The sequence below is a fragment of the Lynx canadensis genome, chromosome B3 (assembly GCF_007474595.2).
Source record: "Lynx canadensis isolate LIC74 chromosome B3, mLynCan4.pri.v2, whole genome shotgun sequence".
Lineage (NCBI taxonomy): Eukaryota > Metazoa > Chordata > Mammalia > Carnivora > Felidae > Lynx > Lynx canadensis.
The window spans coordinates 71592386-71664474 of record NC_044308.2 but is presented as its reverse complement, the minus strand read 5'-3'; the positions used below and the strand labels follow the sequence as shown (position 1 = coordinate 71664474).

At 41.9% G+C, this 72089-nt stretch overlaps 1 protein-coding gene across 4 annotated transcripts; it reads left to right on the top strand.

Annotated features, from left to right (window-relative positions):
- The first annotated feature begins 20694 nt into the window (after nucleotides 1–20694).
- LOC115516183 (ribonuclease pancreatic-like) lies at nucleotides 20695–69674 on the top strand. Of its 4 annotated transcripts, XM_030318622.2 has the most exons (8): nucleotides 20696–20850; nucleotides 21106–21394; nucleotides 26833–26971; nucleotides 33470–33618; nucleotides 38093–38221; nucleotides 40248–40385; nucleotides 41115–41213; nucleotides 67624–69674. In XM_030318622.2, exon 8 carries the CDS (start codon nucleotides 68755–68757, stop codon nucleotides 69442–69444), a length of 690 nt encoding a protein of 229 aa, XP_030174482.1. In that variant the 5' UTR covers nucleotides 20696–20850; nucleotides 21106–21394; nucleotides 26833–26971; nucleotides 33470–33618; nucleotides 38093–38221; nucleotides 40248–40385; nucleotides 41115–41213; nucleotides 67624–68754; the 3' UTR covers nucleotides 69445–69674. The 4 variants fall into 4 exon arrangements, with proteins under 4 accessions (XP_030174486.1, XP_030174485.1, XP_030174483.1 ...); XM_030318626.1 differs by lacking the exons at nucleotides 38093–38221; nucleotides 40248–40385; nucleotides 41115–41213; nucleotides 67624–69674 and adding an exon at nucleotides 58004–58370 and having other exon boundaries at nucleotides 20695–20850; nucleotides 26879–26971; nucleotides 33470–33516; XM_030318625.2 differs by lacking the exons at nucleotides 40248–40385; nucleotides 41115–41213; nucleotides 67624–69674 and having other exon boundaries at nucleotides 20695–20850; nucleotides 26901–26971; nucleotides 38093–38445.
- The last annotated feature ends 2415 nt before the right edge of the window (nucleotides 69675–72089 follow it).

Here is a 72089-nt window from a genome sequence, read left to right as displayed (position 1 = left end):
GGTCTTGGTGAGCTACGCATGGTTGGGGCTGTGGTAGGAATTTATGCTTTTGCTCTGTAGTAGAATATTACAGAATGGCCCCTGGTCTATCATACTACATATATGACCTTGTATAATCCTCTCCTGCATTCATTCTAAGCTGCTTTGACTGATGGAAGGTGGCCACATACATCTTCCAAGTTTGGATCTTGTGACCTCTGTGCTCACTCTTATGGAGCTCCGAGCATCTCTTTCTAGAGAACCATGTGGAGAGGGGGGTCTTAGAGTGTGAATGAACATGAGGAGACAAAGGCCCAACATCCAGTCATCCCATCTGGGGGAACTCAATATGTGAGTGAAGTCACCTTAAATGTCAACCACAAGAGCCAGCCCAGTTGACACCAGAGTTGTCCAGAGATGAGCTAACCTAGCTGAGTTCAGGCAATTTACATAATAATGAAAATTAATAAATAATTGCTGTTTTAAGTCACTCAGTGATTTGCTATACAGCAAATATATGCATCATATATTTACAAATATATAAGAAATATATAGTAAATCTCTTTCTATATGTATATAGGATATATGTGTGTATGTATATGCCTGACACAAAATAGGTGTTTAAAAGTGTTACTGGCTTCTTTCTATATTTCTCTGCCTTCTTAGATAGCCATAGGGATGATAAATGAAGGATGCTGAGGGGTTCTAAGCTATATATCACAACTCATCACCCAGGACATCCTCCTAGAGTTAAAGATATTTTGCCCTTTTGCTTTCTATTGGGCTAGAGGTAGTTAGGGGCAGGAAGAAAAAGACTTCCTGGGGTACCTGGGTGGCTCAGTGTGTTAAGTGGCCAACTATAGATTTCTGCTCAGGTCATGGTCCCCAGTTCATGAGTTTGATCCCTGCATCTGGCTCCATGCCGACAGTGGAGCCTGCTTGGGATTCTTTCTCCTTTCTCTATGCCTTTCCCTTCTTCTTCTTCTCTCCCTCTCAAAATAAATAAATAAACATTAAAAAAAAGGGAAGACTTCCTGCTCTAGAGGTATCTGAGGAGTGAAACTGTTAGATTAATACTTACTGATGGATTGTTCTCTCCAGGCTGTTGGCAAATCCACTAACCCAGATGGTCTCAGAAGTTGTTACTACTGAGATCACCCCTCACTCTTTTGTGTTAATCTTTTATCTTGCTCAAATGCAAAGGTTGTTCTGTATATTTTATATAATAATACAATATAATAATATAATATAATATAATATAATATAATATAATATAATATATAAATTTGAGTTTTTACATGCAGGGACTCATGCTTATAATGCACCATCCAAATAAAATTATTTGATTTAATTTAATTATGCATGTAAACCAAATTTACATGCACACAGGCCATTGTTGGGTGTCCCAATTGGGTGGGTGTTGGTGGTGTGGATGGTGAAAGAATTTGCCCAAAGCAGACCAAAAGAGATAGAAGGGATGCCTGGGTGGCTCAGTTGGTTGAGCATCTGACTTTGGCTCCGGTCAGGATCTCACAGTTTGTGAGTTCAAGCCCCATATAGGGCTCTCTGCTGTCAGTGCATAGCCCTCTTTGGATCTTCTGTCCCCCTCTCTCTGCTCCTCCCCTGCTTGTGCTCTCTCAAAAATAAATAAAAACATTAAAAAAAGTAATTTAAATAAAGAACAAAAGAGATAGAAATTTACTGACTACATTGCAAGGGAGCAGTAGGCAGGACAGTAGAGGAGAGACTGTCTGTGATGAGGCGGTAGTGAGGAAGAGGGAGTATGGGGATGTATGAACTTTTCCCCTTTTTTGTAATCTTAGGAACTGTGCCTGGTTGTAATTGGTCAGTTAGGGCCTATGGCTATTTTGAGGTGAGTCGCTTAATGAGACTGTTTGCATTCAGCTCAGTGGCAAGGGCCCTTGCCTTGCTCTATAACCATTTTGCAAGTGAAGAAAGGAAGGGAATATCTACTAAGATTCTACAGTCAACTAATGGAAGAAGATCTGGACCAAATCCCACATCCTGTTTCCCTCAGACTTCTACTCACATAGCTGAGACCATGTCGTGACCCCAAGTGTCACTATCAAAATTATGGGCGCACACTGTGCTTTGTGAAATGAGTCCAAAGAAATCCCCAGATCTCACTTGCTGTCATCAGGGCCAACCACCCAGGGACTATTCAGGGGCTTTCCCCAGTGTCTGTGCTCCAGGAGAGGAGAGGAGAGGAGAGGAGAGGAGAGGAGAGACGAGACACAGGTTTCACCTCAGCTCGTAGTGTATGCATCCAGGGGAACAGCACCTGCAGTGTGACTTGTCTGAGATTCTCAGTCGTTGTTGGTTCCCCTGCAGCAGTAGGAGCCATCTTGACTTTGTCCCCTTATTCCCAGTGCCTCCCACTGTATTCCTGGTTGTAGTAGTTGCTCAGTGTTTGCCCAAGTGATGGTGTCTTATCTATGGCTGTCTGTAAGGCTCAGGGCACACTCTCTTTCCTCTGTTTGGGCCACCAGAAGGACAGAGGATGTTGAAGTGTTCCCTTTTTTTTTTAAAATAATTTTTAAAAAATTATTTATTTATTTTGAGAGAGAGAGACAGAAACAAGAGTGAGCAAGTGGGGGAGGGGCAGAGAGAGAGAGAGAATCCCAAGCAGACTTCACACTGTCAGAGTGGAGCCCGAACTCATGAACCATGAGATCACGACCTGAACCGAAATCAAGAGGAGGACGCCTAACAGACTGAGTCACCCAGGCTCCCCGAAGTGTTCCATTTTCGTTCTTGGTCTCCTGTCTCTTGCTGCTTTCTTTTTATATTTCTTTTTTTCTATTTTATTGTTTTATTTTCCTCCCTCCTTCCCTACCTGCCTCCCTCCCTTCACCTTCTTTTTACAACGCAAGATACCTTTGAATGTAAATTTTATTATTAATTTAAAAAAGAAAACTGACAAGCAAATCAGATGGAACCAATCACATTTGTTTTCTCCTTACTCTCTGGGGCTTATTTATCTCTTGGGTGGCAGATACCAGGTGGGGAAGCCTCAGTCTCTCAGCCTAAGGCAGGGAGAGGCACAAGTCAGATCTGCATCTTGATGCATAAGTCCCAACTATGAGGCAATCCCATGGATTGGTATGGGTCTCCTTGCTTTGTGATTGGCTGATTAACTCATGCTTAAGGGCAGCATTGTTGTTGCTGGTATTGAAACTAGTCCAATTACAAAGCATCCTGCTACAGGGCAGAGATTTGACAATTGGATCTGGCTGCTTCGGCAAAAACCTATGTTGAAGAGAGCATGATGGTTCCAGAGGTCATTTGTTGTTGTTGAACCCACAACCCTGAGATCAAGATCAATGTGCTCTACTGATTAAGCCAGCCAAGTGCCCCAGGATCATAGATTTTTTAAACTCTGGCTGGGGTGGGCCCAGTCAGGGCTCTCTACAGATACATGACAGAGGAGCACCAGTCCACATGGCATCACAGAGCAGTGCTGGTCTCTGCATGGGATAGCATGAATTGAACCCTGACATCCTTAGAACATGAGTCATGTTCATGTAGAAACTTCTTAGGGGTAGGGTGTGGATTCTAGTTCATGGATAAGCTCTTAGAGGAAAAGCCAAGGACTGGGCAAGAACTGGGAATCTCCCATGTCTCTCTCTTTTTTAAAAAAATGTTTATTTATTTTTGAGAGAGAGTGAGGGGTGGGGAGGGGCAGAGAGAGAGGGAGACAGAGGATCCAAAGTGGGTTCTGCACTGACAGCAGGGAGCTCAAAGTGGGGCTCGAATTCATGAACCCAGAGATCATGACATGAGCTGAAGGTGGACACTTAACCAACTGAGCCACCCAGGCACCCCTCCCATGTCTCTCTTGATGGACTGGGACTTTGACATGGGTGCCAGAATGGCTATGGCAATCAGAGGATGTAGACATCCTCTTGCTTTTAGTTCATGACTGAAGAAAATCTTAAAATTATCCTATCATAGTGGTCTGGGTCAGGGCACCCATTGTCCAAGAATGAATTTAGCAGTTTCTAGACCAGACTCAGGAGAGGAATTCCAAGAAGGAAACTTGGATTTATCATTAACTCACTAACTCTTCCATGCCTTCTAGAAATACTGTTTCTAATATATTATCTTGCAACAAGGACCAATTCAAGAGAGAACTTTTTGGAAGGATATGTCAGTATTTTTGAGAATCACTGGGAATGGCCAGCACAGCTATCCAGCCCAAGAAGTTGTCTAGAAAATGAAGAAGAAGAAGAAGGAGGAGGAGAAGCAAAAGGAGGAGGAGGAGGAGGAGGAGGAGGAGGAGGAGAAGAGAAAAGAAAATGAAGAAGAAATATAAGAAGAAAGGGATTAAGAAAGAGAAAAGAAGGAGGAGAGAAAGGTGTATAATAAGAAAAAATATTTATAATATGGAAATGATTTTTCATTTCTGAGTTAGTGGGATTCTTTACTGACTGCATTAAATGTCCCGAACTCTGTGTTAGGGGCTAAAACCAGGAGAGGAGTGGAATGTATTATGGGAAGAGCTCTCTTATATTTCTTACACAATTCTTGTTCCAAATTTACATTTTGATCTTGGTAAGATGCCTTTATCCAAGCTCTGAAGGCACTATGGGCATCAGACATCAATAAAGTGTCCCAAGATTCTACAGGCCAGGTCAGTCTCACCCACTTCCCTTCTTTTTAATTCTACTCCAGCCCACCAAAGGGCCACATTACATAGAGGCTTAATACTTAGAAAAAATAGAGCAAGGGAGGGCCATTTGCAAAGAGGAACCCATGTTACTTTTTATTTTTAGTAATACCCCATTTTTTCTTCACACAAACATTCTCCATCTCATCACCTCCTGATGCTGGAAACTCGAGGCTGTGAATTTTTTGCTGTTCATAAATCTGCAGAAGTTTAAAGCCTTTTAAGTTCTTCTTGGGTTTTTTCTCCTCTGCTCCACTTGCAGTGGATTACTTTATCTAATTTTTAGCCTTGACCTAATTTTTGCCTCTAGTCTATGTCAACTAACAACCTGAAAAAACACAGAGGTCTTCCTGTGAAATCTGGAAGAGAATGAGTGTTGTGTAAGATACTAACCTAGGTTTCTAGAATCTTGCATGACTTCACATATGTGCTGTTTTCTACATACCTGTCATTTATATTTCCAGTGCTTGTATTTCATTATGTAAAATGGGAATTTTATCTTTATTTGAAACTAGCTATTTGTGGACTGTGCTCTCTGTTTCTGAAACTGTTAATCACAGGGCATATTAAGATACATGACCTCTAAATAGCTTATGGGAAATTAGAGAAACTAAACGTGTGATAGAAGTAATAATACTTGTATGAACATGGTTTTATGGGAGCTTAGGAGATGGAGTTATTTTCCCTCTTTGATCCAGGAAAGCTTCCAAGAGGAAGCTCCATCTGAGCAGGGCCAAGAGGACGAGCAGGGGTTTGCTGGGTAATACAGAAAGGATGAGCATTCTAGACTGATGGGTTGGTGTGGAAAAATGCACAAAGGTGGGGAAGGTCTGAGCGCTAAGAGATAGATGTTCAACAGATGTCCAGCTTTTAGGTAAGAAAAATTGGAATCAGACTCTTGAATTGGTATAATATCATGACAAAGTGAATCCATATAATTTTTTACTAGTTTTCTATATTCTTGTTATCTGAAAATGCATTCATGTGACCGTTGATGTCCTTATGTAAATATGGACACAAACTGTGACCTGGACAGGACTCAATGCAGAGCTAATAGCACTTGGCTGTGTCATCTTGTTCTGTCGCATTCCTTAATTCCTCTGATTATTAAGAAAGTTTATTCATATACCTGGTGTGCGAAGCATTTTTATAGGTGATGAGGATGTAAAAGTGAATTAAGTGTGGTGTAATGCTGTAATGCTTATAGTCTCTGTAATGCTGATAGTCATGCTTACGGTCTTTTTTTTTTTAATGTTTATTTATTTTTGAGAGAGAGAAACAGAGTGTGAACGGACAAGGGGCAGAGAGCAAGGGAGACACACGAACTGAAGCATGCTCCGGGCTCTGAGCTGTCAGCACAGAGCCCAGAGCAGGGCTTGAACCCACGAACTCTGAGATCATGACCTGAGCTGGTCAGATGCTTAGCCAACTGAGCCACCCAGGCACCCCTAATGCTTACAGTCTTAATGGATAAAGAGCTGCACTCAAGTGTTTATAACAGGAGGCAAAACCCACACACTGTAGTCAAAGTGGGTATATCTGGCTCAAGAGCTGCTCTGATTTGCCTATTCAATAGGTTTTTTGTTGTTGCTTGTTTTTAAAATAGGATTTTTGAAGTTGGTGGTAAGATATCCAAATGAGAATTTTCATATAGAAAATTTGGATTCCTGGTTTGCCTTAATGTAGTCAAGTAGGTGGCCATCATTACCTCAGTGTAACCATCAGCTAGAGACCCTTGCTAAAACTGAGACACAAAGAATCAGCTTTTAACATACTACTTTGCTTGTGCAATCAGAGCAAATAGAAATAAAGTGTCATAAGAATTACTTCTTTTATTAACTCCATGAAGAATATGAGCAACAGCTCTGTGAGCAATTAGAAACACTTGCAGAATGATGAGATTATAGAGGCTGCTTGGTTTTGAACAGAATTGGATAAATATGACAAAATCTTTGACCTTGGGCTTCATTTTTTCTACTGTCCTTGGGTCTTTTATTCTTTTATTTTTATTTAAAAAAATTTTTTTTTCAACGTTTATTTATTTTTGGGACAGAGAGAGACAGAGCATGAACGGGGGAGGGGCAGAGAGAGAGGGAGACACAGAATCGGAAACAGGCTCTAGGCTCTGAGCCATCAGCCCAGAGCCTGACGCAGGGCTCGAACTCACAGACCGCGAGATTGTGACCTGGCTGAAGTCGGACGCTTAACCGACTGCGCCACCCAGGCGCCCCTATTCTTTTATTTTTAAAGCATATTTCTTTATTTTGAGAGAGAGAGAGAGTGCGTGAGCGCACACCGTGTGCAGGGGCTGGGGTGGAGCAGAGAGAGATAATTCCAGGCAGGTTCCCTGCTGTCAGTGCAGAGCCTGAGTTGGGGCTTGATCTCATCTCAGGTGAGATCACGACCTGAGCCGAAATCAAGATTTGGATGCTTAACCGACTGAGCGGCCGAGGCGCCCCAGGTCTTTTATTCTTCTGTGAAAACGTTTTCCAGGTACATATTTTTGAGTTGAAGCTTGAAATAAAGCTGTTGGTAGAAGTATGAAATGTGAACAACTGGTGGGAAGTGAGGTCATTGATGGAAGGCAGGATGCATAAATAGCTAAAGCCTTCATTGTCATGTGTTCACTCTAATGCAAATGAATAATCAATACACTACATCTCTGGTTTCATATGTATTGTTGCTTAGAACAACACTATGTGAAAAAGTGAGTTGAAAAAGGAAATGTTAATTAATAATAGGGATGGGCTGGAGCTCTGGTGCTGGGTGCCTGACATCTGGGAAACTCTGAGATAAACAGGCTTATGTAGGTCAACGCCCTAGTTGTCTGGCTTCTCAGTTTGAACTTGTTTCCCAACAGTGTTGTTTTCCAAGAATAGTCATTACTGCTGATATATTTAGTAGCTGGGTCTTTCCCTTGAATTGTTGGCCTCTTTATTGTTAAGGTATGTTCTTCCTCCAAACCCAGGGTATCTTCCTGCATGGAGTGTCATGCCCTACTCTGTCTCAGTCTTCTACTTGCCTCATACCTTTCCCTTAAGAGGGACAAGCCTGGTTTTCTGCTAAAGTGCATGGGCTTTTTAAAAAGACAGATCAGAGTTTGACTCACAGCTCTGCTATTCACCTACCACGTGACTTCAGACAAGGCTCTTGTCTTCCTTTTTCTGCCAGGGAAACAGTAAAATTCTTTCCAGATACACAGACATACTAAGTCTGATGGTGGGCTACTCTAGATTCTGAACACAGGTAAAAACACTAGGAAGTGCTGAGAGTGTGACCTCCCAGACAGCATTTGTGTGAGGCTTAATCCCAATAGCCTTGTATGAAATAGGTGCACCAAAGAGGTGGTGGTTTCCTTGTTTATTTCCAACTTTCCACGAGGCATACAAATCATGAATGATGCTGAGATATTTAGGCTATATAACACCCATCAAAGCTTCCTCTTGGGTTTAATGAGTTTTAGTCCTTTTTTGTTTTTCTTAGAGCAGTGTTTGAACCTTCTTGGAGTTAGCTAAGGGCAGGAACTACTTCACTGATATTTGTTGACTAACCAACCAGGATCCCCCAGGGCGTTAGCCAGTTACCACACTTCACACCTGGACAGTCTCGGTGGTGTAAGATCACTCTGTAGTCTTCTGTGTTGAACTGTTTTCTTGCTCAATTCTCTTGCTCAACTGAACAACAGCTCTGAGGGGTAGGGATTTGCATGTTGCCTTCAATGTAATAGTGAATGCTTTTCTTAATAATCTTAAAGCATCAATAACAAATATACATGTTGCATTAGTCAGGTTTCTCCAGAGAAACAGAGCCAATAGAATATACATAAAGAGATTTATTATAAGGAATTGGTTCATGCAGTTATGAAGGCTGGCAAGTTCCAAGATCTCCAGGGTGAGTCGGCAAGCTGAAGACCAGGAGAGCTGATGGCATAGTTCCAGTCTGAAGGCAGGCAGGCTTGAGAAGGAAAAGCTGATGTTTCAGTTTGAGTCAGAAGGCAGAAGAAAGCTGATGTCCCAGTTGAAGGCCATCAGGCCAGAGAATTCTCTTTCATTTGGGGAAAGGGTCTACGTTTTTGTTCTATTCAGACCTTTAACTAATTGGATGAGGCTCACCCACATTAGAGAGAGCACTCTGCTTTACTGAGTCTATCAATTTAAATATTAGTCTCACTTTAAACCATCCTCGCAGAAATATCCAGAATAATGTTTGATTGAATATCCAGGTGTTGTAGACTCTAAGTCTAAAGATCTCTCTTGTCTAGCAAAAGAGCGGATGCAACTGAAGTGAGAGATGGCTAATGTCTGGGAAAAGACAAGAGCCCTGAATAAGGGTCCTTGCCCCGTATTTATTCAGATCAGAAGGCTTACAAATGTGGCGGGCGTACACAAAGAGACAAAGAAACTGTGAACATTAACTTGAGGACATGAGGGGGAAAAGGGGATTTTGAAGATATACAGTGTTTGGGGTTTGGGCAATATAAAACAAAATCCAGGCGCCAGGCAGATGGGTGGATGGTAGTTAACAGCAGACAGGAGGTGCCGTGCTTGTTTATCTTTGCCAGCCTAGGGGATGAGACAGATAGGGGGAATCACCTCAGGGTTAACAAGACACCTTTTCTTTTGTTAACCATCTCAGCTCCGGCCTGCTTTGCCTGCAACACAGCGGTCCAAAGTCCACTTCACCAATTTACCTAACCTGGCCCTATTCTCCTATGAAAGCAGCTTTCTGCTATAGTACTAAATTTGGGGGGGCTTTCACCCTGAATATCTAATCTTGTTATTCCTATATATTGGGCACTTTTGCACTGTTTCTATTTCAGGCCTTTGCCTCTCCCTTTCTATTTTTGGGGGCTCAGCAGCCCCTCCCTACTTTGGGGTGCCTTTGCACCTCCCTATTCCTGGCACCTTTGTGCCTCCCTATTCTCGGGTGTCTTTGCACCCCCCTATTCTTGGAGTGCCAAACCCCCCTATTCTTGGAGTGCCAATCTGGTTTACCCAAACTCGGGTGTGAGCATTTTATTGACTTTGTAGTTCTTTATGCCTTGTTAACCCATTGGTGTAAGCCCAGGGGATTCCTAAGCTTATCCCCCACATCCAGGCACCCTGTGGCCCACTCAAGTTGACACATAAAATTAAACATCACATATATACATATATGTATTTATAATAGAATAGGTTTTATTTCAGGTAGTCTATTTTTTCTGGATTTAGGCATAATCATTTAAGAAAATCAGGTTTACATAGTAGAAAAATTCAGAAATGTCAATTGCATTTTCTGTAAATGTTCTTCTACATGCCCATATACCTACTCCTTTATTTTGTTGGGGATTCAGAGAACTACAGAGAATCTGAGCTGGAAGGAATTTGTTAGGTCTTTCATTCCAAGTCTTTCATTTAGCAACTGGGGACCAGAATGGTGGGGTGATTTGTCTCTCTGACACAGAAAATTTGTCTAGCTGACAGAACTGGGAATTAAATAAATGGCTCCTTGATACAAGGATTCCATTAGGACTATGTGGCAATTTAACAAATGAGATGGGTCTGTGGGCAATCTGTAGAGAATCTCCAGGTAGTGGGATGGAGGGAAGGAAGGAGGCAGGAGCTGGGACTGGGTGTGCAAGAAGAAGGAGGATCTGACAACGTGAGATCCTCAGCTGAGTACTTAGAGTGAGGAGACAGGAGAAAGGGAGGGAATGTGAAGTGCTGAGGGTCTTGGGGTCAGGGGAAGGAGGGACTGGTAAACCAGGGGAAGTGAGACACGGATGCCCTACTCTCTGTCTCTTCATTCCCTCTTTTGGGACAGAAAACACGACCCACATGTGGATCCTCTTCCCACTCACTCCTGGACAAGACTGTCTCCTTCTAGGCCAAGCTTTGTAATCAACTCTCCAGACTCCTCCACTCTACCACTGGGGATATGGATGTGAAGTAAGACCTTCCCTCTCCGGACACGGTTGATTCTCTCTGCTCAGCATCACAGTTGATCACTCCTCCTCCTTGGTGAGGCTTATCTGGGGAATGCAGCTTCTTATGACAGAGGCAAGGATAGAAACCACTGTGAGATCAGTCCTTGTACCCTCAAGGCAGATAGTCATGTCAAGTTTCAGGCTGGTCTCCAGGACATTCCTGTCTCCTGGCTCTTCCATGACTGCACAGGGCATCTGTTCTCAGCCTCTCTACAAGTTCCGCCTCTTCTTCCTGATACTTGGATTTTGGAAAGCCCCATGGTCAGTGTGTGCCCCTCGTCATCTACACAGTCTATTATCTTATATGGTCTCAAGGCTTTAAATGCCATTGGCATTGATATTCTAAAATTCCTAGATTTATATCTTTAGTCTAGCTCTCTCTCCTGAACTTCAGACTCATATATCCAAGTGTCCACATGGCATCATCACTGGATGTTTAATAGACATGTTAAACTTACCATGTCTCAAAGGGAGAGATTTCTCTTCTTCTCCTACCCTAAAACTGCTCCTCTGTTAACATCTCCCTTCTCAGTCGAAGGTAATATCATCCTTTCTACTTTGAAGCCAACAACTTTGGTGTTGTTCTTGATTCCTTTCTTTTTCTTTTGTCCCCCCTTCCAACCTGTCAGTAAAGTCACTTGTTTTCACCTTCAAAACACATTCAGCCCTCTCTCACTGCCTCCACTGCTACCACCTGGTCTGAGAGACCATTTTTTTCCCCACCAGGATCATTACACAAGTCTGGGACCTGGACTCCCTGCTTCTACCCTTAACTTCACACACAGCAACCTGAGTAATCTTTCAGAATATAACTCAGATCATACAACTCTGCTCAGAATCCTCTAATGCCTCATTTAACTCTTGAGTAAAAACTAAAATCCTTACAAAAGTCCTTACACTCTTAAGCAATCTCTCCTCTCACACCCTTACTTTTCAGAACAATTCCCCTACTATTTATCTTCCCTCTCAATTCACTCTTCTCCAATGTCTGGTCTGTTTGCTGTTTGTGAAAGACAGACATATTCTCTTTAAGAAATCACCTTCTCTCCCCCAGATATATGTAAGGCTAACTCCCATACCACCTCTAAGTCTGTGCTTCAATGTCACCTTATCAAGGGCCCTTAACTACCCTACTTAAAAATGCTATTCAGGAAGACTGGGTGGCTCAGTTGGTTGAAGCCTCCCACTCTTGGTTTCTGCTCAAGTCATGATCTCACAGTTTGTGATTTAGAGCCATGCATCGGGCTCCGTGTTGTCCATAAGAAGCCTGCTTGGGATTCTCTCTCCCTCTGTCTCTGTCCCTCCCCTGCTTACACACACACACACACACACACACACTCTAAAAAAATAAATAAACTTAAAAAAAAAACAACTTTAAAAATTCTATTCATAGCTGCCCTTCATTCTCCTTCCTCTTCTATTTTCTTCCTCTCTGCTATAAGATCCCATGGATCTTATCACCTTAACCGTCTGCATAATTTACATTCTTCTTATATTTACTCTCTGTCTCTCTCTCTTTTTGGCCTGCTGTATTCTCAGATGACTCCACAAAGTCTGCACATAAGTGTCTAGCAAATAAGTACTCAAGACATGATTGCTGAATAAGGCTCCCCAATGAAAGGCCCAACTGCCACTACACAATATTGCTGAGATGTCAAGGTCACGGACTGATTTGGGCTCCAGGCCAGCTCTTACCAGCTTCTAGCTCAACTGCATCTGCACTCTGGTCATCCATGAGGCCTAATTTGGGCGGGGGAGGGGGAGGGAGCTGATGCAGACAACCCCTTTCCCTATCTGGTAAGTGCTGGTGATCTAACCCCTCTTTATCCGTGGGGGACTTCAATCCTTCCTTCTAACGCTTCCTCCCCGGAATCCGCACCCCTCATTGACCCCAGCCCGCTGCCTCTCTCACAGAGTCTCCAATGGCTGAGGCTCTTGACCGCAAAGCGGGGTGGGCGCTGGCCGCCCTGGGTGAGTCTCCCCGACCGCGGGTGTAAATGCGCCTTACTGCCAGCAGTGGGCAGGAGCCGCCGCGCAATCCAGTGCTGGACGCTCGCCAAGCTCCGGCCTGGCCCATTTCTGCGCGGGTTCCCCGCTCTGTCCCCAAATCCCGCCTTCTTCCAGGGCGGTGGTGACGCGGTGCTGGGCGTTTATTCCGGAAAGCTATGCTCCCACCCTGGGATGCTGTGCTTCGGGTTCCCGGGGCGCTCAAACAGCACTCCTGTCCACAGGGACTGTAGCGATAACACGGTGTAGGTTAATTTAATTACAGTGAATGGAATAAGATTGTAATTAACCTAGATTCAAAAGACATTTGGTTGCTAGGCTTTTCATGGTCTTTTGGTCAGCAAGGTGGCCCCAGGCCTGCCTTCTTGTACAGAAGCTTTTAAATGTCTCCTCCAAACACCATTGAACAAAAGCATTGACCCCTTTGATAAAGTTTCTGGAATGACAAATGAAAGGACCGAGCCTTTCTTCTTTTCCTAGACTATAACAAGTTCTTTCCTTACCCCGAGAGTGGAGAAAGAGTGCTCAGATGGAATTATGGAGAGGCCTGTCTGAAGAGGGATGATACTTAGTGTTTTCCTAAGAAATTGAAAAATTGTATTCAGGTGAAGTTGACCCATTGCCTATTGAGCACATGGAGGCATTAACTGAGACCTAAAGGCTCACAGGGAACTAATTATGTAAACAGGTTCTGTAAATGAAATTACTATACAGGTTTTGTAGTACAGTGATGAAGAGTGTAGATTTTGAACAGCCTTGTCCAGGTACCAGTCCTGACTCCTTCTATACAATACTTATCATAAGAGTTGGTCAGAGGCACCTGGGTGGCTCAGTCAGTTAAGTGCCTGATTCTTGGTTTCAACTCAGGTCATGATCTCATAGTTTGTGGGTTTGAGCCCTGTGTCGGGCTCTGTGCTGCCAGCACTGAGTGTGCTTGAGACTCCCTTTCTCTCCCTCTCTTTGCCCTCCCCAGCTCTTGTCCTCTCTCTCTCTCTCTCTCTCTCTCTCTCTCTCTCTCTGTCTCTCTCAAAATAAATAAATAAACTTAAAAAGAAAGAGTTGGTCAGTTACTTATCATGCCTATGTCATCTAATCTGGAAAATATTGATAGCAATAATATACACATAACAGGTTTGCAGGGGAAATTTAATATGTAAAATGTGTGTGTGTGCATGTGTGTGTAAAATATGTAGCAGAAAACATTACAAGGTAAAAGGTGATCTTACTAAGGAACATCGATCCTATTTATCAGGGTAGCAATGTGGTATCCAGTACTGCTGTGACCCTTCTGTGATGTTTACAATGAGAGAGAACATGCTCATTTGTTTTCCTTACTCCCAAAGGCATTCGAACTGGGACTCAGGGTTTCATGTCTTTTTGAGTGAGTCCTGCATAGATGGACGGCAACTCCTACGGATGAGGCCTTATTTCTCAGAGACACTTACCCAAACTGAAATAGAGGAAATCACCTTTTAACATCTTGCTTTACTCATAAAATCAGAGCAAAGAGACATAGGTGATCACAAGAATTACATCTTGTATCAGTTCAGTGGTGAATCTGAGGAAGTGTCTCTGCAAACAATTAGAGCACCTTTTCCTAATGGTTACAAATCAGGATGTGCATGATTTAGTATCTCTTTTGTATAGAATTTGGTAAATATGGCCAAACTATTGACCTTGGGCTTCATTATTTTCTACTGTCCTTGGGTCCTTTACTCTTCTCTGTAAGCATTTTTCAAGGTATTTATTTATTATTTGTTTATGTATTTATGTATGTATGTATTTTTAAAAAATTTTAACGTTTTTATTCATTTTTGAGAGATAGAGAGAGACAGAACACTAGTGGGGTAAGGGCAGAGAGAGGAAGACACAGAATCCGAAGCAGGCTCCAGGCTCTGAGCTGTCAGCACAGAGCCCAACACGGGGCTCGAACCAACAAACTGTGAGTTCATGACCTGAGCCAAAATTGGACGCTTAACTGTCTGAGCCACCCGGGCACCCCTCAAGGTGGAGTTTTTAAAATGACAACTCTCGATATGGCTGTACTGTATGTGTACACATTGAAATGTGTATAACAGATGGGAAATGAGCTGATTGATGTTAGTAGGTAAATATAAAAGTATTCACTGTCATGTATTATGTAATTAACACACACTTTCATGATATACTAATAATTATATACACATAATTTCATGTATACTATTGCTTAGGGCCAAGTTGTGTAAAAGCATGAGTTCATAAAATGGATAATGTTAATTAGTAGTACAGGTGGAATGGAGCTGTGGCCGGGTGCCTGATGTCTAGAGAGCCCTGAGATAAGCAGTTGGGCTTGTGTAAGTCGATACTCTACTTGCTTGAATTTCTCAGTTTGTGCTAATCCACTTATTTCATTACTGCTGAAATTTTTAGGAAATGAGGCTTTTCCTTCAGAGGGAGACTTGGCTTCTTACCCTGTTCTTCCTCCGAAGCCAAGATAATTTCCTGCACAAAGCATCATTCCTTCTTCCATCTCTGTCTACTCATCTCACATCTGTAAGAGGGACAAGCTTGGTTGTCTATTAAAGTATGTAGGCTTTTTAAAAAGTTTAGAATTTGTTTCCTGAATTCCACATATGAGTGAAATTATATGGTATTTGTCTTTCTCTGATTGACTTATTTCACTTAGCATAGTACACTCTGGCTTCATCCACATTGGTGCACGTGGCAAGATTTCATTCTTTTATATGGCTGAGAGATATTCCATTGTGTATATGTATATATATGTATATATGTATGTATATATATGTGTATATGTATATATACATATATGTATGTATATATGTATATATACATATATGTGTGTATATATATGTGTGTATATATATATACATATATATGTATATATGTGTGTATATATGTGTGTATATATATATATATACCACTTTTTCTTTATAAAAGAAAACAAATGAACATAGTGTGGGGGAAGAGAGGCAAACCAAGAAACAGACTCTTAACTACGGAGAACAAACTGAGGGTTACCAAAGGGGAGGTGGGTAGGGGGATGGGGGAAATAAGGGGTGGGTATTAAGGAAGTCACTCGCTGTGATGAGCACTGGGTGTTGTATGTAAGTGATACTACATATGAAACTAATTGCACTGTATGTTAACTAGTTGGAATTTAAGTAAAAACTTGGGGGGAAAAAGATTAGAGTTTGACTCATAGCTTTGCTATTCACCAACCTCATGACCTCAGACAGGAGCTCACTCTTTCTTTTCTACCAGAAAAACAGTAAAATTCTTTATGATATTTAATAAATTTGACATATATGACATAAATATGACATAATAAATTTGATGGTAGGTCAAGCAGGTAAAAGGTAAAAGGTAAAAAGGTAAGAAAGGGTAAAAGGTAAAAGGTAAAAAAAGGTAAAAGTCAATATCATCTCTAGAAAAGTGAAGGAGGGGGTTACCGACAAGACAGCATTGTTGTAAGGCTTGATAAAAATGTCTAGAATGGAATACCCATATGGTGTTGGGTTCCTTCATTTCCAATGCTTAATGGGAAATTATGCTGTATATAAATGATGAATGAAGCCAAGATATGTTAGGATATATAGTACCTGTCAAAGTTTCCTCCTGGGTGTAGTGTTCTGGGTCTCTTCATTGCCTATTAGACCGAAGGTAGGTGAAGGGAAGAGACTTTATCAGAGACAGCTGAGGACAGAAACATTCACGTCTGCTGACTGAGAGGCATCTCCAGTGCATTTGCTGGCTGGTCTCAGAGGTTTGGCAACATCCTGTAGTCTTTTGTGCTGATCTTTTCTCTTGTTCAATTAAATGACAGTTCTGAGTGACAGGCCTTGGCATCTTCTCTGTAATAAAATCAGCTTAAAAATGGTTTGCATCATCTTAAAATAATGATGTGATCTGTATATAAGAATAATTTTGTTTCAAATAATCATACCTTTTCTGCACAAATTCATAATGATTCTGGAAAATCAGATTTACATAGACAAATAGTACACATCTACCAAATTTCCCATATGGCTTCTCCTATGTGTGTGCGCACACACACACACACACCAGACTCCTTAATCAGAGTATTCAATTTCTTTTCTTACTTAAAAAAAATTTTTTTTACATTTATTTATTTTTTGAGCGACAGAGAGAGACAGAGCACAAGTTTGGGAGGGGCAGAGAGAGAAGGAGACACAGAATCCAAAGCAGGCTCCAGGCTCCGAGCTGTCAGCACAGAGCCTGGAGCCCGAAGCGGGGCTTGAACTCACAAACTGTGAGATCATGACCTGAGCCGAAGTCAGAAGCTCAACCGACTGAGCCACACAGGCGCCCCTCTTTCTTTTTTTTTTTTTTTTTTAAGTTTATTTACTCATTTTGAGAGAGAGAAAGAGAAAGGCAGAGAGAAAGGGAGAGAAAGAATCCCAAGCAGGCCCTGTGCTGTCAGCTTAATCTCACGAACTGTGAGATCATGATCTGAGCCAAAATCAAGAGACTGAGGCACCCAGGCACCCTTCTTCTCTTTCTCCCTCTCCCTCTCCCTCTCCCTCTCCCTCTCCCTCTCCCTCTCCCTCTCCCTCTCCCTCTCCCTCTCCCTCTCCCTCTCCCTCTCCCCCTCTCTCCCTCTCCTTCTCCCTCTTCTTTTTCTTCTTTGAGAGAGAGAGAGAGAGAGCGAGAGTGCGAGCGAGAGTGAGCGCACCAGCAGGGGAGAAGGGCAGAGGAAGAGAGAGAATCTTAAGCAGTCTCCACACTTAGTGTGGAGCCTGATGTAGGGCTTGATCCCACAACCCTGGGATCATGACCATCCAGGTGCCCCTGGAGTATTTAATTTCTAAACAAAGTCTGAGCTGAAAAGAACTCCTAAAGACATTTGTACCAAATCTCTCAGTTTCCAGCTGAGGAGCAGCAAAGGTAGAGTGATATGTCAAGCTCATTAAAAAAAAAAGTAATGAGGGGCGCCTGGGTGGCGCAGTCGGTTAAGCGTCCGACTTCAGCCAGGTCACGATCTCGCGGTCCGTGAGTTCGAGCCCCGCGTCAGGCTCTGGGCTGATGGCTCAGAGCCTGGAGCCTGTTTCCGATTCTGTGTCTCCCTCTCTCTCTGCCCCTCCCCCGTTCATGCTCTGTCTCTCTCTGTCCCAAAAATAAATAAATGTTGAAAAAAAAAAATTAAAAAAAAAAAAAAAAGTAATGATAGAACTGGTTATTTAAAAACATGTTTTCTTGCTCTGAGGATCTATTAGTACTATGTGGCAATCCCTAAATGGATGGGTCTGTCTAATCTGTAGAGATCTCTGAGAGAACCCGCAAGGCCAGGGAAGTGAGTTGGAGGGAAAAAAGAAGATAGAGATGGATGTGTGACCAGGCAGGAGGACCTCATGGAATAAGTTGCTCCTATAAGTGTTTGGAGGGGTGAGGAGAGATGGAGACAGGTGTGGGGAATGGGAAGTGCTGAGGGCCTGGGGTCTGGTCAAGGAGAGAAGAGTATCTTGGGAAACAAATGCAGGTGCCCTACTCTCTGTGTCCTCCCTCCCTCTTCTGGGACAGAGACATGAGGCAGATAAGCAAACATATTAACCTTACTTCCTGTTAATGTTTATTTTTTTGCGAGAGAGAGAGCAAGCAGGGGAGGGGAAGAGAGAGAGAGATAGAAAGAGAAAGAGAGAGAATCTCTGTACTGGTGGTGCAGAGCCTGATGTGGGGCTTGAACTCACAAAATGCAAGGTCATGACCTGAGCCAAGAGTCAGATGCTCAACTAACTGAGCCACCCAGGCGTCCTGCAAACATATTTACCTTGAGCTAAATCTCCTTATAAATTTTTGTTGATTAAGCTAAATGTTGTCCAGTGACTGCCACTAATCACAGCTACTAATTTTAGGTAATGTGCTTTTTCCTCTTGGGTGTCTTCAGAGGGCTAGGTTAGTCTCACGCTACAAAGGCAACTTTCTTCTCAATATGAAGACAAGTGTTTTCATGGAGAACAAATCTCTAAACATTTCCTTGTCCTGCTGCCTGGTGCATATCCTCTTCAGAAAGTTAAGGTCAGATAAAGGAGACTGGTTTGAGTCAAAGCTCTACTACTTCTGAATAATGAGACCCTGTACATACTATTTAGCCAAGTGGAACACACCAGAAGATTGGACACTTTAAGCCCAATGGCCAGATATGCAGGGCCACGAACACACCAAATTGTGAGAGCTGTAAATAAGAACTGTTGTGCAACTTAAACAAAAGTAACTGAGCAAAGTAAAGATCAAAAAGAGGAAGTGCTCTGTTCTTGGCCATGATAAAGTAGATAGAAGTTAAAGGATGTTGAAATCTAGGCATTCCATCTCAACTCAAGTTTGTCAGATTGCCTAATTGCTTTTGTCCTGTTGCCTAATTGCACAAAAGGCTTTTGAGACCCATCTGCCTGGGAAACCTATTAAGAGCCATGAAACCTGCTTACACTATAACTTGTTGATTGACTATATGTGCACCTCCTGCCACTTCATTAGCAAGGTCCCTAAGCTAGCTAGTTTTGGAGTTCTGGGAAGTCATATGTACTAATTCCATCCTTTGCCTTCCTGAAATGCAGACCCAAGTCTCAGGCAGCTTCTTCTGTAATGAGAACACTCACCGTTTTAACTGTGGAGACAAAAACAATGCAATCTTTACATAAAAGTGACTAATATTTTTTTTTGCCTGAATAAACTAACAATCACTTTTAAGAACAGTTGGCCTTAATTAGATGAACAGTTCTCAAATGGAAACCCGATTTGCAAACAAAATATTTCTCCTTACCTGAACATATACGAACTAACATGCACACATACACAAATCCCATGTGGGCTGATGCACACAAGTAATGCTCAATTAGGGAGTGAAAGAATGGCAGAGTGGAAAATCTTTAGTCTATAACCTTCATTTTAGAGCTAACAAGTGGAGGATGAGGTGATTTGCCTGCCTCCCATAGCAAGCTTGTGACAGACAGGCACCAAACGGCAGGTTCCTCTCTTCATGCTTGCGATGTCATCGGCACTCTGTCTGATGCTGGTAAACATTCTAGATGTGAAGTAGTAAACGTGAAATTAGTCCATCTAGGCAATGTGTTTAAGATCATTACAGACTTTTTCCATGTGGCCTTCATCCTGAGGTCTGGGAACAAAATATCTACAATGTCATTTTTTCAGGATTAGAGGAAAGAGAGAGGCGGTGGAGGTTCCATTTTTGCTAGGCATATCCACTCTTGAGAGGGACATATCTATTTCTGTGGATGTCATCTGCTCGGCAAAAACTCTTCCCTGGGACTCCCAGCTATGAAAAAAAGGAGTTAGAATATTAAACTCAGAGACAGGAACCTGACACCCAGGCAGTGCTCAGAAACCCTGAACATCAGTTGGAAAGTTTCCTGATGATGGACCCTATCCAAGGAAGAGTTGGGGATCCTTATTTTGAGGCAAAGAAATATGTGGGGGAAACATGAAGTCTACTCCCTTAGAATTGAAATGCTCACATTTTCTTTTTTTTTTAAGTTTATTTTATTTATTTTGAGAGAGGCAGAGAGAGAATCCCAAAGGTTCCACACTGTCAGCTCAGAGACTGATGTGGGGCTTGAACTCACGAACCATGAGATTCTGACCTGAACAGAAACTTAAGAGTTGGTTGCTTAACTGACTGAGCCACTCAGATGCCCCACATTTTCTTTTCAATAGCATTTAAAACAGGCATGTGTAGGGGTGCCTGGGTGGCTCAGTAGGTTAAGCGTCCAACTTTTGGTTTCAGCTTAGGTCATGACCTCATGATCCATTGGATGGAGTCCTGAGCTGGGCTCTGTGGCTGACAGTGTGGAGCCTGCTTGGGATTCTCTCTCACTCTCTCTCTGCCCTTTCACACCCTGCACACACTCTCTCTTTCTCAAAATAAATAAACATTAAAAAAATAAAACAGGCATATGTATTTAAAGAAGTTGTGTGTGTGTGTGTGTGTGTGTGTGTGTGTGTGTGTGTGTGTATTTCAGGAAGTGTAAACATTTTTTATGATGCAAGGCATATGGTTTGTCAATTCTGTTCTGAGCTAGCAGGGACACCCACTTCCCTCACAGGCTAGGAATCATGTGGCTGATAGATGCAAACACTTTAGAGATGTAAAATTTTAGGTTAACTGGACTGCTCAATTAAGGAGCAAGAATCTACTTTGGGGTTGGGAAATAACCTTGTATGACAGTCCCATACAGGGGTGAGTAGGTGGTAGGCATCTCCTTTATTGACAAGTCCTTCTCTCTTACCCAGAGAAATGAAGGGATGTGAGGTAGAAGGAGGATGTGAGGACAGTAGTTGCTGTGAGTACAAGAAGAGTGAGTGTAGATAGGTCAGGAGAAGAGAATTTATGACATTAAGTATTTGGGGCAAGGAATTCTTAGAAATAGGTACTTAGGAGGAAGGGGACCATGGCCCACTCTCTGACCCCACTCTTCTTGACCTGTTTTCACAGGGAGCGTGAATCTGATGTGGACCTTCCTCCACCTTCTCTTCCTGGAGCAAACTCTTCACCCCAGGCCTGCTCTCCTCTACAAAACATACAGACAACACCAGGTCCTGGGTCCCTGGAGGATACCACCGATACTGTGAGGTGATGGTGAAGTGATGGTGGCTGATGCACAGGGGTAAATGCAAGACGATCAACACCTTCATTCATGAGGATGTGGCCACGTTGGCATATTTCTGCAGAATTCCACTTCTGCCCTCTACCAACAGCTGCTGCGTGCACAACGGTCACAAAGGTACTCACGATGTCAGTGTGCTTTGCTGCATAGGAACCAGACCCCTGCACTGCTATTACCACCTTAGGCCCATCCCTGTAGGCTGTGAGGACGGGGCACCTGTTCACCTGGATGGCTAGATGACTCCTGCACCTCACATAGGAAGCTAAGTGACTTGCACCCCACACCTCCAAACGTTTGAGGCCCTGGACAAAGACTTCCCTGTAATGCTTCTCCCCTCGTATAGGGATCTCTCATTGTAACCATTCATGTGCACTTCCTGCATCTCTCTCCCAGCCTCTGCCCCCAAATCACCACTCCACTGGACACACCGGCCACGGTGTCAATTTTTTTTGGTGCAAGACAAAATGGGGGTGGAGGAGTTGGGGAGAGCCTGGGTAATGGGCATCTACTGTGGAAAAGCCTTGCTCTCACTGAGTGGCTACACAGGCCCGGCTGGCCGGGCAGATTTGCCCACAAGGTGCTCTGGTAACAACTCGCAGTGGCACTGGCCCTAGGCAGCCCTGAGTGGTCCGGCTCACAGGGTCTTTCTTCCCCACCTTCAGCTCCCTTCTCCCCAGCGGACTCCTGCGGAGGGGATTAGGGACAACATCCAATGGGGAAGCCCGCTGCCTTTCCAGAAACAAAGCCCTGAAGCTGGGAAACGGCACTGGAAGGAGCCGCTACCTGGAGAAGTGGTGAAGCAGGGACTCTGGCAGGTGCTCACAGACGCCTCATTGGCCCGCAGGGGGCGCTGCGCCACCTGAATCCGTTGGCCAAGCAGAGACCAGAAATTTTTCCTGGGTTGATGGGTTGGAAGTTTTGTGGTTACCAACAAACACACAGCTGGGGGATAACAGGTGAAGAAGCAGAAAATTCAGCCGATATGATTATAGTCTAACTTTCAAAGAACAGATTTCTGAATTTTATCATAACTTTCATGCTCTCATGCTCTTTAGTATTGAATTTACCACCTTCAGATTTACATTCCAGCACTGTGATATGAAGGAAAGAAAAGATTAAGTACAGAGCAGCTACTTATGCTATAAGCTTTACAGTTTCACTGTACTGGAAAAGAGTTTGTTTTTTTTTTTTTTAATTTTTAGTGTTCATTTATTTTTGACAGAGAGACAGAGAGCAAGTAGGAGAGGGGCAGAGAGAGAGGGAGACACAGAATCCGAAGCAGGCTTCAGGCTCTAAGCTGTCAGCCCCCCCAAAGGGGGGCTGGAACCCACAAATCATGACCTGACCCCGTCAGGGTTATGACCTGACACAAAGTCAGATGCCCAACAAACCGAGTCACCCAGGCGCCCCAGTTTGTTTAATCTTGTAATCCATTGTATACACACTTCATTTCTTTTCTTTGTTTTTCTTTTTTTAAAAGTGCGCACCATGCCCAAAGACCCCTGAGATCAAGAGTTGCATGCTTTATCCTTGGAGCCATCCAGGTGCCCCTACACAATCCATTTCTGAAGGCAGTTTTTCTACCCACAAGAGGGAGAATCTGTAGGTGACTTTCTTCTCTACCCTGTGACTCCACCAAAATCGTGTCAAGGCTTTAAATCAAAGGAAGGCACCTGACTCTAGGGCACCCATCCACGGACTGACAGTCTGGGTGCCCATGAAAGAAACTGGTCTGGAGATTTTACTGTCCTGGAATAAGGCTGACAAAACTGGATACTCTTATTTTCATTTCCCCCCATAATTCCAGGAGCTGTGATTGTATTGTCTTTGTTTGTGACCTTTAGCACGTAGCCTATTGCTTGCTATAAGAGAGCTTTCAATAAATCTTTAATGGGCCATTGTAATAGGTCCTGCTGGTGCTAAGGATTTTTTGCAGATTCTGTTTTCAGAATGGGAAAGTTCCCTTCCCTTCTGCTCTCCGTTTCCACCTGTAAATGGATTGTGAATTTTGTTGAATAATTTTTCTTCATCTGATGACACAGTCATATACTATTTCCATCCTAATCAGTTAATGGAGTGGAATTGAATAAAATTTCTGGACATAAGCAACTCCATTTTGAAGCTCTATTTTCCTTGTCAACTAATGAACTCTTGGACTGGGCCAGAAGCCACAATGGTTTTACAAGCAGTTCCTCATAAAATTTCAAATGAGCAACTGGCATTAGGATCATGTGAGGACAGGAAAGTTAATTAATACATACCAGTGACCGTTTCATTTGATAGCACCAATAAAGTAATCAGTAAGATAGTAATCAGAAGCGGTTCAATCAATTAGCACCAAATTACCTGTTTTTTTTCTTCCTTCTCTTATCTAAAGCATGTAATTACCCCTTCCTTCTTTCTCATAAAAAACCCCCAGCTTTCCCCACCTGAGGGGGCACTTTTCTGGTTACCCTTAAATCTAGTCCCACATTGTAACTCTGAGACCCCAAATAAAAGCCTTTGCTCTTCTTCTTTTTCTTTTAAAATTTATTTATTTATTATGAGAGAGAAAGAGAAAAAGAGAACGGGGTAGGGGCAAAGAGAGAGGAGAGAGAGAATCTCAAGCAGGATCTGCATTGTCAGGGAAGAGCCTGATTCCAGGCTCTATCCCACAAACCACAAAATCATGACCTGAGCAGAAATCAAGAGTCAGATGTTCAGTGGACTGAGCCACCCAGGTGCCCCACCTTTGTTCTTTTTCACTTCTGCCTTCTTTTCTTGGTTAATTCTGGGTGAATTGCATTAGTTGATTTTAGACTATTAAACCAGCTTTGAGATAAATCCATTTTGGTTATGCTAAACTGTCTTTTTATATATAAATGAATTTACTTTGCTAATATTTAAGGATTTTATTTTGCATTTATGGTCATGAATGAAATTGGTATGTATGTATGTATGTATGTATCATTATTATTATTATTATTTGTATTATCTTGTCTGATTTTAGTATCCAGGTTGTATGTTAGCCTTCAGAAATTAGTTGAAGAGTATTCCTTCTTTTTCTATTTCCTATAATTGGAATTGTGTGTTATTTTACTATTTACAGAACTCATCTGTAAGGCTGTCTGGTGCTGGCATTTTCTATATGACTGTTTTTTAACTTATGTTTCAATCTCTTTATATTGTTATGTAGATACTGAGTTTTCTGTTCTTTTTTTTTTTTGAAGTTTATTTATTTATTTTGAGAGACAGAGAGAGAGCGAGTTTGAGGCAGAGAGAGGGGGGTAGAGAGAGAATCCCAAGTAGGCTCCACACTGTCAGTGTAGACCCTGACACGGGGCTCAAACTCATGAACTGTGAGGTCATGACCTGAGCGTAAATCAAGAGTTGGATGCTTAACTGAGCCATCCAGGTGGCCCTCTATTTCTTCTTGAGATAGCTTTATCAGGTTGTATTTTTATCTAGGAATTTATCCATTTCATCTAAAGAATTTTAAATATATCAGCATAACCGGATGATGTATGAAGTGATTGTATACCTGGAACTAAAGTTATACTGTATGTAAATAAAAAATTTTTATTTTTATTTTTATTTTTTCAACGTTTATTTATTTTTGGGACAGAGAGAGACAGAGCATGAACGGGGGAGGGGCAGAGAGAGAGGGAGACACAGAATCGGAAACAGGCTCCAGGCTCTGAGCCATCAGCCCAGAGCCTGACGCGGGGCTCGAACCCACGGACCGCGAGATCGTGACCTGGCTGAAGTCGGACGCTTAACCGACTGCGCCACCCAGGCGCCCCAGAAATTTTTAAATATATATATCAACACAAAGCTATTCATAAGCTATTTAATATTTGCAGCATCTGTTTTTACATCTTATTTCTGTTATGACATTTTATTTGTACCCTTTATATTGATAAACTTATGAGATGTGTCTCTGTTATTAGGCTTATTAAACAAATACTTTTTTTTTAAAGTAGGCTCCATGGGCATGGAGCTTGAACTAACAACCCTGAGATCAAGACCTGGTGCTCAATGGACTGAGTCATGCAGGAGCCCCAAACAGTGACTTAAAAACATTTTTTTTAATGTTTATTTCTGAGAGAGAGAGAGAGACAGAGAGTGATCAGGGGGAGGGGCAGAGAGAGAGGGAGACACAGAGAATTTGAAGCAGCTCCAGGCTCTGAGCTGTCAGCACAGAGCCCAACATGGGGCTTGAACCCACAAACCATGAGATCATGACCTGAGCCAAAGTCACCCGCTTTACTGACTGAGCCACCCAGGGACCCCCCCAAACGGTGACTTTTTCTTAAGGTTTATTTATTTTGAGAGAGAGAGAGAGAGAGAGAGAGAGAGAGAGAGAGAGAGAGAGAGAGAGAATGAATGAGTAGTGGAGGGGCAGAGAGAGAGGGAGAGAAAGAATCCCAAGCAGGCTCCATGCTGTCAGCCCAGAGCCTCAAGTGGGGCTCAAACTCATGAACCATGAGATTATGAACGGAGCTGAAACCAAGAGTCACACGCTTAACTGACTGAGCCATCCAGGCGACACCCCCCTAAATAATGACTTTTTCAGACATACCAAAGCTAAAAGAGTTCATTGCCTGAAAGAAGTCTTTCAGATAGAGAAAAAATGACAGCAGGTGAAAATAGGAATCTACACAAGGAATGAAAGACGATGGAAATTGTAGCTATATGACAATATGAACAATTGCTGGGAATAATGCATGGGAATAGTTTGGAAAGTTTTGATTTACAATGCTAAACTATGGGATTTTGTTCTCCATGAAGGAATATGCTTATTTTCTAAAGGAAAACCTCTGATAATATAATTTTATTTAGCCTTCCAATAAGTGTCAAACACAGTAAACCTGTCTCCAAATTAAAAAGAAAAGTCTTTACAAGAATTTTAAGGAGAACAGATCCCCACCCTGGTAATCACATGCACTTGAAACAGCTGTGGCAGAGGGAAGGCCGCCACCACTGAGGCAAAATTTCAAATACAGTTCTCAGTTCTCAGGCTGTTGTCCTGAGTAGGGAAAATAACTGAAGTACTCCGCAATAAGAGAAAGGATAAAAAGTGATGGCGGGGCGTCTGGCTGGCTCAGTCGGTTGAGCCGGTGGTTCTTGACCTCGGTCGTGAGTTTGTTCCTCATGTTAGGTGTAGAGATTACTTAAATAAACAAACTATGGAAAAAAATAAATGAAGGGAATCTAGGATGGAAAACAATGCTGCCACTATAAAAAACACCCTAGGAGAAAGCTTATAGGAAAGGGAAAATATTCCCTATATATTGTTAAGCAACAAACAAACAAAAGAACACAACAACAAAGAACACCAAAAGAAGAAAAGAAGAAAAGAAGAAAAAAAGCAGAACATAAAATAGTATGTATGCTATCACACATTTTAGTTTTAAATTTAACCAGACACAAAATAATAGTTGGACATTTGTGAATATGAAGAGTATCTTCAACTGGTGAGATTACAGCTAACTTGTTTTTGTTTTTTTAAGATTTGTGATTTTCTCAAATTTCCTAATGTTTCTGTATTGAAAATGTGTTACTTCTCTAATAAGGAAAAAAAATGAAGATGTTATTTAAAATATTGGCTCCTTAAATCAGAGATTCTGAGGTTTCTTTACAGACTCACCAAAACCCACTTCTTGCTGCATTGGGGACTGCATACTCAGCTAGACTTTTGGACTCCTCCTCCAGGTGGGTGATACATATAGAGGAAGAATGTTTGGAATTCTAGAGTTGCTCAGAGGATTTTTTGACTGCTTTTTATGAGGCCAATCCACTTCTCCCCAAGAACACTTCAAGAAAAATGCATCACCCCCTGGGTAACTGCAATTTTCTCTTTGTTGTCTTTCAGAAGGCTGATTGGTAATACACATCATACAGGGAATCCCTATTTTGATACAAAAATGTTTTTCTCTAAGAAGAATCATCATGGGCTTCTCCCTTGGTCTCCTACCATTTTCTTTTCTTTTCTTTTTTTAATTTTATTTTTTAAATTTACATCCAAATTACCATACAAAGCAACGATGATTTCAGGAGTAGATTCCTTAATGCCCCTTACCCATTTAACCCATTCCCCCTCCCACAACCCCTCCAGTAACCCTCTGTTTGTTCTCCATATTTAAGAGTCTCTTATGTTGTGTCCCCCTCCCTGTTTTTATATTATTTTTGTTTCCCTTCCCTTATGCTCATCTGTTCCGTGTCTTAAAGTCCTCATGAGTGAAGTTATATGTTATTTGTCTTTCTCTGACTAATTTCACTTAGCATAATATTCTCCAGTTCCACCCACGTAATTGCAAATGGCAAGATTTCATTCTTTTTGATTGCTGAGTAATACTCCATTGTGTGTGTGTGTGTGTGTGTGTGTGTGTGTGTGTGTGTGTGTGTATGTGGTATATATATATATATATATATATATATATATATATATATATACCACATCTTATTTATCCATTCATCCATCGATGGGCATTTGGGCTCTTTCCATACTTTGACTATTGTTGATAGTGCTGCTATAAACATGGGGGTGCATGTGTCCCTTCGAAACGGCACACCTGTATCCCTTGGATAAATGCCTAGTAGTGCAATTGCTGGGTCATAGGGTAGTTCTATTTTTAGTTTTTTGAGGAACCTCCATACTGTTTAACAGAGTGGCTGCACCAGCTTGCATTCCCACTAGCAATGCAGAAGAGGTCCTCTTTCTCCGCATCCTCACCAACATCTGTTGTTGCCTCAGTTGTTAATGTTAGCCATTCTGACAGTTGTAAGGTGGTATCTCATTGTGGTTTTGATTTGTATTTCCCTGATGATGAGTGACGTTGAACATTTTTTCATGTGTTGGTTGGCCATCTGGATGTCTTCTTTGGTGAATTGTCTATTCATGTCTATTGTCCATTTCTTCACTGGATTATTTGTTTTTTGGGTGTTGAGTTTGATCAGTTCTTTGTAGATTTTGGATACTAACCCTTTATCTGATATGTCATTTGCAAATATCTTCTCCCATTCTGTCAGTTGCCTTTTAGTTTTTCTGATTGTTTCCTTCACTATGCAGAAGCTTTTTATTTTGATGAGGTCCCAGTAGTTCATTTTTGCTTTTGTTTCCCTTGCCTCTGGAGATGTGTTGAGTAAGAAGTTGCTGCGGCCAAGGTCAAAGAGGTTTTTGCCTGCTTTCTCCTTGGGGATTTTGATGGCTTCCTGTCTTACATTGAGGTCTTTCATCCATTTTGAGTTTATTTTTGTGTCTGGTGTAAGAAAGTGGTCCAGGTTCATTCTTCGGCATGTCGCTGTCCAGTTTCTCCAACACCACTTGCTGAAGAGACTGTCTTTATTCCATTGGATATTCTTTCCTGCTTTGTCAAAGATTAGGTGGCCATACATTTCTGGGTCCATTTCTGGGTTCTCTATTCTGTTCCATTGATCTGAGTGTTTGTTTTTGTGCCAGTAGCATACTGTCTTGTTGATTACAGCTTTGTAGTACAGCTTGAAGTCCTGGATTGTGATGCCTCCTGCTTTGGTTTTCTTTTTCAAGATTGCTTTGGCTATCTGGGTCTTTTCTGGTTCCATTCAAATGTTAGGATTGTTTGTTCTAGCTCTGTGAAGAATGCTGATGTCTTTTTGATACGGATTGCATTGAATATGTAGATTGCTTTGGGTAGTATCGACATTTTAACAATATTTGTTCTTCCTATCCAGGAGCATGGAAACTTTTTCCATTTTTTCGTGTCTTGTTCAATTTCTTTCATCAGCTTTCTATAGTTTTCAGTGCATAGATTTTTCACCTCTTTGGTTAGATTGATTCCTAGGTATTTTATGGCTTTTGGTGCAGTTGTAAATGGGATCGATTCCTTGATTTCTGTTTCTGTTGCTTCATTGTTGGCGTATAGGAATGCAACCAATTTCTGTGCATTGATTTTATATCCTGCGACTTTGCTGAATTCATGAATCAGTTCTAGCAGTTTTCTGGTGGAATCTTTAGGGTTTTCCATGTAGCGTATCATGTCATCTGCAAAGAGTGAAAGTTTGACTTCCTCCTGGCCGATTTGGATGCCTTTTATTTCTTTGTGTTGTCTGATTGCAGAGGCTAAGACTTCTAATACTATGTTGAATGACAGTGATGGGAGTGGACATCCCTGTCTTGTCCCTGACCTTAGGGGGAAAGCTCTCCGTTTTTCCCCATTGAGAATGATATTAGCGTTGGGTCTGTCATATATGGCTTTTATGATCTCGAGGTATGATCCTTCTATCCCTACTTTCTTGAAGGTTTTTATCAAGAAAGGATGCTGTGTTTTGTGAAATGCTTTCTCTGCATCTATTGAGAGGATCATATGGTTCTTGTCCTTTCTTTTATTGATGTGATGAATCATAATGATTGTTTTGCAGATATTGGACCAACCCTGCATCCCAGGTATAAATCCCACTTGGTTGTGGTGAATTAGTTTTTCAATGTATTGTTGGATCCAGTTGGCTAAAATCTTGTTGAGGATTTTTGTGTCCATGTTCATCAGGGGAATTGGTCTATAATTCTCCTTTTTAGGGGAGTCTCTGTCTCGTTTTGGAATCAAGGTAATGCTGGCTTCATAGAAAGAGTTTGGAAGTTTTCCTTCCATTTCTATTTTTTGGAACAGCTTCAAGAGAATACGTGTTAACTCTTCCTTAAATGTTTCCTAGAATTCCTCCGGAAAGCCATCAGGCCCTGGACTTTTGTTTTTTGGGAGATTTTTGATTCCCAGTTCGATTTCTTTACCGGTTATGGGTCTGTTCAAATTTTCTATTTCTTCCTGTTTCAGGTTTGGTAGTTTATATGTTTCTAGGAATTTGTCCATTTCTTCCAGATTGCTCATTTTATTGGCATATAATTGCTCATAATATTCTCTTATTGTTGTTTTTATTTCTGGTGTGTTTGTTGTGATCTCTCCTCTTTAATTCTTGATTTTATTTATTTGGGTCCTTTCCTTTTTCTTTTTGATCAAACTGGCTAGTGGTTTATCAATTTTGTTAATTCTTTCAAAGAACCAGCTTCTGGTTTCATTGATCTGCTCTACTGGGTTTTTTTTTTTTTGTTTTTTGTTTTTGGTTTTTTTTTTTTTTTTTTTTTTGGTTTCCATAGCATTAACTTCTGCTCTAATCTTTATTATTTCCTGTCTTCTGCTTGTTCTGGGTTTTATTCGCTATTCTTTTTCCAGTTCTTTAAGGAGTAAGGTTAGGTTGTATATCTGAGATCTTTCTTCCTTCTTTAGGAAGGCCTGGATTGCTATACACTTTTCTCTTAAGACAGCCTTTCCTGCATCCCAAAGGTTTCGGGTTGTGGTGGTGTTATCATTTTCACTGGCTTCCATGAACTTTTTAATTTCATCTTTAACTTCTTGGTTAGCCCATTCATTCTTTACTGGGATGTTCTTTAGTCTCCAGGTATTTGTTACCTTTCCAAATTTTTTTTTGTGGTTGATTTCGAGTTTCATAGTGTTGTGGTCTGAAAATATGCATGGTATGATCGCAATCTTTTTGTACTTGTTGAGTGCTCTAGTATGTGGTCTATTCTGGAGAACGATCCATGTGCACTGGAGAAGAATGTATATTCTGCTGCTTTAGGATGAATTGTTCTGAATATATCTGTTAAGTCCATCTGTGTCATTCAAAGCCCTTGTTTCCTTGTTGATTTTTTGATTAGATGGTCTGTCCATTGCTGTCAGGGGGGTGTTGAAGTCCCCTACTATTATGGTATTACTATCAATGAGTTTCTTTATGTTTGTGATTACTTGCTTTATGTATTTGGGTGCTGCCACATTTGGCGTATAAATGTTTACAATTGTTAGGCCTTCTTGGTGGATAGACCAAGATATAAGGCCCTCCTTCATCTCTTGATACAGTCTGTATTTTAAAGTCTAGGTTGTCTGATGTAAGTATGGGTACTCTGGCTTTCTTTTGTTGATCATTAGCATGATAGATGGTTCTTCATCCCCTTACTTTCAATCTGAAGGTGTCTTTAGGTCTAAAGTGGGTATCTTGTAAACAAAATATAGATGGGTCTTGTTTTCTTATCCATTCTGTTACCTTATGTCTTTTGATTGGAGCATTGAATCCATTGACGTTTAGAGTGAGTACTGAAAGATATGAATTTATTGCCATTATGATGCTTGTAGAGTTGGAGTTTCTGGTGGTGTTCTCTGGTCTTTTCTAGTCTTTGTTGCTTTGGTCTTTACTTGTTTTTTTCCCCCCATCTTTTCTCCCCTCAGAGAGTCACCCTTAAAATTTCTTGCAGGGCTGGTTTAGTGGTCACAAACTACTTTAATTTTTGTTTGTCTGGGAACTTTTATCTCTCCTTCTATGTTGAATGACAGCCTTGTTGGATAAAGAATTCGTGGCTGCATATTTTTCTGATTCAGCACATTGAATATATCCTGCCACTCCTTTCTGGCCTGCCAAGTTTCTGTGGATAGGTCTGCTGCAAACCTGATCTGTCTTTCCTTGTAGGTTAAGGACTTTTTTCCCCTTGCTGCTTTCATGATTCTCTCCTTGCCTGAGTATTTTGTGAATTTGACTCTGATATGCCTTGTTGATGGTTGGTTTTTGTTGAATCTAATGGGAGTCCTCTGTGCTTCCTGGATTTTGATGTCTGTGTCCTTCCCCAGGTTAGGAAAGTTTTCCACTGTGATTTGCTGACATAACCTTTCTACCCCTATTTCTCTCTCTTCCTCTTGTGGGACCCCTATGATTCTGATGTTGTTTCTTTTTAATGAGTCACTGATTTCTCTAATTCTTAAATCGTGCTCTTTTGCTTTAATTTCCCTCTTTTTTTCTGCTTCATTTTTCTCCATAAATTTGTTTTCTATATCGCTGATTCTCTGTTCTCCCTCTGCCATCCTTGCCACCACAACATCCATTCGAGATTGCAGCTCAGTTGCAACATTTTTTATTTCATCCTGACTAGTTTTACTTCTTTTATCTACGCAGAAAGGGATTCTAATTTATTTTCGACTCCAGCTAGTATTCTTATTATCGTGATTCTAAATTCTGGTTCAGACATCTTGCTTGTATCTCTGTTGGTTAAGTCCCTGACTGTCATTTCTCTCTGCTCTTTCTTTTGGTGTGAATTCCCTTGTTTCGTCATTTTGATGGGAGAAAAGGAATTAATGAGGTAGAAAAAATTAAAATTAAAAAAATATTAAAATTAAAAACAAATGCATACATACAAAATCGAATAAATGATGCTAGATCCTAGGTGTGTTTTGGCCTGGGTGTTGAAAGGGGCTTGATAATTAGAGAGAAATGGTAAAGAAAAAAAAAGAAGTCGTTTGAAAATTTGAAAAAATGAAAACACTGAAGTAGGCTAAAATGAAATTTTGGAGGTAACATAGAATTTGAAAAAATTTACAGAAAAGTAAAAAATACAGTAGAAAAAAATTAAAATATTTTTAATAAAAATTGAAAATAAAAATGAATTTTTTCTCTTTTTATATTCAGGAAAAGAAAAAGGAAAAAGAGAAAAAATAAAAAGAAAATTGAATAGATGAACGGTCTAACAGACAGAAATACAGTTGAAATTACTTTGTTTTCCGCTAGAAGTCAAACTGTGAAATGCTTTATATTCCATAAACTAAGCAGGTGGAGAGACTTGTGTTCCTGAAGAGGGAGGTTGGCCCAGTTGGGCAGGGTTTAGTGTAACGGCTCTGTTCTCCAGTAGATAGCACTGCTTAGCTTACTGGTGTGGATTCTTGAGGCGCTTGTAGGTGTGTATGCGCATGCGTGGAAGCGTTGACCATGGCGTCACCCAGTTACCCACTGTCTCCTGTCAGACCTGATCTCCCCGATCAGCAATCGCGCACCTGTCCTTTGTCTTCGGCTTCCATCCACTCCACGCTTTTACACAGTCCGCAACCCAGCCCCAGGCAGCACCTTCCTCCTGAATTTTGTTTTAGATGTGGCTGTTTTTCCCGAACCCTTACTTCTGAGGGACTGCGGTTTTGACCTGTTCTGCGCTTCTGTGGGAGGGTCTCACTGAGAAATGGTCGGTTGCCGGCCGCACCCAGGAATGTTTGCGGGACTGGGCTGCTGCTGATGCATAGAGACTGAGGCCTGGTGCCAGCCCACCCCAGAAAAAGTTCGTGAGATGGTGTAGCAGCAGCGTTTCAGGGATTATGGAAAATCACAACATGCATCTGGCACCAGGCTTCACCCTTAATGACCTTGTTCCAGCACCAGCGAATGTGGTTGTTCTCCCGGGTCCACACAGCCTCTACCAGGTGTCCTCCCAGCAAGGCAACCGCCTTTCCACTTGTGGCCTGAAGAACCCTGGACTCCACTCTGCTCCTGGGGATTCACCCTTCCCACCAGAGCACCGCCAGGTATCGAGCTGCAGAGTTCAGACTCTGTGTTCCCCCTGTTTATAGTCTTAGTGGAATTTAAACCCTCTCCTTTCTCCCTTTTTAGTTCAGTCCCTGCAGCTATTTTCAGTTTTCCACTTTCCCTCCAGCGGTTTTTTGGGGGTGCTTTTCCCGTATTCTCCCCCCATCTCCGTCGTCTCACCGCACACAAATGTGGCTCCCTGCCCTCTGTGGCTTCTTTCTCCCCAAATTCACTTCTTTGTGCTGTGTACCTGCTGAATTCTGTGGTTCAGGTTGTGCAGACTGTTGTGTTAATCCTCAGATCAGTTTTCTAGGTGTGCAGGACGGTTTAGTGTTGGTTTGGCTCTATTTCATGGACCCGAGAGACATAAAAAACTTCCATGCTCTTTCGCCATCTTGGCTCCTCTCCCAGTCTCCTACCATTTTCTTAAGAAGGCAGTTTGATGTTAGGAAGAAAGCACAAGCCTTGTATGATGACAATTATCATCAAAAGTGTCATTAAAATGTGGCTCAGTCGGTTAAGTGTCTGACTTCAGCTCAGGTCATGATATCACAGTTCCTGGGTTCTACCTCTGCATTGGACTCACTGCTGTTAGTGAAGAGCCCACTTGAGATCCTCTGCCCCCTCTCTCTCTGCCCCTCCCCTACTCATTTTCTCTCTCAAAAATAAAAGTTTCATTAAAAGTCCTGATACTTTTAAGTTGTATGACCTCAAGCAAGGTGCTTTCACCTTCAGAGCCACCCTGGAGCATGCGGAGAACCTGTATTAGCTACTGAGGGTCCATTAGAGAGATCGAGTCTTACAAACACTGCAACAGGCAAGGAACTGAATGAATGCGGGCCCAATCCAGGTTTCCTTGCCTCACAAGTTCTGTGACTATATGAGAAATAAAGCTCTATATACAAATATCCCATTGTGTGATACAGTTAACATCGTAGCTATGAAAAAGTAAGCAAGACATAAGCTCTTTTAGGCAGCAACACTAAACTTATTGCCAGATCTGACATATTTTCACCCTTCAGTGCTTATGAAAAAAAAAAAAGAACTTTCTTTCAGATAGGATGATGGAACAGAGAGACATAACTAACAGGTACGTCCATTATTCTATGGAAAGTACAGTCTTTATGTCTGTCATGTCCAGATTCTCATCTTTGATTTAATTGAGAGATCATCAGGAGAAAGTCCATGCATATTTATCCACATATCTCCTGCACCTAGATCTGTGTTTGACACAGGGAAGACTTCCACGCATACTTACTGAAGTCAATTTCCTCATCTCCCCATCCAGTTAGAGATCTGGTCTTACCTCAAACTACACACAAACACACACACATACACACATACACAGGCACATGTGCACACACATGTGCACACACTACACTGAGTTCCCAGAGACATAAGCTTATTGGCCAGTTATCCTCATCCAGGCCCTGGGTATCTAGAGTATGGTAAATTCATGGTGATGGTGCCAGTGGAGAAAGGGAATGGAATTATTTATAAATCTATGATGATGAGAAAAATGGGGAAAGAAATGGAATTTGGTTTGAAGCTCAGAAAGTAAGTGGAGACTAAATCATAGTTATTTTTATGCCAATACCATACCATTTAAATTACTGTAGCTTTGTAATATATTTTGAAATCAGGAAGTGTGATACCTCCAGCTTTGTTCTTCTTGATCAAAATCGCTTTGGCCATTTGGAGGTCTTTTGTGGTTCCATATAGAATTTCAGGATTTTTTTCCTCTGTGTCTATAAAAATTGTCTTTGGGATTTTGATAAAAATTGCATTGAAACTGTAGATTGATTTGGGTAATATGGACATTTTAACAATATTGATTCTTCTAATCCACAAACACAGAATGTCTTTCCATTTATTTGTTTATGCTTTAATTTCTATCATCAACGTTTTATAGTTTTTAGTATATAAATCTTCTAACTCTTTGATTAGGTTTATTACTAAGCATTTTATTCTGTTTAGTGCTATTATAAATGGGATTGTTTTCCTAATTTCCTTTTCAGATAGTTTGCTGTTGGTGTATAGAAATGCAAGTGATTTTTATATGTTGAATTTGTGTCCTGTGATTTTAAAGAATTTGTTTATTAGTTGTATCCATTGTGTGTGTGGGTGGGGGTGGGGGTGTGTGGTCTTCAGGGTTTGTTACATATCAGATCATGTCATTGGCAAACAGAAATAATTTTACTTTTCTTTTCCATATATCTGATAAGAGGTTAATTTCAAATATATATAAGGAACTCCTATAACTCACTAGCAAAAAAATAATCCAATTTTAAAGTGGCAAAAGACTTGAATATACATCTAACCAAAAAAGACATACAGATGGCCAACAAGTACATGAAAAGATGCTCAACATTATTAATCATCAGGAAATGCAAACAAAACCACTTACCACCTGTTAAAAGATATTGAGATATAACTTCACACCTCTTAGAATGACTCTTATCAAAAAGATAAGAGATAAACAGTGTGGTGAGGTTGTGGAGAAAAGAGAATGTTTCTGTACTGATGGTGGGAATGCAAATTATATAGCCACTGTGGAAAACAGTGTGGAGGCTCTTCTTCAAAAAATTAAAAATAGAATTACCATATTGTCCAGCAATTCTGCTTCTGGATATATATCCAAAAGAATTGGAGTCAAGATCCTAGAGAGATATCTGGACTCCCTGTTCGTTGTAGCATTATTTACAATAGCCAAGATATGGAAATGACCCAAATGTTCACCAACAGATGAATGAATAAAGAAAATGTTGTGTATACATATAATTGAATATTATTCAGCCTTAAAGAGGAAATCCTGCCACTTGTGACACTGTGAATGGACCTTTAAAACTTTGTAAGTGAAATAAATGAGCCGCAGAGGGAAAATACTGTATGATTTCTTATATATGAAGTATTTAAAATAGTCATATGTACAGAAGTAAATGAAAGGATGGTAGATGAGGGAGGGAAAATATGGGGAGTTGCTCAATGTGCATAAAGTTAGTCATACAAGATGAACAAGTTGAGAAATTTTCTGTATAACATAGTGCATACAGTTAACAGGTACAGTGCACTTAAAATTTTGTTAAGAGGATAGATCTCTCAGGTTAAGTTTTATCGCAAAACAACAGTAACAACAATAAAGGGACACAAAGAAACTTTTGGATGTGGTGATGAATATGTTTATTACCTTGATAAATCACACCTTGATTGTGTGATGGTAACTTGATTATATACATTATGTCCACATGTACCAAATGATCTGCATTAATTATGTGCAGGTTTTTGTGAGCCAGTTATGCCTCAAAGCTGGAAAAAAATAAATTGTACTTATCATCCTGTAGAAACTGGCCTGTGGCAGTTTCTATAATTCTGATTATAGAATATGACGTATCGAACAGAAGTAAATCTTTAAGGCTGAGAGGGATAGTGTCTGGAGCATAGCATTTAGGTCAAGAGAGTTTCATTATAGACAAAAGGAGAAGAGATGCACTGAACATAAAATGGAAAGACCCAGGGAGTTTCTGGAGAATTTACTCTCTCCAGATAATTTTCAAAGGTGTGAAAAACACTCTCCCTTTTTTCTTTTGATTTTTCCTATCCTTTGGACTTGGAAGGTGGACTGAGCCACAGGCTACCTCTTGCCTCCTCTGAGGAGGCATTACCTACATAACCTTTGTAGGTAAATGTAAGAAATCCTACAGGGTAGGAATGGGGAAAATCTTATTTTGTTGGCATCAGGCCTCCAAATGGAGGCAAATAAAAGGAGTACTTATTTCCTTTTTTATTAAAAAAATTTAAAAACATTTATTTATTTTTGAGAGACAGAGAGAGACAGAGCATGAGTGGGGGAGGGGCAGAGAGAGAGGGAGACACAGAATCTGAAGCAGGCTCCAGGCTCTGAGCTGTCAGCACAGAGCCTGACACGGGGCTTGGGCCCATGAACCACAAGATCATGACCTGAGCTGAAGTTGGACTTCAGCTAACTTCAGCTAATGGACTGAGCTACCCAGGCACCCAAAGAAATACTTGTTTCCTAATGGAAGCTGGGTACCAAGGTTTTGGATAAGAAAAGACTAGTGTAAGTCAGGGTTGAGGGGAGAATTTGCCTTCCAGGGATGGGTGGTGATTCACGTGGCCAGGCCAAGCTGTAGTCATGTGCTGGTGCTGGAGAGAACATCATCCTTAAGGGAAAAGGAAACCAAAGAAATTTGAAGTAATGAAGACAATGTGGAGAGTGGGACCTCTAGCAAGCAAGAGTTGAGGTGTAGTCTGTGGTTGTGGAGATGAGCATTAAAAAATAATAATAACAAACAAACCGTGCTTGAATTTGTATCTTTGATGAGAATATTTTGCACATTGAGCCTTGATCTCTTCTTAAAAAAGAAAATGCAATAATAGGAGAGCACCTCTCTGCAGAGCACAATGAGATCAGCAACCTAGACTCCTCCCTTGTCTCTCTTTATTTTTGAGCAGGAAATGGCCAGCCTTATGGTGACCTGGGCTCCATGTTGCTGCTTGTCCAGCTGGACATGCTCCTGGCTCCCTCTCCTCAGACCAGAGGGTACCCACAAATAGTTTGAGGACACAGGGATTTTCCTGGAGGTGAGGATTATTTGTGCCTGGGGTCAGCCTTCCTAGGTTCACCCATGCTGCTTCCCCCAGGCGATCATTCCTTCCCTCCAACCTTGCTCTTATGGTCTCTCCCCAAGCTCAACATTCCCATACTTTCTAAGAGACTACTACTTTTTTGAATTTATTTTTTAAAATTATTTGAGAGAGAGTGGGGAGAGGGGCGGGGGGGGGGGAGAGAGAGAGAGAGAGAGAGAGAGAGAGAGAGAGAGAGAGAGAGAATTTTAAGCAGGTTCCACACTTACTGAGGAGCCTGACAAGGGACTCGATCCCATGATCCTGGGATCATTACCTGAGCTGAAATCAACAGTTGGACACTAAACCGTTGAGCCACCTAGGCATGCTGAGACTAATACTTTACACTGAATTCGGGTTTCTCAAAAAAGAAAAACAACCCAATAAAATTAAGTATGACTTCAAATACATCCCTCCTTCAAAGACTACAGATATCCCCAAGCCAAGGAAATACAAAACATCTGGCTTCCTGTTGGAATGAGGGGAATGAAGAAAATAGAAGAAAGAAAAAGTAAGATCTCAGAAAAATTTTCTGCCTTGCATTTTTTTTTTTAATTTTCTTACTGAAAAATTTCTGAGCACTGTCTCTGTGCTCTTCCCACCTAAGGACTCAGAATAGGGAGAATATGACATAATTGTATCCAGTCTGTAATTTCAAATTTACCTTGAGTTGCAACGTGAGATCCAGTTGCTGGGAACTGCGGCAGTTTCTGCAAAGGTAGAGGAGTTCATGCACTGTGCCCCTCAGCTGCTCTTTCTTAACCTCACCTAAGCTTAAAGGAGGCTTTTTGGTGTGTGTGTGTGTGTGTGTGTGTGTGTGTGTGTGTGTGTGTGTGTTACAGGGGAGGTGAGCTGAGAAAGAGAACTGGTTTTCTGATGATTGAGCATCTCTTCCTTAGTCTCAAAAATGTGGGGATGGGGAAGTTTCTGGCAACATTCCTGAGAGCCAACTTATTGCCTCAAATTAGAACTTACTGTGCTACAGGGGCACCTGGATGGCTCAGTTGGTGAAGCGTCTGACTACTCTTGATTTTGACTCAGGTCATGATCTCATGGGGTTGGAGCCCTGCATTGGGATCTGTGCTGACAGTGCCTCCTTGAGATTCTTCCTCTCTCTCTGCCCCTCCCTGCTTGTGCTCTCCCTGTGTCTCTCAAAATAAATTAAAAAAAAGTTACTGTGCTATAGACCTTTGCTAACAGATCTTGTTATTTGGGAAGATAATTCTATGCAAATATGAAATCATTTTAAAAGTGAACAACCTTAGAATGCATCTTTTTGTTCTCACTAATTGTGCATCATCACAAATTCAGATGCTCCTGATTTCTCTGAGATAGAGCTCTGGAGACTCTATCAGGATCTCCTGTGTGAACATTCTCCAATAGTCTGAAAGTTTATTAAGTAAAAATATGTGAAGGTCCACTAATAATATCCAAGCCAGATTACGCCCAGATAATGATCTCTAGAATGTTCCAGTTCAGCACATATTGTTGAAAGCAGAGAGACACACATGTGCTGTAATCAAATGTGAGTGAGCCATGTACTGAAATAGGCCAAGGGATATGGAATATCTGAAAGGGAGAAAAGGAGACAAGAAGAGGAAAGAAGGAGGAAGGGAGGATATAAGAGGGTATGAGCAAAGACTCCATGAGAAGATAAAGCTCCCAGTGTGAGAGATACTTTCTCCCATAATGCCTGTGGTCTTGCTGTGCATGGAGGCAGATGAGTGGCCATATCTAGTGAGTCCATGAGGCTGGAGGCTCCCTGGGACTGGGGTGTGTCTTTGTATCCTTATTACCTGGTACAGAGTCCATGCTGAGAAATGTTTGATTGATGAATGGTGGGACATATTTTCATCTGACCCAGTACACTGAGTGTGCTAAACATCAATAAGTATATAAACCAGAATATTCTACCAATTATATGTGATACTAATTTCTGTTCTATATCTCATTGATTGTCTGGGTTTCCTGTTTTTAACTCTAGTTGTCTTCTAGGACTGGCACCAGGACCAGAACCCTAGAGATTCAAATCTCTTACCAGTGCTCTCCTGTCAAGAGCTGCCTCCTTAGTTCCAGACCCTTGAGCTGGTGACAGAAGCCTTCTTTCAGGAGGCTATTCACTGTAAATATTACCACAGTTCCCACCTGACTTATAGAGTCAGGTAGTGCTTGAAACCTGTCCTCCCACTGGGCTGGTTCTTCTAGAATTTTTTGTTTGTTTGTTTCTTTATTTTGAGGGAAAGAGAGCATGTGTGGGGGGCTGGGGGGGAGAGAGAGAGAGAGCGAGAGAGAGCGAGAGATTGAAAATCCCAAGCAGGCTCCACTCTGTCAGCACAGAGCCTGACGGGGGGCTGGATCTCACCAACCATGAGATCATGACCTGAGCTGAAACCAAGAGTTGGATGCCTAGCCGACTGAGGCACCCAGATGCCCCTGGTTCTTTTAGAATTCTGACATCAGCCTGAATCAACAGGGCATTTTACTTTGCACTCTGGCCACTCTCCTTGGGAGTTAGCTCTTTAGCCAGTTCAGTATATCCTGACAAGAACCACCTTGTTTTTTTACTCAGTGGACTATCTCAGGGGTTTCCATGTGACCAGTAGTCAAGTGGGGACATGATTTAAGGGAAGTTGGAAAATGCATTTGTGAGTATCTTAGGTATCCTAATGAATTCTCTGAAAACTGGCGGTGTGATGGAATGTTTAATCCCACTGCACACTAATGCATAACAACTATGGTTAAGAAGGCTTTGCAAAAGGCTACCTAGACAGTCAACCATCCAGGGGGGTTAAAACCATAGCATAGAACCATAGCACCTATTGGTTTGCATTTCATTTCTTTTCCTATGTAGTGAACTTCAAAGGTCTTTAATTCCCTGTTATCTCAGAAGATTAGTATTGTGGGAACAGAAGGTTCCACCAGGTCCTCTATGGAGAGAGAAAAGGATTAGGTAAGTTTTTCTAATTCACATTAGTCAATAGTTATGGGTTAAGGCTTTAAAAAGAATAATTAAAATGTCAGTAAGGCCATTCAGAGGAGGTAAAAGTAAATAAAACCTTTTCTCCCTTTGACTTTCATTTCTTTTCCTTTTTGTTCTCCTGATAATGGTTTAAAGACCACTAATCCTCTTATATCTTAGAGGAATACTATTGCAGAAACACTGGTAGTACTGGATGCTCTGTTGAGGGGAAAGAGTAGGTCGTCTGTGTTAAGAAGTTTAAAAAGTCTGCTGCGGCGCCTGGATGGCTCAGTAGGCTGAGCATCTGATTCTTGGTTTCGGCTCAGGTTATGATCCCAGGGTGGTAGAATCGAGCTGTGTGTTGAGCCCCACACTGAGTGTGGAGCCTGTTTGGGATTCTCTCTCCCCCTCTGCTCCTCTCACCCACTCATTCTCTCCTATAAAATAAAATAAAATAAAATAAAATAAAATAAAATAAAATAAAATAAAATAAAATAAAAAATTTAAAAGTCTGCTTATCATGGTTGGTTCTAAGATATTTACAATGTGTGTTAGAACATGGGAAGGTCTGTTATAAATTCAGTATAACTTTATTTTGTTCTTTGTCTCTAACTGTTTAGGCCTTGGAACCCCTTTTCCCCATGGTTTCTGATAAACTTTGGAAAATGCTTTTGATTTATTTCATGATCCCCTTTGGGTGCTGAGATTCTCCCCATGTTTGCTCTTCAGTGTCAATGTAATCTTGGTATCACACTAGGCAACAAACCTGAACAATAGGAAGGTTACACAGTTCTGAACAGAATTTATGGTGCCAATAAATTACAAGGGCCTTGTCAGGTAGAAGCTTTCAAATACCAATGGAAAGAGCATACCATTTACTTTGATGGCCCGAGGGCCTGCAAAAATAACATAAAGAAACTCTTCTAGTCCTCCTTCTCCAGGATAAGCAGGAAAGCTTATATCCTACTCTTCTCCATGCTTCTTCCGATATGAGAATTGTTGGAATGAGAATAGTCTGAACTGAGAGGGGCTTTGTGAAAGAAGTTGCAGAATGAAGAAGTTAGCCCATGTGGAATTTTGTGAAGCCTTTCTTCCTTGATGTACATCTATTCCCTGATGCTGGTGAGCATATCAGGTCCAGAAAGCCTCTCCTTAAGATTCCATAGCGTTATGGGTCTCTATATGCAGACATGAGCAATCCAGGGAGGACCCTGGGATGGTGTTCCCTGAATAGCAGAGCTTGATGCATAAAAATTATTAAACAAATATTATTTTAAAATTTTAATCAGTTACTTGGAACTTAACAATTTAAAACATAATTCTAGGGGCGCCTGGGTGTCTCTGTCAGTTAAGCATCCAACTTCGGCTCTGGACATGATCTCATGGTCCATGAGTTTGAGCCCCACATTGGACTCTGTGCTCAGATTCTGTCTCCCTCTCTCTCTGCCCCTCCCCTGCTTCGTTCTCTCTCTTTCTCCCTCTCAAAATAATTAAACATTTAGAAATTTTATTTTATTTTATTTTTATTTTTTAATATATGAAATTTATTGTCAAATTGGTTTCCATACAACACCCAGTGCTCATCCCAAAAGATGCCCTCTTCAATAGCCATCACCCACCCTCTCCTCCCTCCCACCCCCCATCAACCCTCAGTTTCTTCTCAGTTTTTAAGAGTCTCTTATGCTTTGGCTCTCTCCCACTCTAACCTCTTTTTTTTTTTCTTCCCCTCCCCCATGGGTTTCTGTTAAGTTTCTCAGGATCCACATAAGAGTGAAAACATATGGTATCTGTCTTTCTCTGTATGGCTTATTTCACTTAGCATAACACTCTCCAGTTCCATCCATGTTGCTACAAAGGGCCATATTTCATTCTTTCTCATTGCTGTGTAGTACTCCATTGTGTATATAAACCACAATTTTTTATCCATTCATCAGTTGATGGACATTTAGACTCTTTCCATAATTTGGCTATTGTTGAGAGTGTTGCTATAAACATTGGGGTACAAGTGTCCCTTTGCATCAGTACTCCTGTATCCCTTGGGTAAATTCCTAGCAGTGCTACTGCTGGGTCATAGAGTAGGTCTATTTTTAATTTTTGGAGGAACCTCCACACTGTTTTCCAGAGTGACTGCACCAGTTTGCATTCCCACCAACAGTGCAAGAGGGTTCCCGTTTCTCCACATCCTCTCCAGCATCTATAGTCTCCTGATTTGTTCATTTTGGCTACTCTGACTGGCATGAGGTGATATCTCAGTGTGGTTTTGATTTGTATTTCCCTGATGAGGAGCAACGTTGAGCATCTTTTCATGTGCCTGTTGGCCATCCGGATGTCTTCTTTACACAAGTGTCTATTCATGTTTTCTGCCCATTTCTTCACTGGATTATTTGTTTTCCGGGTGTGGAGTTTGGTGAGCTCTTTATAGATTTTGGATACTAGCCCTTTGTCCGATATGTCATTTGCAAATATCTTTTCCCATTCCGTTGGTTGCCTTTTAGTTTTGTTGGTTGTTTCCTTTGCTGTGCAGAAGCTTTTTATCTTGATGAGGTCCCAATAGTTCATTTTTGCTTTTAATTCCCTTGCCTTTGGGGATGTGTCAAGTAAGAAATTGCTACGATTGAGGTCAGAGAGATCTTTTCCTGCTTTCTCGTCTAGGGTTTTGATGGTTTGCTGTCTCACATTCAGGTCCTTTATCCATTTTGAGTTTATTTTTGTGAATGGTGTGAGAAAGTGGTCTAGTTTCAACCTTCTGCATGTTGGTGTCCAGTTCTCCCAGCACAAACATTTAGAAATTTTAAAACATAATTATAACTTAGTGAAGCCTTAGACATATTTATTATGAGAGGTATAAAAGAATTACTACCATGAAAAATTCTTTCAGGTTTAATCAGATTAATTTTGAACACTTGTGAATTGTTCCCTCGGTTTCCATTTACCACTGTCTCATTTTCTCTGCCACATTAACCCCCACAGAGCCCAGTGTGAATGGGAAATTCATTTGGCATTTTGGGAACTATCGTTACTAACAAAGGAAAATCAAAGACCTAAAGGAAATTTAGCAAACACAAAGGTAATAATGATGCCATACAGCATAGCTCACTGAACCATCCAGTGGGAGAGGCAACTTCTTAAGCACTGGACCCACGGTCCTTTCTTTTCATCAAAAGAAAAGGAACCCCCAACAGATATCCACTCCTCCTCTTCCCTTTAGCATTTCTCTTCCAAGGAAAGTTCTAGAATAAGATGCTTGTCCCAGACTCAGTCTTAGGTGAAGAGTAGATGTGTAATCCTCCTATTAGAGTTTCTGTGTCTTCCTTTCCTTCTGAACGAATGAAAGATAAGGTTATTTTTCCCCTAGAAAATGAGTGCTGACCTAACCTCTGTTAGGGTAAGGAATGAATCAGTACATTAAAGCATGTGTGGGTGGTGGTGGTAGTGGAGGGAGATCATAAAAATATGAAGAAAAGTCTGAAAGACTTCTAAAAGCACCATGCTTAAAGAGGCCCACGGGTAATTGAAAAAAACTTCTGCTATTTCCAACTATTATCGAATGATTTTAACCTTAATAAGTATGATATTCATGTAGGCTTTATCATGATTGTGTGAACTTACATGTGGTTCCTGCTTTTTAAGTGCCTACAACTAGTTTAATAAGAAAATATAATCATAAATAGGTATTCTTATCCTTTATAATCAGAAGCTTTGATAAAGTTCTGATCAAGGATCACATTGACTCCATTAATCTGATAAAAACTAACTGCAAAATCACTTGCCAGAGAGTTAATTTTCACCGTTCATTTGTTCATCCATCAACTGTTATTTAAGTGCCTATTATTTGCCAGGAAATGTGAGAAATGTGCTAGGCATTGTAACTCAGCTGTGTGAAAGACAGACAGAAGCCCTACTTTTTAAATTTTTTAATGTCATGATAAGTGCACTCTTTAATCCTCATCCCCGATTTCACCTATCCCCCCACTTACCTCCCCTCTGGTAACTATAAGTTTGTTCTCTATAGTTAAGGGTCTGTTTCTTAGCTTCTCTCTCTCTCTCTCTTACTCTTCTTTGCTTGTTTGTTTTGTTTCTTAAATTCCACATATGAATGAAATCATATGGTATTGGTGTTTCTCTGACTGACTTATTTTGCTTAGCATTATATTATTCAGCTCCATCAATGTTGTTGCAAATGCCAAAATTTCATTCTTCTTTATGGTTGAGTAATATAATGGAATATTATATATATATATATGCGCATACACACACGTATATACACACACACACATATATACATACATATATATATACACATATATATACACACACACACACATATATATATATGTGTGTGTGTGTGTGTATATATATATACCACATCTTCTTTATCCATTCATCTGTTGATGGACACTTGGGCTGCTTCCATAATTTGGTTATTGTAAATAATGCTGCAATAAATATAGTGGTGCATGTATCCCTTTGAATGAGTTTTTGTATTTTTTGGGTAAATACCCAGTAGTGAGATTACTGGATTTTAGGGTTGTTCTATTTTTAACTTAAAAAAATTTTTTTAACATTTATTTATTTTTGAGAGACAGAGAGAGACAGAGCATGAGCAGGGGAGGGAGAGAGAGGGAGAGAGGGAGAGAGACACAGAATCCACAGCAGGCTCCAGGCTCTGAGCTGTCAGCACAGAGCCAGATGTGGGGTTTGAACCCATCAACTGTGAGATCATGACCTGAGCCAAAGTCGGATGCTCAACCGACTGAGCCACCCAGGCATCCCTCTATTTTTAACTTTTTAAGGAAGCTCTTACTGTTTTCTGCAATGGCTGCACCAGTTTGCGTTCCCAACAGTGCATGTGAGTTCCTTTTTCTCCACATCCTTGTCAACAATTGTTGTTTCTTATGTTGTTGATTTTAGACATTCTGACAGGTGCAAAGTGATATCTCATTGTGGTTTGATTTGCATTTCCCTGACGATCAGTGATATTGAGCATCTTTTCATGTGTCTGTTGACCATCTGTATGTCTTCTTTGGAGAAATGTCTGTTCATGTCTTCTGCCCAATTTTAAATTGGATTACTTGTTTTTTGGGTGTTGAATTTTGTAAGTTCTTTTTATAGATAGATAGATAGATAGAGATAGATATGGATATAGATATAGATATAGATGTAGTTTATGTATATTTTGGGTACTGTTTATTGGATATGTCATTTGCAAATATCTTTTCCCATTAAGTTGGTTTTAGTTTTGTTGATTATTTCCTTTGCTGTGTAGAAGATTTTTTGGGGGTGTAGTCCCAATTGTGTATTTTTGCTTTTACTTCCCTTGCCTCAGGAGACATATCTAGAAAAATGTTGCTACGGCCAATGTCAGAGAAATTACTGCCCGTGCTCTCGTCTAGGATTTTTATTGTTTCAGGACTCACATTTAAGTCCTTAATCCATTTTGAGTTTATTTTTGGATTTGGTGAAAGAAAGTGGTGCAGTTTCATACTTTTGCATGTAGCCGTCCAGTTTTCCCAGCACCATTTGTTGAAAAAACCATCTTTCCCCCACTGGATATTCTTTCTTGCTTTGTTGAAGATTAGTTGACTGTATAGTTGTGGGTTTATTTCTGGGTTTTCTATTCTGTTCTATTGATCTATATGTCTATTTTTGTGCCATACTATACTGCCTTGATTTCTACAGCTTTATAGTATAACTTGAAGTCTGGAATTGGATACTTTAAGTTTTGTTTTTCTTTTTCAAGATTGCTTTGACTATTTGGGATCTTTTGTGGTTTCATACACATTTCAGGATTGTTTGTTGAAGTTCTGTGAAAAATCAAAGGCCCTACCTTTTGAAACATTCATTTGAGTGGAGGCAGACAATATTAAACAAGTAACAAAATAAATAATACAGATTACAATAAGAGCTATGAAGGAAAAAATGTGATGTAATAGAGGAATTGGTGTGTAGAAGAACAGAACTACTATAGACTGAATGAAATGTTGAAATCTTCACCCCTAATGTGATGGTATTGGAGGTCAAGCCCTTGAGAGATGATTAAGTTATAAAGGTAGAGCCCTCTGGAGTGGGATTGGTGCCCTTATAAAAGAGATCCCCCAGAGGTCCTGGTCCTGCCACCATATGAGGACAAAGCAAAAAGATAGCCATCGATAAACCGGGAGGTGGACTCTCACCAGACACCAAATCTGCTTGTGCCTTGATCTTGGACTTTCCAGCCTCCAAAACTGTGAGAAATAAAAGTTCATTGTTTATAAGCCACCCAGTCTATGGGAGTGTGTTGTAGCATCCTGAACGGACCAAGACAAGGACCACAGACAGGGTGGTCAGGGAAGAATCTCCACTGAGGGAAAATTTAAATGGAAACCTGTCAGATAAGGAGACAGTCTTATAAAAGAACGTTTCAGGTAGAAAAAATAGCAAGTGCAAAAGCCCTGAGAATGGCAAAAGCCTGGCATTTTCTCTGTCCTTAAAGAGGCCAGTATGGCTGGGGAGAAGTAAGGGGGTGCAAGATGATGGTGAGGAGGTAGAAAGGGAAGAAATAAAATCCATACTAGAAGGAATCAGCTGAAGAGTCAACAGCTCCTGGATTTCTTGCCATAGAGTTGGCATGGCCTCAGGAAAATGGGAAAAGGAAAGCTCCCATTTCTTATTTATTCTGAGAAAGAGAGTAAATGAGTGGGAGAGGCAGAGAGAGAGGGAGAGAGAAAGAGAACCCCAAGTAGGCTCTGCACTGTCATTGCAAAGACTGATGTGGGGCTCGAACTCATGAACCATGAGATTGTGACCAGAGCCAAAACCAAGCGTTGGACACTTAATTGACTGAGCCACCCAGGCGCCCCAAGTAAAACACCAATTTCTTAAAAAATTTTTTTTTAAATGTTTTATTTTATATTTGAAAGAGAGAGAGTGAGCGAGCACGAACGGGAGGGTCAGAGAGACGGAGACAGAATATGAAGCAAGTTCCAGGTGCCAAGCTATCAGCACAGAGCCTGATGCAGGGCTCGAACCCACGAACTGTGAGGTCATGATCTGAGCCAAAGTCAGATGCTCAATTGACTGAGCCACCCAGGTGCCCCGGAAAGCCCCAGTTTCTTAAAGGAAGGGACAACAGTGACTGCAGACTCTCATTTGAATGAAATTTTGGATCAGCTCACAACAAGGAGTTAGGCAAGATCCAACCTGAGCTCCAGCAGTCAAATCCCAGGTTAACAATTCTCTCCACTGTGACCCTGAAAGTGAGGCGGTATGTCTCTGAGGTTCTGAGATCCCCTTGCAGACGATAGAAAGATGCAATGAGCCTCAGTACTAGACAGAGAGGAGCTGAGTGATGCTTCCCCTGGAGGAGCCATGCTAAGCATTCTGCCACTAGCTTCAAATGATAGCAGCGGTGGCAGTGACAAACTATGTTAAGTAGTGACAAATTCTGTATGGATGTTAACTTACCATAAGTATTGAGAATAGAGAAAAATTAATTGCATTTAAAATGTGAACACAGAGAGTTAGAACAATTATTACAGAGCAGTGGAGAAGGCTGTGAGATGCTCCACTGGATTATGAAAAGATAAATGTTGACTCTCCCTCTGTTGGTTCTCTCTATGTTTTTTTTTTTTTTTTTTTTTTTTTTTTTTTTTTTTTTTTTTTTTTTTTCTGCCAGAAAAGCAGAATATTTGGGCTGGTCTTTAAAAGAATCAGTTATCCCACATGTCAACGATCATGAAAGATCATTGATGAAATAAAGGTCTTCTGTTGAATTGTCCCTTCCTTTTTCGCTAGCCTAATTTCCTCCTTTATCAGCATCATTTATTGTGGTCTAATCCGTCTGTCCACACAGAGTGCACACAGCCTGTCCTCTCTGGGTGCATGGCTACTGCACGCAGCCTGTCCAGGTGCCTGACAGCTTGTTCTCAGGATGGATTCATTGTATCAACCTCATGGCCTGTCCATACATTCTTGATTAAGATCAAGGCTTCCTTCTTGTTTCTCTGCTTATGGCAAACCCTGAAACTGTGTGTGCCCCACTCTAGGTCCTCCTGTGTCCAGCCATGGCTTTAATCTCCTGGGCTCACCCATCTCCACCTACCTGTCATTGCGCATTTGAGCTGTAGGGCTGGTGTAGGATAAGGCTTGCGGCTGTCATGCTGAGGGACTGGAAGCACAGACCTGGAGATTATGCAGAAGACTTTCCTGCGCTGCACTTGCTGTGTCAGCTGTGCATATTAAGACCTTGCCAACAGTTTCCTGTCCACCTGGTGACCACCTGCAAATATTTCAACTCTTAAGGGTCAACTACTCCATTGGGCTTTCCTTGGGACAGTTCCTATTCTTTCCTTTATGTTCCTTGCACATTTAAAACTCTTTGATTACAGTGTGGGTCCACATATAGAACTATAAATGCCCTGATGGCAGGAACCATATCTTATTTATCTTTGTACTATAAAGCCCAGTGCGTATAGATGCTTGATACATAATTGTCAAATAAATTAATTATAGTGAACATCTATCATAAGAAAAGTCCAAGAGGTAAAAAGAAACATAGCACAATGGCCCAGTATTAGTTTCCTTGCAGTTTAGTTGGAAAGGTATCATGCAAATTTATACAGGGAGATGACTGAAAACACCAGGTGTTTTTGTTTGTTTGTTTGTTTTTGAGAGAGAGGGGCAGGGAGAGGGACAGAGGAAGAGGGAGAGAGAATCCCAAGCAGGCTTCACACTGTCATTGCAGAGCCCGATGCAGGGCTTGAACTCACCAACCATGAGATTATGACCTGGGCCGAAATCACTAGTCAGATGCTTAACCAACTGAGCCACCCAGGTGCCCCTGAAACACAAGGTTCTAAAAACATAATGTAAGCAGTGCAGAAATAGCCTCTCTGAGTTCAGAGCAAGATTAGATCACTCAGGGCTGAAATGGTCTGCCAGGTTCTCTGGGTGGTCATGGGGTGGTTAGTTGGGAGGTGGCTGGGATGAGATTAGATGGGCAAAAGCTCTCTGGACAACAGGAATGGCAAGGGATTCAAAAAGAAAACTTGTACAGTAATACATAGACACATTTGGTTGGAGCACTAAATGTACCTTTGAAGCAATATTTTTATCTGGTCTATTTGCATACCAACTTGCCAGTTGGCCCAATAATCTCCACAGAATATTTTTTTCCCCTCTAGTACAGGTTCCAGCCTAATGTCAGGTGTCACATTTAATTGCCATGTCTCTTTAGCCACCTTTAATCTGTAACATTTACATAGTCTTTTAGGTCTTTGAAAGTTTTGAAGAAATTAGCATCTCTCTTTTTTAGATTTCCTGTTAAATAGACCTAATTCTTAAAGAACAGTTGTAGATACACAGAAAAACTGAGCAGAAAGTATAGAGTTCTTATATACCCTCTGCCTCCCATGCCCACATGCATAGCCTCCTGTATTAACGTGGTACACTTGTTCCCACCAATGGACCTACATTGACATATCATAATCACTTAAAATCCATAGAATACATTAGGGTTCATTCTTGGTGTTGTATATATGTATGTAATTAATTTTTTCTCTTGTTAGTCTATGTTTTGTCAGTTTATTTATTTGTTTCTTTTTCTTTTTTATTTTTAGAAAGAGAGTGTGAGTGGGGGAGGGGGTGGGGGGGGAAGAGGTAGAGGAGAATCTCAAGCAGGCTCCACACTCAGTGGAGAGCCCGTCATGGGGCTTGGTCCCACAATCGTGGATCATGACCTGAGCCCAAATCCAGAGTTGGATGCTCAATCGACTCAGCCACCCAGGCGCCACTCTGTTTTGTCAGCTTAATTTGTAGGTCCTCAGTCACTTAACTTAAGAGGGTAGAAAAGAAAGTTTCTTCCTCCCTTATGTTTCCTCCAACCATTCTGTAATCACATGTCCAAGTTGAACCCTGGCTCTTCACAACATTAACCCTTGGGCTCATTTGATCACTCCTGTAATACACCTAATGTAGTTTGAGAATTGCTTTGCCAGTACCACTTTAAAGAATAAGACCACTCAAAAAGTTAAGGATGTGCTTGCAATTTTCCCCTTACCTCTGTCCCACCCTGTTTAAGACTGAAGGTTTACACTTAAACCATAAAATCAGAGATAATAAAAGTGTCGGTGTTTAGTAAGCGTGCTGTATAGCAATACATAGTCGACACAACGTTGTTAACCTTAGGTTAGACTGTTGGCTTTCAGGCTCAAATTCATTCCTGTGCTGTTTTCCACTACATTATGTTCCACAAAGTCACAAATGAAATTAACTGGGCATAGAATCAGGAGCAGAAAGTAGTTTCTAGACTGAGATGATAACAGAAAGATAAGTAGGCAGATGCATCTGGCCATCCCAGGGGGAGCCCTCTTTTCTTTCCTTAGACTAGTCAGTGGACGTGATGAACTGATTATGAGGAGCATGCCCTAAGGGGCTGAAGGTCAGTGAAAGTTCAGGGCAAACCCCAGATGTCCTCCCCTCACTCCAAATACCCAGTTTAATTTTAATTGCTTTTCTCTGGAAGAGAGTATTTTCTGAAACTTGAACAATCAGCAAGAGCTCAGAAATGTTAAACAAATACTGCATTGTTCACTGAGACCCTAAGTCAATAATGATTTTATTATTTGGCTGTAACTCCAGTCATCTGAACTGGCTGACCAACTTCTAGCTCTGGAATGCTATCTGCAATGGTCTGTTTTTCTGAGGCCAGGGTGTGTCTGGGAGATTTGAAGCTGCCTCAAGGATCCTAGCAGGAATCAAGGGCTCTTGAGAGGGAGTTCAGGAGATAGGGCATGACAGGGGATGCAGCCCAGACAGCCAGATCTGCTCCCTTTTCTTCCTGGCCCCTCTTCTGTCTACCACACAGAGGTGGTATCCAAAGGTTGGTATCCAACCTTCAAGTGCAAGGAAGCTGTGTTGTTTTAGACACCTCTTCCTTCAGCCTTCATTGACACCCTTTGCCTCCTGTTAACAAACTTATCTGTTCCATTTTCCCCCTTGGGTGCAGCCATAGCTCCCACCATGGCCCCCATGGAGTTATGCTCAGTTGTACATGGTGTCCCAAGGCTCTCTCAGAGGCATTGCTTTGAATTTCTCATTGTCTGCTGCAAGTTCCCCCAATGTAAATCTCAGTGTGTCCATAATGATGTCCAAGTCCGGATCTGTCTGCATTTTCCTGATAGGAAAATGCCTAATCAAAAACTTCAACCATTGTCACCCCTACTAATTCAGAATTAAAACTGAACTTTTAATTGTGACTCTTTAGGAAACAATATCAGTACTCGTGATGAAATTATGAAATGGGGTTCATGAGCGAATGGCTAAGAAAGAATTCTTGAGATGTTTTTGGTGCAAAAAGGCGATTTTATTATAGCATGGGGATAGAACCCATGGGCAGAAAGAGCTGCACTGAGAGGAGGAGGGACCGATTATATACTTTTTAATTAGTGGGGGTTAGGGATTGCATAAGTCTCTAAGGAATTTGGAAGCAAGGATGTCAGGACCTTGAGGGGCCAGCTGCTGTTAAGATAAGGTTACTTTTAGTCTTTAATAAAACACAAATATTATGGCAGTAAGGCAGCCATGAGTTCCATGAGGAAGGTCATGCTCTGCATGTTTCAGGTGTCTATCAGTGGACTACAAGCTGCAGGGAGATTTAATTTAAGCTACATTTCTCTTGCCTTTGTTTTCCTCATCACTGGTAATAATAGTGTTACAATTCTGTTAAGGGCTTGTTATGTGCTTTGAATATGGTGACTGTATAATTTACCGTCTGAATTGAGATACTTTAAAAAAACATTTATTTATTTATTTTGAGATAGAGATGGAGGGGAGGGGCAGAGAGAGAGGGAGACACAGAATCCTAAACTGGCTTTATGCTCAGTGCAGAGCCCTATGCAGGGTTTGATCCCATGATCCTGGGATCATGACCTGAGCTGAAATCAAGAGTCAGACCCTCAACTGACTGAGCCACCCAAACGCCCCTGACTTGGGACACTTTTGAGAGTGAAAAGGGACATTATTATGTATTATGCCAAGAGAGTGGGCATAAATAGGGATGGTCCTGGGAAAACAGGGGCGTATGGTTTTGTAGCTATGAACTAGTTTCTCACTATTACCTCACATGACAATAAGGGTAAGGGAGCTCTATGTGGTTTCTCTTATAAGGGCACTAATCCCATTCATAAGAGCTCTACCCTCATGACCTAATCACCTCCCAAAGGCCCCACCTCCAAATACCCTCACATTTAGAGTTAGGTTTTAATAGATGAATTTGGGGGTGGGGGTGGGGGTGGGGAAACAAACATTCAGTCTGTATCATCTTTGAGTAAGGTACTTTAATTATCCCTAATTACAGATATGGAAACAAATTACAGAGGCTGAAATATCACTGATCTTCAAAACAGAGGGGCACCTGGGTGGCTCATTTGGTTGGGCGTCCGACTTCGGCTCAGGTCATGATATCGTGGTCCATGAGTTCAAGCCCGGTGTCAGGCTCTGTGCTGACAGCTCAGAGCCTGGAGCCTGTTTCAGATTCTGTGTCTCCCTCTCTCTCTGACCCTCCCCTGTTCATGCTCTGTCTCTCTCTGTCTCAAAAATAAATTAAAAAAAACAAAAAACAAAAAAACCCAAAAAATAGTAATGTAGGACTCTTGTGTATTAATCTTACTCATCCAAAAATGCCAGTCAGTGTTGCAGTAACTGATTCTACACCTCTGTCCAAATACACTCCAATACCTATACATTTAAATTATCTTTTATTATTGCTTTGCCAATCATCAAGCCTGTCTGTTTTGTAGAGATGAAACAGATCCAGAGAGGTGAAATAATCTTCCCTGAACACAGCAAACCAGTCGTGAAGCTACAGCTAATACATACGGTCTCTTCATTCTACTGGATATATTCTTTTTTTTTTTTTAAGTTTCATTTATTTGAATAATCTCCCCACCCAACATGGGGCTTGAACTCATGACCTGGAGATCAAGAATCGCATGCTCCTCTGACTGAGCCAGCTAGGTACCCCACTACTGGTTCTATTCAGTTTCTCAAAAGCAATTTATGGAAATAAATATCATGTTGTATGTGCATAAAGAAACTACAGTTGTGATGTAAGTCAAACTACTTGAGAAACATTCCTAGAGATTGACATCACCTTTTGATATGTATAGTGAAGATAAATCAATGTTGATGAAATGAGGCCTCTCAGTAATGGGTCACAGACTCATTCTATACTGGATAACTTTCCCTATGATCCAGAGGACAACAGAGATGATGCAGACATTCTTAGAACCCTGGTTTTTAAAAAAATGTTTATTTATTTTTGAGACAGAGACAAAGTGTGAGTGGGGGAGGGACAGCGAGAGAGGGAGACATAGAATCAGAAGCAGGCTCCAGGCTCTGAGTGGTCAGCATAGAGCCTGACGCGGGGCTCAAACCCACGAACTGTGAGATCATGACCTGAGCCGAAATCAGATGCTAAACCAACTCAGCCACCCAGGCACCCCTAGAACCCTGTTTTAAAGCAGAGGTTTGAGGCAAACAAGAGAAGTCACTCAAGTCCCTTTCATAGGAGAAAATTCCATTGCTAGAAAGGACGTTCCTGTTCTACTCATATACTTAGTCAACTTCCCCGTTTCTCAGCTGCATCCCTTTCCTTGTCTGGTACCTATGTCCCCCTTTCCAAGATGCTCACAGAGAACACAGTCTCCTGTTCTTTACCCATCGCTGCCTTGTTCCTGGGGCTATGCTCTGTCTCTGCGCTGTATTTTCAGTGTCTTCTGTACTCTTTTTTTTTAACTTGTTTTATTTTTTATTTTTTAAAATTTACATCCAAATTAGTTAGCATGTAGTGCAACAATGATTTCAAGAGGAGATTCCTTAGTGCCCCTTACCCATCCCCCCTCCCACAACCCCTCCAGCAACCACTGTTTGTTCTCCACATTTATGAGTCTCTTATGTTTTGTCCCTCTCCCTGGTTTTATATTATTTTTGTTTCCCTTCCCTTATGTTCAACTGTTTTGTCTCTTAAAGTCTTCATATGAGTGAAGTCATATGATTTTTGTCTTTCTCTGACTAATTTCGCTTAGCATAATACTCTCCAGTTCCATCCACGTAGTTGCAAATGGCAAGATTTCATTCTTTTTGATTGCCGAGTAGTACTCCATTGTATATATATACCACGTCTTCTTTATCCATTCATCCATCGATGGACATTTGGGCTCTTGCCATACTTTGGCTATTCCTGATAGTGCTGCTGTAAACAATGGGGTGCATGTGTCCCTTCAAAACAGCACACCTGTATCCCTTGGATAAATGCCTAGTAGTGCAATTGCTGGGTTGTAGGGTAGTTCTATTTTTAGTTTTTTGAGGAACCTCCATGCTGTTTAACAGAGTGGCTGCACCAGCTTGCATTGCCACCAACAATGCAAAAGAGATCCTCTTTCTCCGAATCCTCGCCAACATCTGTTGTTGCCTGAGTTGTTAATGTTAGCCAACCTGACAGGTGTCAGGTGGTATCTCATTGTGGTTTTGATTTGTATGTCCCTGAGGATGAGTGATGTTGAGCACTTTTTCATGTGTCAGTTGGCCATCTGGATGTCTTCTTTGGAGAAGTGTCTACTCATGTCTTTTGTCCATTTCTTCACTGGATTATTTGTGTTTTGGGTGTTGAGTTTGATCTGTCTTTATTTTTTTTCCCCATCTTTTCTCCCCTCAGGGAGTCCCCCTTAAAATTTCTTGCAGGGCTGGTTTAGTGGTCACAAACTACTTTAATTTTTGTTTGTCTGGGAAACTTTTTTTTATCTCTTCTTCTATTTTGAATGACAGCCTTGCTGGATAAAGAATTCATGGCTGCATATTTTTCTGATTCAGCGCATTAACTATGTTCTGCCACTGCTTTCTGGCCTGCCAAGTTTCTGTAGATGGGTCTGCTGCAAACTTGATCTGTCTTTCCTTGTAGGTTAAGGACTTTTTTTCCCCTTGCTGCTTTCATGATTCTCTCCTTGCCTGAGTATTTTGTGAATTTGACTCTGATATGCCTTGTTGATGGTCGGTTTTTGTTGAATCTAATGGGAGTCCTCTGTGCTTCCTGGATTTTGATGTCTGTGTCCTTCCCCAGGTTAGGAAAGTTTTCCACCGTGATTTGCTGACATAACCTTTCTACCCCTATTTCTCTCTCTTCCTCTTGTGGGACCCCTATGATTCTGATGTTGTTTCTTTTTAATGAGTCACTGATTTCTCTAATTCTTAAATCATGCTCTTTTGCCTTAATCTCCCTCTTTTTTTCCTGCTTCATTTTTCTCCATAAATTTGTCCTCTATATCGCTGATGTTCTGTTCTGCCTCAGTCATCCTTGCCACCACAACATCCATTCGAGATTGCAGCTCAGTTACAACATTTTTTATTTCATCCTGACTAGTTTTACTTCTTTTATCTACGCAGAAAGGGATTCTAATTTATTTTCGACTCCAGCTAGTATTCTTATTATCGTGATTCTAAATTCTGATTCAGACATCTTGCTTGTACCTGTGTTGGTTATATCCTTGGCTGTCGTTTCTCTCTGCTCTTTCTTTTGGTGTGAATTCCTTTGTTTCGTCATTTTGAAGGGAGAAAAGGAATTAATGAGTTAGAAAAAATTAAAATTAAAAAAATTAAAATTAAAAAATATTAAAATTAAAAAATTAAGAACACACACACACACACACACACACAAAATCGAATAAATGATGCTAGATACTAGGTGTGTTTTGGTCTGGGTATGGAAAGGGGCTTGATAGTTAGAGAGAAAATGGGAAAGAAAAAAAGAAATTGTTTGAAAATTTGAAAAAATGAAAACACTGAAGTAGACTAAAATTAAATGATGGAAGTAAAATAGAATTTGAAAAAATTTACAGAAAAGTAAAAAATATGGTAGAAAAAAATTAAAGAAAATATTTTTAGTGAAAATTGAAAATAAAAATGAATTTTTTCTTTTCTGTATTCAAGAAAAAGAAAAGAAACAAGAAAAAAAAGAAAAAAGGAAGAAAAAAAAGAAAGAATATTGAATGCATGGACCGATGAACGGACTGAAATATGACTAAAGCTATTTTGTCTTCCCCTAGGAGTCAAACTATGAAGCACTTTATAGTCCATAAACTAAGCAGGTGGAGAGACTTGTGTTCCTAAAGAGTGAGGTTGGCCCAGTTGGGCGGGGCATAGGGTAATGGCTCCATTCTCCACTAGATGGCGCTGCCTAGCTTTTGGGGTGGATTCTTGTGGTGCTTGTAGGTGCGTATGCGCATGCGCGGGTGCGGTTAAAATGGCGTCACCCAGTCACCCAGTCTTAGTATCGAACTCTGTTCTCCCCGATCAGCAATCGCGCACCCATCCTTTGTCTTCGGCTTCCATCCACTCCACGCTTTTACACAGTCTGCGACCAAGCCCCAGGCAGCATCTGCCTCTTGAGTTTTGTCTCAGATGCTGTTGTTTTTCCCCACCCCTTACTTCTGAGGGACTGCGGCTTTGACCTGTTCTGCCCCTCTGCAGGAGGGTCTCACTGAGCAATGACCAGGTGCCAGCTGCACCGAGGAACGTTTGCGGGACAGTGCTGCTACTGATGCCCAGAGACTGTGGCCGGGTGCCAGCCCACCCCAGAAAAAGTTCGTAAGATAGTGTAGCATCAGCGTTTCAAGGATTATGGAAAATCGCAACACACATCTGGCACCGGGCTTCACCCTTAACGACCTTGTTCCAGCACCAGCGAATGTGGTTGTTCTCCCGGGTCCACTGGGGCCTTACCTTTGGGGGACCCACACAGCCTCTACCAGGTGTCCTCCCGGCAAGGCAACCGCCTTTCCACTTGTGGCCTGAAGAACCCTGGACTCCACTCTGCTCCTGGGGATTCACCCTTCCCACCAGAGCACCGCCAGGTATCAAGCTGCGGAGTTCAGACTCTGTGCGCCCCCTGTTGATAGTCTTAATGGAATTTAAACCCTTTCCTTTCTCCCTTTTTAGTTCAGTCCTTGCAGCTGTTTTCACTTTTCCACTTTCTCTCCAGCTGTTTTTTGGGGGGTGCTTTTCCTGTATTCTCCCCCCATCTCCGTCGTCTCACCGCACACAAACCCGGCTCCCTGCCCTCTGTGGCTTCTTTCTCCCTAAATTGACCTCTCCATGCTGCATACGTACTGAATTCTGTGGTTCAGTTTGTGAAGATTGTTGTGTTAATCCTCAGATCAAGTTTCTAGTGTTGGTCTGGCTCTATTTCATGGACGCGAGAGACACAAAAACCTTCCATGCTGTTCCATCATCTTGGCTCCCCTAAAAGGATTCTATTTCTCTGTCCCTTGTACTTAAATGTGACCATGAGGCTTTCTCTGGTTAATGAAGTGTGAGTAGACATGACATGTGTCCCTTACAGTAGAAGGGTTAAGAACCATCCTGTGGGTTGCTTGTCTTTCCTCTGCCTCTGTGATTATGAGGTATGTGTCAAGACGAAGTCTGTGTGTTTGTATTCCCAAGTAACTACAGGGAGCAGAGCCCCTTGGTTGGACCAGGATAGACCTGTAGCAGAAATGGGAAATTTTGAGTTTCTTTGTTACTGGAGTACAACCAAGCCTATCCTAACTGATCCCCATTGCACTTATTGTCTCTGCTAGTTTGGAATTCATACCCATTCTTTTCATTATTTACCTTAGAGATTCCAAAATGCATACGAAACATATAAAAGTCTAATCAATACCTTTTAGTCATCTCTTGAACACTTGGCAATTCATATTACTTCCAAATTATGTTACTGACATATATTTCAATTTTATCTTAAAAAAATTTTTTTTAATGTTTATTTATTTTTGAGACAGAGAGAGAGAGAGAGAGAGAGAGAGAGAGAGAGAGAGAGAGAGACTGAGCGTGAGTGGGGGAGAGGGAGAGAGAAGGAGGGAGAGGGAGACACAGAATCCATAGCAGGCTCCAGGCTCCGGTCTGTCAGCACAGAGCCTGACGCGGGCTCGAACCCACGAACCACGAGATCATAACCTGAGCCGGAGTCAGGCACTCAACCGACTGAGCCACCCAGGCACCCCTGATTTTATCTATTTAATTCAACAAGATATTATTATTTTATGCAGTTGAGAAGGTTTTTTATATTTGCTCACATATTTATCATCATCTTTTTTTTATTCCTTCCTGAATTTCAGACGTCCATCGAATAGCTTTTCCCTCTAACCTGAAATCCGTGCTTTGAAATTTTTTTAGTGAAGGTTTACTAGTTAGAAATTCCATGAGGTTTTATTTTATTTTATTTTTATGTCTGCAAATGTTTTATTTTACCTTAATTGTTATGTGACAGGGTAAATAATTCTAGGCTGTTGTGTTGAGAAACCAGAGCTCATGTATTAAACTAAGAATACGCAGATTATGACCTGCTGAAGAGGAGGTGCAAGCCACCTACATGGCCATGTTACTCCGTCAGCCTTCCAGCTGCCACTTTGGGGAATGAAAAGCCCAGTGTCATTTTGCTTGGAGGCATAGTTTCAGTACACATAAATAGAAGTAAAGTCACAAGATTTTTACTTACAGATCCCAGAAATGGTGAGATGGAGGGTCGGGCAGGCAGTGGTGGGGCGGTGGGGAGGGAAGGTTGGGGGATGAGCCAATGGCACAGTGAACCAGGGAATAGGGCGGTCCTCTGTCCCTGGTCACAAGTAAGCAAGAGATAGAGAGCAAGGTAACAGGCACCCATCACTTAAAAGGTGGTTGGCGTGGAGGCCACTAACTTTCCACCAGCTCAGCTATAAGTGGTTATTTCAAAAGGTGCCCTGGGTAAAGCAGAACAAGAACTTGTTCTTATCTAAATATCCAGACTCTGAGCAGTTGTCATACTGTAAGATGTCTAGGCAGCAACTCAAAAATTGTTTTTCTCATCACAGTTGGCAATGATTTCCTGTCAGCACTTTAAACATAATAATAGTTCCTTGCTTTTCTGCCTTCCACAGTCTCTATTGAGAAGTCACCTATCAGTCTGTCATTCCTTTGAAAATAATCTCAAAAACCCCATAGTCTATCTTTCTCATTATACTGGGTGTTCCTCCTGTGTTCTTCATCTTTATAAATGAATCACATAAGCCAGAATTCCTACAGTCATCACTTCCTAGCACTTCTGTGCCTCTTCTGCTAATGGACATTCCATTGGTAACAAAGCAGGACCTGGAAGATACTTTGCTGTTCCCTTTGCCATGACTTGCCATTCAAGCGTCAACACTTTTGGACATCTATGTACACATATGAACAAAAACTTGAAATCCAGAAGATCATTAAAGTAAAACTTAAAAACAGTTTTTTAAAGTAATCTCTACACCCAACATGGGACTCAAACCCACAACTCTGACATCAAGAGTTACATGCTCCGGCGACTGAGCAAGCCAGGTGCCCCCATAAACTTTCAAATTTAAATGGAAAATGACATTTTAAAAACTATTACTTTGGGGCACCTGGGTGGCTCAATCAGTTAAGCATTAAACTCTTGGTTTCAGCTCACGTCATGATCTCATGGTTTGTGAGATCGAGCCCCCTGTTGGACTCTGCACTGACAACACAGATCCTGCTTGGGATTCTCTCTCTCACTCTCTATCTACCTCACCCTGCTCATGCGTGTGCACACACACTCTCTCTCTCTCTCAAAATAAATAAATTAATTAAAAAATTATTACTTCTTATTTATGTCTTATACCTGATATGTGAAAATAAATGCCCAGTCCAGTGTGTTTTAGTTAATCTGGGCTTGAATATCAAATCTATTACTTTCTGGCCTCAAGTCTGGCAAGTTATATAACTTCTCTGAGATTGCTCATCTGCAAAGTGATATAATAACAGCATTCATCTCTTGGTGTTGTTGGGAGTATTAAATGAACAATTAAATTGCTACATAGGGCAATGTAATCTGGGGTTCTACTCACCAGGTTCTCTTCTCTTCTCTTCTCTTCTCTTCTCTTCTCTTCTCTTCTCTTCTCTTCTCTTCTCTTCTCTTCTCTTCTCTTCCCTTCCCTTCCCTTCCCTTCCCTTCCCTTCCCTTCTCTTCTCTTCTCTTCTCTTCCCTTCCCTTCCCTTCCCATTCTTTCAGATTTAAAAAAAATTTTTTTTAACGTTTATTTATTTTTGAGACAGAGAGAGACAGAGCATGAATGGGGGAGGGGCAGAGAGAGAGGGAGACACAGAATGGGAAGCAGGCTCCAGGCTCTGAGCCATCAGCCCAGAGCCCAACGCAGGGCTCGAACTCACGGACCGCGAGATCGTGACCTGAGCTGAAGTCGGCCGCTTAACCGACTGAGCCACCCAGGCGCCCCTCAGATTTTTAAAAAATAATCTCTGCACCCAGTGTGGGGCTTGAACCCACCACCCTGAGATCAAGAGTCACACACTCCACCAACTGAGTCAGCCAGGCACCCTGTCAATGTCCCCTTTCTCTCATTGCCCTGAACCAACCAATCACCAAGTTCCGTAGATTTTGGCTCTTTCATCTCTGTCTGCTGTTTTTCATTCCCATAGCTTATTTCAGGCCATCATCAATTCCCTCAGGTTCTCTAATGTAGCTGTCTCTAGTCCTTCCCTACTATCTTTCCTAATACCTGTTACTTCCTACATTAGCCCCACAGGCCCACCAGGACTTTCAAGGCCCAAAGAGCCATGCCCTCTCTCATGTACAGATCTTTGACTTGCTGCTTCATTTATCTGGAAAACTCTCTCTCAACATTACTTTACTCTTACTCATCTTTTGGGTCCCCACTCAGCTGTGACTTATTCTGGGAAACATTTCTGAAGCCTACAAAAGTAGGGCGAAGTGTTCCTCCATACGATCTCTCACACTAGTGGTCTTTGCCATGAAACATTTTAAAGTTTAGTTATTTTGAGAGAGAGAGAGAGAGAGAGAACATGCATGCACGTGAGTGTACGAGCCAGGAGGGGCAGAGAGAAAGAGAATCCCAAGCAGTTTCCACACTCAGCGAGGAGCCCGACATGGGGCTCAAACTCACAAACTGTGAGATCGTGACCTGAGCCAAAGCCAAGAGTTGGACTGTCACGTAGCATTTTATTTTACTGTTTATTTGCTTATATCTCCCAAAGGACTGTAAGGTCACTGAGGGCAGCAATTCTGTCTGAATCACTGTTGTATCCATATTGCCTAGCACAGCCCTACACTATGCAAGCACGCAGCGTAGCATGGAGGAAGGTATTGCTGGGAAACTCATCATCATCCCACCTCTGTCCAGTAGTTATGCATTTTGTTTTCTGCTTCCAAAGTCAGAAGATTTATACCTGTGAAATTTCATCTTTTAGTTTTTGGATGTAATCCACTACGACTGGCAAGAGCTTTTTGGGTCTTGATTCTATCATCCATGTTTTTTTCTCTCTCTGTCATCTGTCTGTTGCACCATGTGTTGTGAGATCCTGCATGTTTGTTGAAATCATCTGTAAATGTGATGAACAGGACAGGCCTGATGAAGCAGCTCCATGTCACAGCATTATAAGATCTGACTTAACCAGGGAGACAGGTAGCCATGTGTCACAAGACTTTATCCAATGCTTTGCTGAAGTAAAGATGCCAAATATTCCTTAATTCTATCTTGTCAAGGCAGGGAATGAGATTAGTTTCATTTGATTTTCATGTGAATCTGTGCTTGACTGTTATTTATTATCATTTCATTTCAAGTCCGAACAGTAAATCAGAGCTTTAATTGCTCTGTTTGGAATTTTCTTGGAGTTAGTGTATTATTTTTGGACTCCATTTGTTTCTTTTTTGTTTTCACTTCCTCTGGCCCTTCAACCTATGTGACCACTCCAGATATCATATCCTACCCTGTCCTTACAAGGATCCTAGGTGATCACTTAAGACCGTCCCATTCATGCCCTCTTGTTCCAGATTTTCTGGTGCTCATTCTCATCTCTGGTTTTGAATATTTTGCAACATACTTGCATTTGAAATTTTGACTCAGGTCCTCTTAGATTTAGAAGTCCTCTGTCTGACGGGTGCCTGGTGGCTCAGTTGGTTAAGCGTCCGACTTCGGCTCAGGTCATGATCTCCTGGTTCATGAGCCCACATTGGGCTCCGTGCTGACAGTGCAAAGCCTGCTTGGGATTCTCTCTCTCTCCCTGTCTCTTTACCCCTCCCCTACACATTCTCTCTCTCTCTCTCTTGCTATTGAAATAAACAAATAAACTTTAGAAGTCTTCTGTCTGAAGGGTGCCTGGATGGCTCAGTTGATTGAGTGTCTGACTCTTGATTTCAGCTCAGGTCATGCTCCCAGGGATTCTTTCTCTCTCCCTCTGCCTCTCCTCTGTCTCTTTCTAAAATATCCTGTCTGGATTTTCCCACTGTGATATATATTTTTTTAATGAGATTTTTTTTTTCATTTTGAAAAGAAACTCAAGTTCACCTAAAAGTTGAAAGTAGAATTCCAAGAGCTTTCTTTTTCTTGAGCCAATTGAGCCATAAACCAGTTTGAAACCATGATGCCCACCACCTCCTGCCACCCTCACCCCCACCAAATACATTAGCGTGTGTTGCATACAAACAAGGACATTCTCCTACTTAACCACAGTCATCAAACAGGAAATGAACATTGATGCAGAACCACAATTTAATCCTCAGATCCCATTCAAGTTTGCCAATTGCCTCAATAGTGTCTTTAAAAAAAATTGTTTTTTAATGTTTATTTATTTTTGAGAGAGACAGAGCAAGAGTAGGGGAGGGGCAGAAAGAGAGGGAGACAGAGAATCTGAAGCAGCCTTGAATTCACGAACCGTGAAATCATGACCTGAGCCAAATTCAGACGCTTAACCAACTGAGCCACCAAGGCACCCCTCAATAGTGTCTTTTATAGCAAAAGATTTCAGTTCAGAATTACATGTTGTTTTAGTTGCTATGTCTCTCTACTTTCCTTCCACCTGGGACAATTCCTCAGGTTTTTCTTGACTTCCTGACTTTGACAGTTGTTTTGTAGCATATCTTTCAATTTGGGTTCGCCTGATTTTCTTCATTATTAAATTCAAGTTAAGCATCTTTGATAGGAAGATCAGGGAAGTGATGCTGTGTTCTTCTTGTTGTACTTTAATTAGGTAGCACGTGATATTTTGACTTACTCTATTACTTATGCCTGGAACAATCCACTCTTTGCTAGATTAACTTCCTTGTCCCACTTTCTTCTGCCTATAAAGGTCTTCCATTTTGTACAGCTCTTCAGAGCTTCTGTCTGCTCAATGGGATGCAGCCCCATTCATGGATCATCAAATAAAGCCAATTACATCTGTATACTCACTCTGCTTGATTTTGATTTTTTAGCATGGCCCACTTGGATCCCCAGAGTTGATAGGGAGATTTTGTTTTTAATGTTTATTTTTTGAGAGAGAGAGGAGCACAAATGGTGGAGGGGCAGAGAGAGAAGGAGGCAGAGAATCTGAAGCAGGGTCCATGTTGTCAGTGCAAAGCCCAACGTGGGGCTCCAACTCATGAACCATGAAATCATGACCTGAGCCAAAGTCAGACGCTCAACTGACTGAGCCACCTAGGTGCCCCGATATGGAGATTATTTTAAACTGAAGATATTTGAGACTCAGAAGATGCAGAAGAAGGCTTTTCACAGCTTCTTTTATCTGAATAAAGGCAGAGTCTTCTGAGAGTGAAGGCACTGTAAATCCCCTCTGGGGCAGTTTTTTTTTTTTTTTTAATTTTTTTTTAACGTTTATTTTATTTTTGGGACAGAGAGAGACAGAGCATGAACGGGGGAGGGGCAGAGAGAGAGGGAGACACAGAATCGGAAACAGGCTCCAGGCTCCGAGCCATCAGCCCAGAGCCTGACGCGGGGCTCGAACTCACAGACCGCGAGATCGTGACCTGGCCGAAGTCGGACGCTTAACCGACTGCACCACCCAGGCGCCCCTAGGGCAGTTTTACAGCCAGAAAGAAGACAAATCACTCACACCTGCATAAACAAACATTATCACAAGTTATCTTACTTCCTACTTGTTCCCCTAAAAGCTCATTTATCTCTCTTAAAAACAACAACAACAAACAAACAAACAAACAAAGTGAGCCTGGGTGGCTCCATTGGTTAAGTGACCGACTACGGCTCAGGTCATGATCTCACGGTTTGTGGGTTTGAGCTCTGCATCTGGCTCTGTGCTGACAGCTCAGAGCCTGGAGCCTGCTTCTGATTCTGTCTTCCTTTCTTTCTGCCCCTCCCCCTGCTTGCAGTCTTCCTCTCTCTCTCTCTCTCTCTCTCTCTCTCTCTCTCTCTCTCTCAAATAAACAAACATTAAAAAGAAAATGAAAAAACAAAACAAAACCCCACCTGTTTCCTATAGAGCCCCCCCCCTTCTCCCTATTAAGTTAGCATATAAACCCTCATCCTTAGCTTTTTAGCTTTAAACCACTTTTGTGCTCTTACACAGGCATATGGATAAATGTTGTCTATTTGCCTGTTAAACTGTCTTTTGTCAGTTAATTTGTAGGCTCTCCAACATGAACCTAAGTGGTTAGGAAAAGTTTTCCTCCCAACACTACTCCAGATGATATGAGTACTGTCTAAGGATTAAGAGAAGACAAAACCCAGGTGGAGGGTGGGGTGTTGGTCAAATTACAGAAATACAAAACTGAAAACTCACACCATACCACATCTTCCTTGGCCCTACTGCTACTTCCAAATTCATGTGCATTAGCAAATAGTGCTGACTTTACTACAGATTTCTTGGATATCATGTGGCAAACAATAAAAACGTTTCCCTTTAAAGAATTCTGTTCTTCTCCCAGAAGTCCCTCTCTTCTCTCCCTTTCCCTTGTCTCTCCCACCCCAGGGCTTCAAAACTTCGTGCTTTTTTCAATTCAGGTTTTCAGTAAAGCAAAAGCCTGGCAGTTCCCTTACTTCACCCCTTATAAGGAGTAAGTCAGAGTTGGCACAATGTTAATGAAACAGACTCCTTAAGGATCTCAACACCACCCTACATGAGCAATCACGAGAGCCAACATTGATCATGCTTTCTAGAGACCTTTCTAAGCCCTCTGTACACCTTACCTTATTTTGTCCTCATAATAAAGCTAAGACATACATATCATCATCCCCATTTCAGAGATGAGGAAACTGAGGAACAGAGAAATAAATTAAGTTCACTAGCTTGCCCAACTCGTAAGATGCTAAGTCAGAATTTGGACCAAGACCGTTGGAGGGTATGTTTATTTTTTTCACTCCACAAGAATTGAAATGGTCACCTAGCAAAAACAGGTCCCTTTCTAGGAGGTGTGAAATTTTATAAAATTTCTAGACACAACAGAATCCATCTTGAAATTCCATTTCCTTTTCTAATGAACTTTTGAATTGGGCAAGAAGACCTTTTGATCTGGGCCAGACACAGTAATTGTTTTACAAGCAGTTGTTTACAAAGTCAGCAGGACACCTGGCATCTGGATCATAAAAGTGGCAGTGTGGACTTTCTGAAAACAGAATAATTAATTAATGCCTATCAGGAAGAGTGTGGCTTGATAACACCAAGAAGTCAGTTAGTCAAAGTGTAAATACCCATGGCTCAGTCTGTTAGTGCCAATCACATTTTTCCTTCTCCTCCCTTATTTGAATTAGGTAATTGCCCCCCTGTCCCTCTTTCTCCTGAAAATCCCACTCTTCCTGTGTAGGCAGAACACTTTTCAGGGTACTCTGGAATCTGCTCCCCAAATTGCAATCCTGAGACCTCCCACCTCCATAAAGGCCTTTGTTCTTCATCAGTTTTGCCTCTTTTTTGGTTGGCAGAGGCAATTCTGCTGTTAAGAAATATGGCGTTCTCCTACAACCCAGCAATTGCACTACTAGGTATTTATCCAGGGGATACAGTTGTGCTGTTTTGAAGGGGCAAGTGCACCCCAATGTTTATAGCAGCACTATCAACAATAGCCAATGTATGGAAGGAGCCTAAATGTCCATCAATGGATAAATGGATAAAGAAGATGTGGTATATATATATATATATATATATACATACACACACACACAATGGAATGTTAATTGGCAGTCAAAAAGAATGAAATCTTGTCATTTGCAACAACGTAGATGGAACTAGAGGGTATTATGCTAAGCGAAATTAGAGAAACACAAATATCATATGACTTCACTCATATGAGAACTTTAAGAGACAAACCAGATGAACATAAGGGAAGGGAAGCAAAAATAATATAAAAACAGGGAGGGGGACAAAACATTCGAGACTCTTAAATACGGAGAACAAACAGAGGGTTGCTGGAGGGGTTGTGGGAGGGGGGATGGGCTAAATGGGCAAAGGGCATTAAGGAATCTACTCCTGAAATCATTGTTGCACTATATGCTAACTAACTTGGATGTAAATTTAAAAAAATAAATTAAAAAATAAAATAAAATAAAAAGAAATATGGCGTTCTCTTTTTTTTCTCCAACAGGGATTTGGGGTTTTGGTTTAGCTTCAGTTCCTCTCAACTCTGACCTTACAGGAGTGGTCGCTGTAGATGCGAACCACCCACACACTCACCTTCCGAACCCACGTCGGCTGCAGTGGCCACACTGGGCTAGGTCACAGGCGGGCACTACCTCCCTGCCCCTGGACCTGAGAAGCCTCCAGCTGGATGCCTCACCCCCCCCTCCTCACAGAAGGAATTTCAACCGCTCCAGGACTCCTGGGGAGAGAGAGGACCTTCATTTCCCTCCTGCTTGGTGATCACACGTTTATGTGCCCTCTGCTAACCACTACTGAGGGCTCTTTGGTGAAAATGGCCCTGAGATTACAAAGACTTTGCTGGAGTTCAGGCACCAGTGCTGTGGTGACTTTCTCTGCTGCTCCTTGTGAACCAGCAGACCCATGAGATTCACAGGAAGGTTCCTATAGGCAAAGACTCATCCTTCCCAGCAATGCTGCAAAAGTTTGGCCTGGCTGATTCCTCACCCCTTGCTCCCAACGTCCTCGATTCCCTCTGGACTGAAAGCAAGATGCTCCTCCCACCCTTCTTTTCTTAGAAGCCAAGCCCCTTTGTAATCTATATAAGATTCATACCCCGGGGATCCAGGGATTGCAGAGACTGGCCTTCTGCTCTCACCTGAAGACAAAGCTAGAGACCCAGGTCAGTAGCCCAAGAGGCAGTCTCAGGGACTCCTTCTGCTTAAGGGTTGGAGAAGAAGGATCAGGGTGGGTGAGGCTCGCATGGAGAAAGCTTGGGCTAGGCAAATATCCAGATGGAGCATGGGAGCTGCAGACAACTAATGAATGGGGCTGGAGAAAGAGCAGCAGCCCCCCTGCCCCAAGCTGGGGGACACAAGCACCTCTCTTTGGAATACAATGGCATCCCTTTGTGATGCCAGTGTTGGGCAGTGGGCTGCTTCCCTTGTGTTGGAGGACAACAGAGCTCTGTCAGTTATGATCCTAGATGTTCTGGTGGTATCTCAGGGATGCAATTTAGCTCACAGTTTATTCAAAAGGATTTTCTAATGAGCCACTTGAGTTCTGGGTCTAGATGTATTTTAAATTTAAAACTCCCTAGTATTCAGGCACAGGACTGCAGGATTTGAGGTCACTTTCAATGTCACCACCCGGAGGGGAAGACCACCTCTCTCTAGCTAGTAGGAGAACAGTGTATGTGAGTGTGTCATTACTTGGAAAATTGTGCAGAGGGAGGGATATCTTTCTGGAGGACCCAAAGGGAGACTGTAAGCCAGAGAGGCCACAGGTAGGAGCTGGGGTTCTCTTTCTCAGGCAGCGCTTTCTCTCTCCTCTCCCTTTCCTAGCTAGGCTCTCCCAGGGAAGTGAGACCACCATGGCTCAGAAAACGTTCTGCATCTTGTTCCCACTTCTGGTCCTGGTGCTGCTGGCGCTGGGGTACGTCCAGCCTTCTCTGGGCAAGGAATCCCGGGCCATGAAGTTCCAGCGGCAGCACGTGGACTCGAACCCCACCAACTTCGGCCCCAACTACTGCAACGAAATGATGAGGCGCCGGCAAATGACAGACGGACAGTGCAAGCCGGTGAACACCTTTGTACATGAGCCTCTGGCAGATGTCCAGGACGTCTGCCTCCAGGGAAATGTCACCTGCAAGAATGGGCAGCCCAACTGCCACCAGAGTGTCTCAAAGATGAATATCACCGACTGCCACCTGAGGCGTAGCTCCAGATACCCCAGATGTATATATGAGACCACCCAGAAAGATAAATACATCATCGTGGCCTGTGAGGGGGACCCGTATGTGCCAGTCCACTTTGATGATTCTATTTAGGTCTCCACCTGAGGCCGGAGCAGTGAGATGCACCCCCTCACCACTGTGACCCCTGCGTCTCCCCTCTCCCTTCCCTGCCCTGAGGGAAGTAACTCAAGTTGGTGCTCCTCCCCAGTACACAAATGTTTCCCTGCCCAAGGCTTGCCCTTGCATGGTTTGAGGGGTGAGGTGTGCCCCATGTTAACCACTTCACAACTTCTTTCAATAAAACACAGTTGCATCCACCTGTATTTCTTTTCTTTTCTTTTTTGAAAGAGAGTGAGGGGGGGAGGGGCAGGGAGGGACGGACAGAGAGAGGGAGAGAGAATCCAGCTCCCGGCCTGACTCGGGGCTCACACTCGTGAGCTGAGCTGTGAGATCATAACCTGAGCTGAAGTCAGATGCTTAACCAACTGAGCCACACGGGCGCCCCTCCACCTGAATTTCTGAAGCTGGCCTTATCCTCGTACTGTTTGTGTGATTGCTTTCCTGCCAGGGGTGAGAACTGAAATTCTGGTTAGCTTTGGTAAGCATTGGATAGAATCATTCAATGCCTTCTCTCGTCTTGGTTTTTAGTAACCGGAGATCATTCCCCTCCTTGTAGATTCCTTGATGCCAAATATTATTAAGCTGTGAAGTATGGGCTATTTGGGATAGAAGGGAGCTCCAGTCTGGGACTGTCATGCTGGGTGAACTGACAGAGGGCAAGGTTCAAATACAAGAATGTCTGGCACAGAAGGAAGGATGGGGTAACCTCAGGAAGACCCTGCTCAGCCCCTGGGTGGAGCAGACTGCATACAGGAGTGTATGAAAGTATGATCCTAAATTGTCCTTTTCCTTTTTTTTTTTTTTTTTGAGTGAGCTATCACTAAATCAGAAAAAAAATAGTTATGTCCTAGTTGGAAAGTCGGAACCTTCAATGTAGGAATTAGAGGGCACTGTAGAGTTTATAAAATTGGAGAATAAGGAGATTTTGGCTTCTGTACCAACCCTTTTGGAAGGTCCTGCCCAGAATGCTGTAGAAAAAAATTCTAGTAAGTGATGTGGTTGAACCATAGCCTCTATTAAAGGCAGGATGGAGGTAAAGGTGTGCGTGCCATTCACCATCCCTAATGTCATCCCTGCCTTTTTCCAGAGGAACAGCCTGAATCTCAGAAAGGTTCAGTGACTTGTTCATGGCCACTGCTAGTTAGTGGCAGAGCTGGGGCTAGACCCCAGTCCCCTGGCTTCCTTCCACTTGGTGTCCTTTCTGCTACCAGAGTTGACTCAGGAAGAATAGTCTGTAGTCTCTCTTTTACTAAGTGCTGTGGAGGGAGTTTGGTGGCTCTCTCCCTGAGCTCACTGGTGGCTCTCTCCCAGGTTCCCAGTGCACTTGGCCTGTGAGTGCTCCATTCTTGGCGCCACTTCTGTACAGTCATTGTAAAGGCTAGACTCAGCTTCTGTCGTCATTTAATCATTACATCTGACCCCCCTCTTTACAGTTGCATCTGGCTCTAGACAAGGTCATAGAACTAGAGAAAGGCCCTACCTCCAACCTCTTTGCCCAGTTCTGTCATTGTGCCACACTCATAAATGTCAGAAGAGACTGTGTTTCCCTTATGCAACATGAATCTTTCACATCTGTATGAGGGAGGAGGGCTACAGGTGAGAGGGAGCCATTTGTCCCTCTCTGTGTGGGGGGGGGGCATTTCTGTGGTAATGGGGATCACGTTCTTACTAGCAGTGAGGATGGAAGAGAAGGAAACTTGGAGTTCCTAGATATGTTCCTTGAGCCAGAATTTGTCTTAAGTTCATTTCACTTTTGTTCCCAAACCCAAAGCTCCTCATTTCCCTCCTGCTGGTGCTGAGAGAATACTTCACTGGAGCTTTTAAGAACTCTCACTTGGGGTGTGACTGCATCAATATCTGTGCACTCACCAGCTCTGGCTTCTGACCGCCCGCACATTCTGGGCCTGGGACTGCTGGGGGCTTCCATCTGGGGAATAAAGTGATAGGTGATGACAATGGTCCATACCTGCACAGCCAGGGAGCTGGTGCAGAGGGAAAGTACTCTGAATAGGAGGACACGTGGAGAAGAAAGACCTAGTCCTGTCCTGGAGAGGGTCAGGCACAATCAAGGAGAGAAAGACCTCAAACAGTCTGGTGACAAACCAGAGATCTCTGTTCAGTGGGGAGACTGTAGCTAGCCCACAAATAAAGGCATAAGTAACCCCTTCCAGGAGACTAATCCAGGCAGATTAATTTTAAGTTGGAGGTGCTAACACGTTAAGATGAGTATCTGTTTAAAGGCAGAAATGGCCATATCCAGTGATTCTTCTAAGAAGGAAAATGCTAATATTCAGAAAATTCTTTAAACCAAACAAGCTTCAGGAATTCTGCATTCTCAATGGACAGGTAAACACAGCTCAGTGTCCCAGCTCTTCCTTACTCTCACAGCTTCGAGTGTACCCACAAAATCACAGTGGCTCCTGCCCCACTGATCCTCTCCTGGCCCTCTCTGGGGTAAACTCCTCCTTCAGTTCAGCAGCCAATAGACCCCTGCATAGTCAATGAGAATCACTCAGGTTCTTTCTTTCCAAGTGCTGCTTCATTAGTGCTTGCAGTTTGAGCTTTCTCTCTAACTGAAATGAAAGGCTGCTCCCAACACCCTCCTCCTGCCTTCTTAG

What these genes read in the sequence shown, in the direction of transcription:
- LOC115516183 (XM_030318622.2), top strand. Translation starts at nt 68,755, where the DNA reads ATGTCACCACCCGGAGGGGAAGACCACCTCTCTCTAGCTAGTAGGAGA.